Raw genomic sequence first — 72,089 nt, forward strand, 5'->3', positions numbered from 1 at the left:
TTACGAGATCTCCAAGGATCCACAAGACCATTCTGTTTTACAAAATCAGAAAACACTTTAGACATAGCAGATCGATTCCGATTGCGAGGATTTGACCGATCCAAGGTCGGGTCAAACACACAATTGAAATCTCCTCCAAGTATCAGCATATGGGTATTCATAAATGGGATATTACTCAACAATCTATTTGCAAATTCCACATCATCAAAGTTTGGGGCATAAACATTCACCAACAAAACCTTTTTCCCCATTAGGGTTCCAGCAACTATAAGGTATCTGCCATTCCTATCAGCGATAACGTCAGTGGATGAAAACTGAACTCTTTTGTTAATTAAAATGGCGACTCCTCTCGCTTTTGAGTTAAAGTTGGAATGAAAAACCTGGCCTACCCATGGGCAATGTAGCCGACGGTGATCTTTAATGCGAAGATGGGTCTCTTGTAAAAATACTAAATCTGAGTGTAAACGTTTCAAATGTGTAAAAACCTTAGATCTCTTAACAGGATTGCCCATACCCTTGATATTCCAGCTGAAGAATCTAAGAGAGGTGCCTGACCCAACAGTGCTGTGATCTATGTTGCCGTTGACCATTTAAATAAATGAAAACAAAAATGTAAATAATCATGAAGAGCCAAGGTGGGGTGCCCTCCCCACAGTATACCCCTACACACAAACACACCCAAAGTCCCCATATAACCACAGAACAAAGGGGACAGCAGTGTTTCCTGCAACATCCAAGAGTCGTCCACAAGAATATGGAACGACCCAGAGACTGAGCTGAGCTAACGAAAAAAAAAATACAAAGAGAAAAAGGCTAAAGGTGGGAAACTCCCACCGACTTCAAAACTGTATAACAATATGCGCACAATAATTAAGTATTATAATAATATAAATAATAAAATATGGAAAGATTCAAATGAGAATAATATGAGAAAACAACAAAGATAAACTTAAATATATTTCCCCACATCACATATATGTAAGCAGCAAAGAACCCAAACACACACAGGCAAAAAAATAAAATAAAAAGGTAAATAAATAATATAATTTAAAGACATGAGAACAGGCCATGTCATGTTCAGAAAAATGCAAATAGCATAAAATGAAACATGATACAAAATAGTATAACCTTCTTATTTAACAACAGCATATATATATATATATATATATATATATATATATATACATACACACACACACATACATACATATACATATATATATATATATATATATATATATATATATATATATATATATATATATATATACACATACATATATATACGCACATACACACATATACACACATTAAACAAAACTAAATAACAATGACACTAATTTAGTGAGTGCAGTAGAAAACAAAACAGATTAAATGCTGCTCGAACAAACTATTAAGGCAAGTGAGCCCATAATGTAGTTCAGCTACCAGAACTCACCCAGGAATAATTTTTTTAACATAGTCACTGGCTTCCTCCGCTGAGATGAAGTCCTTCTCAACACCATTGTAAGTGATGCGGAGTCGCGCTGGATGAAAAAGACCATACCGAGCACCGTCAATGCCCCGGAGTTGACGTTTGACCTCGTTAAATGCAGCTCGAGCCCGAGCTATCCTAGCAGTGTGGTCAGGGAAGACGGAGATGGTCAGGTCTCCAGCTTTAATCCGCTGAAGTTCTCTGGCGCGGCGCAAAATGTCCACACAGTCACCATGATAATGGAACCTGCACACAATGGCCCGCGGACGATCACCAGGCTTGGGTTTCGGCTGGAGGGTCCGGTGGGTATGATCCAATAGCGGCTCCTTATCCAGACCGAACGCTTCCTTCAGTAAGGCGGCTACAACAGTGGTGGTGCTGGTGTCGGGACCCTCCGGTACTCCTACAATCCTGACGTTGTTACGCCGTGATCTGGACTCCAAGTCCTCACATTTATTCTCCAGCTTGGCGACATTGGCTGTGAGGGACTTAATAGTGGACTTCATCTCGGTGATATCATCGGAGCATTCAGTGAGTGCCTGCTCCATCCCGCCGACTGTCCCCTTGAGCTCGGAGATGGCAGCATCGGTATCAGCCCTGTCTTTCGCCAGTTGTGTCTTCACCGCCTGCAGGTCGAGTTGAATGTTAGCTAAAACATCCCCGAGAGTATCCTTAAGCTCTTTCTTAAATATATCGGCAATATCTTTCCTCAGCGAAGCCAGCAACTCAAGCTTGAGTGCCTCAGTGTCAGGCGAGCTTGGGGCGACCTCCGCAGGAACCAGCGGGTCCCGCGAGGACGTGGTCGGAGTGAGCTGAGCAGGCCGCAGCTGCGTCTGCGTAGTATTGCGGGTTTTCGAGTTCCTCCCAGTCATTTTACTCACTTCAGAGTTGAACCTCCAAACAAAAGGTGTGCCAAAGTAGAATAAAAATGAATATGTGATCAATAAGCGCGAAGGAATTACAATTTTTTAACGAAATCGGCAGGAGCCCCCAAACTCGCGTCCTACTCCATTTAAGCCCCGCCTCGCTCCCCCCCGTAAGCGCCATTTCTAACAATGACTCCATCCCCTGGCCAGACAGTTCCAGTTCCTGGCATCTGGACGGAGATTTAAAGCCCCGAAACTTAAGACGAGCCGCTGCAGGAGCAGCTGCTGCCATTTCCCTTCTAAATCAGTACTGAAAGCACTTTACTCTTGGGTCTTATGTAATGAAGTTCAACCTGATTTTTTATCTATGTATTGTACCTTCTTTATCATATTTTCAACAAGTCTTCATAGTGGTATTGTAGCGGTTCCTTCCATTTATTTATTCACTCTTTAACCTGTCAGTGAGCCTGTGAGCACCCAGCTATGTTTGTATCACAACTGTTATTTTACTGTCCTGCCTTTTAAAATAGCTGTATGTACTGTCAGACTCCCTCTCCTGCTGCACAAAAATCTACCTACGGGTATCAATAGTCACCTTTGAACTTCTAAATGCAATGTTATCAATGCATCGATCCAGTTTTATAAGTCAAAACTATAGTCTACTAACAACTTTAAGAGCTTCTCATTGTAAAGTTTAGACATTAAAATCTGTCTGCAGACCGATTTTAATGGATTGAAAGTGGCAAAGGTGGCTTTTACTGATCAAGTTTGCAGATCTCTGGTCTAGCTAATACCCAAAACCTAAAAGGAAATCTAAAAGCAGGTAAAAACTTTGGTTTAGAGCAGGCATGGGACTACATCAGATATTGAGACTGCAGTTAAGGGACGAGTTAAAAGACGACCTCAGTTCAATACTTCACCTCAAACATGAAATCTTACAGGAGGTCCACAGACGGGATTCAGACACAGACACCGTTTCAAGAAGGTTTTTGAAAATACAGTTAGTCAGAAAACATGAATTTATTTTGCCTCTGCTGTCCAGTAACACCAGTAGAAAATTCAGCAGGAGTAAACAATTAACCAAGAACCACTGTCCTTTACAATTTATCAGTATAATCAACAACATTGAGGTTATAGGAGCCAAATGAGGGGTTTTGTTCCCTCAGAAGCCGGTACAGGACCGGCTCCTACAATAAAGGTCATAAAAATATCTACAAAACAACCTTTTTTACAAACAATATCTAAAAATAGCTGTAAGAACGTCTTTGTTCCAGTTGAATAAATCAGTTGCTACAGGGCATCTAAAAACAAACAACATAAATCTTGTGGCGTGTGAAGCTCGCGTCCACTTCTGAACATTTAACAGTCATAAGAACAACTTTCCAAAACAAAAACTGAACTTCATAAAAGTTCCCATTAGCTGGAAGGAGTCCTGTGATGTGAACAGGAAGTAATACGACTTTATATACAAACACGTTCGAACAATTCCAAACTGCAACATCACAAAATGAGTTTGGTGAACGTCGAAGAAGGAGTGTCTAATAAAAACAATGGGAGGTGTGTGTGGGAGACGCTGCTCAGTCCTTCCTTTTCCGTTGTTTTGGAGACTCGTTGGATTTGTTGAGGATTTGTCGGAGGTTTTTGGACATTAAGTACGGTTTCTGAAGAGATCCATCGTTTCGCTCCAGGTCCTCCACTGTGAGAGGAACAGTGACACCAGTGATCAAACATTGTCGTTTCAAGACATATAATTTAGAATACAGACAATAATGTTTTGATGAACAACCTGAAATTAATTCTGAGTCTCATGGTATCAAAATTCTGTGTCATGTAAGGTGTAAGGAGGATTCAGGCGCCGACAGGACGAGGAAGTTGAGTTTAAGAAAAGAGTTTATTTAGGCGATCTCTCCAGCGGGCGGACAATCCTCGGAGAGTGGCGTGAAGGCGGAGGTTGACGTCACCGGACAGCGATCTCCCGAGCTGGACAGCGCGGCGCACACCGGGACTGCACAGGAGGGGAGTTACACAGATTACTCAAAATACCGTAGTATACGATAAACAATTGGCTTTACAATAAGGCTCGAGGGGCCGAGTCAAAGTACCGCGGGGGTAAACGAGACGATCTGGCGATGAGAGCGTGGAAACCCGGTTCCTATATAGTGGCCTCAATCATCTCTTTCAGGTGAGCCTCCTACGCCGTCCGCTCCACCTACGCACACACGCCCACACACACGCCCACACACACACACAAAAACAAACACAGCAGTATACACTGCGAAACGTGACATGACCCCCCCCCTCAACGGACGCCTCCTGGCGTCCTACCAGGCTTCTCCGGATGCTCCCGGTAGAAGTCGACCAACAGACTCCTATCCAGAATGTGGCCCCTCGGCACCCACGACCGCTCTTCAGGCCCATAACCCTCCCAATCCACCAGGAACTGGAATCCCCGACCCCGGCGACGAACGTCCAAGATCTTGTTCACTGTGAAGGCAGGATGGTTATCGATGAGCAGGGGGGGTGGCGGGGGCTCTGTGGTGGGGCTAAGAGGGCTAGAGTGAACCGGTTTCACCAGGGAGACGTGGAATGAGGGATGAATCTTTAGGGATGCTGGCAACTTCAGCCTCACCACCGCCGGATTGATGATCTCCTCAATCTCAAACGGCCCGATGAATCGAGGCGCCAGCTTGCGAGACTCCACCTGGAGTGGGAGGTCACGGGAGGAGAGCCATACCTTCTGTCCAGGGCGATATGAGGGGGCAGGAGCCCTCCGACGGTCAGCCAGTCCTTTGTTTCGGGCCGATGATCGGACCAGGGCGGCCCTAGCCTCCCTCCAAACCCGTCGGCAGCGTCTAAGGTGGGCCTGCACTGAGGGCACAGCAACATCCTCCTCCTGGGTGGGGAACAGGGGGGGTTGGTAACCCAGGGCCACCATAAACGGGGACATACCAGTGGCTGAGCAGGTGAGGGAATTGTGGGCGTACTCCACCCAAGGCAACTGGGAGCTCCAGGACGATGGAAGTCGAGCCGTCATGCACCGCAGTGCAGTCTCCAGGTCCTGGTTGGTCCTCTCCGTCTGACCATTGGTTTGAGGGTGGTACCCTGAGGAGAGGCTGGGAGATGTTCCAAGAGCCTTACAGAAAGCCTTCCATATCTGAGACGTGAACTGCGGGCCACGGTCAGACACCACATCGAGGGGGATCCCGTGCAGTCGGTACACATCCCTGACCATCCGATCCGCTGTCTCCATCGCTGAGGGCAATTTCGGGAGAGGGACAAAGTGCACAGACTTGGAGAAGCGGTCAACAATAGTCATTATTACCGTGTTCCCGTCGGACGGGGGGAGACCAGTAACAAAGTCCACGGCAATATGGGACCAGGGTCGACTAGGGATGGGTAATGGGCGGAGCAGCCCCGCAGGAGGTTGGTGAGATGCCTTGCTTCGGGCACAGACGGCACAGGCAGCCACAAAGGTTCGGGTGTCCTGAGACATGGAGGGCCACCAGAAACGTTGTCTCAGGAAGGAAAGTGTTCGTTGGAAACCGGGATGGCAGGTTAACCTGGAAGAGTGCCCCCACTGAAGAACCTTGGACCTCATAGGCTCAGGGACAAAGAGAGAGTTAGTCGGACCGTTACCCGGATCGGGCTGGGTGAGTTGAGCACGTCTGACCTGACTCTCGATGTCCCAGGAAGAGGACGCGACCATGCAGGTGGAGGGGAGGATGTTCTCTGGCTCCACTTCAGTCTTCTCGACGGTGGTCTGCCGGGACAAGGCGTCAGGCTTTGTGTTTCTGGACCCTGGCCTGTAAGTGAGAGTAAAGTTAAACCGTCCCAGAAACAACGCCCAGCGCGCCTGCCGAGAGTTTAGCCTTTTCGCGGTCTGAAGGTAAGAGAGGTTCTTATGGTCCGTCCAGACCACGAAAGGTTGGGAAGCACCCTCCAACCAGTGCCTCCACTCCTCCAACGCCAGCACCACCGCCAACAACTCTCGGTTACCAACGTCATAATTTTGTTCAGCAGGAGTGAGGCGTCTTGAAAAGAAGGCGCAGGGGTGCACTCTAGAATCCTCGGCACGCTGGGATAATATTGCTCCCACGCCAGAGTCCGAGGCGTCGACCTCCACAATAAACTGTCTTAGGGGGTCGGGATGGCACAGCACCGGAGCCTGGGTAAACAGTTGCTTAAGCGTGCTGAACGCCTGTTCGGCCGCCGGTGTCCACAGAAAAGAGGTTGAGGTGGATGTGAGTCGAGTGAGGGGGGTTGCGACCTTGCTGTAGTCTCTGATGAACCTCCGGTAAAAGTTAGCGAACCCCAGGAACCGCTGCAACTGCTTACGGGTCATCGGTCTGGGCCAGTCCACCACCGCTTGGACCTTGTCCGGGTCCGCCTTCACCTGTCCCCGTTCAATGATGTAACCCAGGAGCGAGCAGTGAAAGGAAATGACCTTTGGTGAGATGATGCTCTCCACGCTGCTCTCCAGATTGCACTCAAACACGTGTGCCTTGGTCAGCTTCTTGTCCCAGTGGGCCGCCAGCCAGATTTTGGCCGGCGGCCCTCGTTTGCTAAGGACAAAGTGGGCATAAAACATCGTCTCGGCGCCTCCTCACCACCAGGGAAAGGGGGAAGGGGGGAGGCGTCGGGCCTGGAGGGGAAAAACAAAACAAAACAGGACAAAGACAAAAACACAGAATTGAAATCAGGACTCAGATGTAGTAAAACAGAGCGTAACAGATCCGCTCATTGTCGTGTGGGAGCTTTCATGATGCAGATGTTTGTCTAGTTAATACCAGCAGGAGGCAAATTGATTGAGAATTCTCTAAACCATGGCTCGGTATGGCAACAGTCCAAGTTCTTCTCCTCTTCTTTTGTGTTTAACGACAGGAAGCATCCATAAAGTTGCATTACCGCCATCTGCTGGTTCTGTCTGTCTACATCGTTTCCCACTGCTCTCTTTGTCCCTGATGATTTTTTTCCTCTCTCTCTTATCAGCAGCTTTTCCCTCCCTGATGACTGACACCTTTGGCTGAGATGCCTTGTTGATGCTCGAAGTTACAGGTGAATGGATGAACTGGTTGGACGAGTCACAAAGAAGATCAATATTGATCTATAGCTGAAAAATGACGACAGTTCCGAAGGCAGATGAGGTCAAATCCTGGACTAATAAAGTTTATCTAATATTTGGAGCCAGTGAGTGAATGTTACTCTGACCGAGACACACACACACACACACACACACACGCACACACACACGGGGGTCGAACCCGCGACCTTCCAATTGAAACATGACCACTATATCACCTGCGCAGAGAGAACATGCAAACTGCAGATTTTATAGCAATTTTCATGCTAAATGTTATTCCTGCACTCAATGACTTGTTTTATTTATATAAATGTTAACGCACATCCTGTTTTCTTTGTTACTCCTGGTGTCTGCTTATTTACATTAGGTGTGAAGGTGAGGTGTTAATCGGAGCATTTATGTATCAGGTGCACATTTATTCTACATATATATATATATCCATAAAAAAAAAAAGAAGATGTCGTTGCAGGACTTTAAAATGCAATGCACGCGCCTATGTTATCTTCTCTGAACAGAAAGGAGTCGTTTGCCATGGCAACAGGGCGAGCTCGTTCCCTTTAGCGCGGTTTTTCATGACGCTCGCGCCGCAGTGAGCTTCATGACGCTCCGGGCAGACAGGTGACAGTGGCTAACGATTAGCCGCTGTCAATCCCTCTAAAGCCTGCGTGTCTCTGCATCCCTGATGTACCGAGCACCACCTTCACATAGACCGGGAAAGACTCACCGCCGAGCCGCGTTCTGTGCTCCTCTGCCGGTGTCGCTGCTGCTGCTGCTGCTGCTCGATGTTTTCCTCCTCCTCCTCCTCCTCCTCCCTCCCTTTTTCACTAAAACAAACAAGATGGCGTCCCCTGTCTCCCTCCTCCAAAGATGCTCCACTGTCACCACATCCTAAACTCTACCTCCACATCCTCATCCTCAGCCCATCACACTCTGCCTCAAACGATTTAAAGTGCCCAAAACAACTTGGGAAAAAAAGAGAAAACTGTTCAAATGGCTAAGACAACTAGTAAAGATATAAAGCAAATATATACACAAAATAGTTAGAAAAGGCTTAAAGAAACAGCAGCTGGAATGTCAAAAACAACCAAGGTCAAAGCCCCAAAAAATGTCAAAATCAGGAACACCAGTAGAAAAGTTAAAAAGAGACTTAAACGTGTCAACACAATTTAAAAACATATTAAAATAGCTATTTAAAACCGTAAGCGCCATTTCTTTTTTTTTTTTTTTTATTATTTTTTATTGAAAAATACCAATTTTTAATCACAAAATACAATTCAATGATTTTTTTTGCTTTTTCAACAACATGAGTGCACACGAACAGTCATATAAACAGTAAAACAAATAAATGATATTAGATTACAGATTTCTGTGCAAACAATGAACACCCCCACCCACCCCCCCCACCTTGGCTCAACAACACACCTCCTATTGAATATTTTACCTATTTACACAATAACGGAAAGCTATAACAGGCACATACAGTTTGGGTATCAGCTGGGCAATACTTGTAAGTCTGTGAAATAGGAGATAAATGGTTGCCATTTTTGGAAAAATTTCCCCGTACTCCCACCCAACGTATATTTTATTTTTTCAAGCTTTAAAAAAAACATAACATCCTTGAGCCACTGGGAGACGGAAGGATACTTAGCAGATTTCCAATGCAACAATAAGGAACGTCTTGCCAGTAAAGATGTAAAAGCTATTATGCCTTTTTGCATTGAATTAAGTGTAAGTGAAGAGTCAGGAATCCCAAACACCGCAATCAGCGGACAAGGTTGGAGATTTAACCCAAGCACAGCAGACAAAATAGAAAAATAACCTGCCCAGAAAGCCCTTAGGTCAGGACAAAGAAAAAACATGTGACTGAGGTGACAAGGAGAGCCATGGCATTTATCACACTTGTCTTCCACTTCTGAATACATTTCAGATATTTTAGACTTGGAGAAATGCACCCTGTGTAGCACCTTAAATTGGATAAGTCCAAGCCGAGCACAAGAGGTGGAAGATCGTATCCTCTCTATTGCCTGTTGCCAGGATTCCTCCTGTATTTGTATTCCTAACTCTTTTTCCCATGTACCTTTAAGTTTGTCAGTAGAATGGTTGTTCAAATCCAAAATAATACTGTACAACTTTGAAATAATTCCTCTTTGATTAGGAACAAATGAAAGCATGGTTTCCCACTGGTGATCCGGAGGTAAAGAGGGGAAGTCAGAAAAACATTTAGAAACAAAATTGCGGGCTTGAAAATAGCGAAACAGATGAATATTAGGTAGGGAGTAGCGAGATGAAAGATTGACAAAACTATCAAAAATCCCATCAACATACAAATGTTTTAACTGTGTAATACCCATATCATGCCACACTGTAAATGTCGGATCTGAAAGCGAAGGAGGGAATAAGTGATTGTTTTTTAGTGGACCAGAGGAAGATGTAGCTATAAATTTAAAGTGCCGCCTAAATTGATACCAGATCTTTAATGTATTAAGAACCACTTGGTTATCAGTGTATAGAGAGGGTTTTATAGGAAGCGAGGAATAAATTAAAGCGGGAATAGAAGAACCCCTACAGGAAGATAGTTCCAAATTACACCAGGAGAGACCGGGAGATTTTAACCAGTGGCAAAGTTTAGAGATATGAGAAGCCCAATAATAGGCCAGAAAATTAGGTAGTGCCAGTCCTCCACTTAGTCTACATCTCTGCAGTAAAGTTCTACGAACCCTAGGTGGTTTCCCACCCCAAATAAAAGAACTAACTATCTTATCCAGTGAATTAAAAAAATGTATTGGCAGAAAAAGAGGAATTGACTGAAACAAAAATAACAATTTCGGCAAAATATTCATCTTCACCACATTAATCTTGCCGATTAATGAGAGGGGGAGGTTACCCCATCTCTGAATATCAGATGTGATCTTTGAGATAAGGGGAGTGAAATTAGCTGAGAAAAGGCTAGATAGTGAACGGGTCACATTTATACCCAGATATTTAAACCCTGAAGGATTGAGTTGAAAAGGTAAGTCCGACTGTTGAAGAAGACATGCAGTAGAATTAATGGGAAAGCACTCACTTTTACTTAAATTCAATCTATAACCTGAGAAGGTGCTGAAGTTCTCCAGAATATCCAAAACAGCAGGGATCGAAAGTGTGGGATCAGTTACATATAATAATAAGTCATCCGCATACAGTGATAATTTATGTTCAATTCCATTACGGATGATTCCTTTAAACAATGGGGAAGATCTTAATGAAATAGAGAGTGGCTCGATAGCGATGGCAAATAGCAAAGGAGACAAAGGACATCCTTGGCGACTTCCACGTTCAAGAGTAAAATAATCTGAATAGACATCGTTGGTATGAACACAGGCTTTGGGAGATGAATAAAGGAGACGAATCCAGGAAATAAATATATCACCAAATCCAAATTTCTTCAAGACTGCAAACAGGTACTCCCACTCAACCCTATCAAACGCCTTTTCAGCATCCAAAGAGATCACCAATTCAGGAAATTCAGATGAATGTTTTGAGTAAATTATGTTGAAAAGTGTACGTGTATTGAAAAACAACTGACGTCCCTTAATAAAACCATTCTGCTCCTCAGATATTATGTGCGGAAGCACATTCTCTAAACGGAATGCAATGACTTTAGCCAACACCTTAACGTCTACATTGAGCAGCGATAAAGGTCTGTAAGAGCCACAGGAGGTTGGATCCTTACTAGTCTTTAAAAGAAGAGCAATGGTAGCTTGTGTCATGGTTGGTGGTAAGGAACCAATATCAAAGGATTCATTAAATACAGATAATAGAAGTGGAGCAAGTTTATCAATAAATTTTTTATAGAATTCAATAGGAAACCCGTCGGGGCCTGGGGCTTTGGATGACTGTATGGCTTTGATTGCTTTTAATATTTCCTCAAGGGAGAGTGGAGAGTCCAGTTGCTCAGTGATATGAGTATCAATGACAGGATTTAAAAGATTCACCAGAAATTTGTTCATTTTAGTTTTGTCTTTAGGGAATTCAGATTTATATAATGAAGCGTAAAACGATTTACAAGTAGCATTGATTTCCATGGAATCTGTGATGGTATTACCATGTGAGTCCTTAATACTCGGAATCAAACGGGAGGCTGCCTGTCGCTGCAACTGGTGAGCTAGTAAACGACTGGCTTTGTCGCCATGTTCATAGTACGAGCTACGACTGCGTAACAACAAACGTTCAGCCTCTGTGGTTGAAATTCGATCAAATTCTGCTTGCAAATCAAAACGCTGCTTAAATAGTTCAGGAGAAGGGTTCAGAGAATACCTTAAATCTAGGTTACTAATTGCTGATGTGAGTTCATTAAGTCTAGTATTAATCCTTTTGTTCAAAACAGCAGAGTAAGAAATAATTTGGCCTCTCAGGTAACATTTGAGTGTCTCCCATAACAACGAATATGAAGTTGATTCATTTCGGTTAAAAGACAAAAACTCATCAATAGAATTTGAAATGCGACTGCAAAATTCTTTATCAGACAAGAGAAGAGAATTAAATCTCCAATGTGGAAGGCTGCGTTTATGGGTAGACATTTGAATATCTAATAATAAAGGTGAATGGTCGGATATAACAATACCTAAATAATCAGAGGATTTAACACTTGAATTAAGCCTACTGTCAATAAAAAAATAATCAATCCTAGAATATGAATGATGAACCTGAGAGAAAAAAGAAAATTTCCTACCAGAGGGATTACGAGATCTCCAAGGATCCACAAGACCATTCTGTTTTACAAAATCAGAAAACACTTTAGACATAGCAGATCGATTCCGATTGCGAGGATTTGACCGATCCAAGGTCGGGTCAAACACACAATTGAAATCTCCTCCAAGTATCAGCATATGGGTATTCATAAATGGGATATTACTCAACAATCTATTTGCAAATTCCACATCATCAAAGTTTGGGGCATAAACATTCACCAACAAAACCTTTTTCCCCATTAGGGTTCCAGCAACTATAAGGTATCTGCCATTCCTATCAGCGATAACGTCAGTGGATGAAAACTGAACTCTTTTGTTAATTAAAATGGCGACTCCTCTCGCTTTTGAGTTAAAGTTGGAATGAAAAACCTGGCCTACCCATGGGCAATGTAGCCGACGGTGATCTTTAATGCGAAGATGGGTCTCTTGTAAAAATACTAAATCTGAGTGTAAACGTTTCAAATGTGTAAAAACCTTAGATCTCTTAACAGGATTGCCCATACCCTTGATATTCCAGCTGAAGAATCTAAGAGAGGTGCCTGACCCAACAGTGCTGTGATCTATGTTGCCGTTGACCATTTAAATAAATGAAAACAAAAATGTAAATAATCATGAAGAGCCAAGGTGGGGTGCCCTCCCCACAGTATACCCCTACACACAAACACACCCAAAGTCCCCATATAACCACAGAACAAAGGGGACAGCAGTGTTTCCTGCAACATCCAAGAGTCGTCCACAAGAATATGGAACGACCCAGAGACTGAGCTGAGCTAACGAAAAAAAAAATACAAAGAGAAAAAGGCTAAAGGTGGGAAACTCCCACCGACTTCAAAACTGTATAACAATATGCGCACAATAATTAAGTATTATAATAATATAAATAATAAAATATGGAAAGATTCAAATGAGAATAATATGAGAAAACAACAAAGATAAACTTAAATATATTTCCCCACATCACATATATGTAAGCAGCAAAGAACCCAAACACACACAGGCAAAAAAATAAAATAAAAAGGTAAATAAATAATATAATTTAAAGACATGAGAACAGGCCATGTCATGTTCAGAAAAATGCAAATAGCATAAAATGAAACATGATACAAAATAGTATAACCTTCTTATTTAACAACAGCATATATATATATATATATATATACATACACACACACACATACATACATATACATATATATATATATATATATATATATATATATATATACACACATACATATATATACGCACATACACACATATACACACATTAAACAAAACTAAATAACAATGACACTAATTTAGTGAGTGCAGTAGAAAACAAAACAGATTAAATGCTGCTCGAACAAACTATTAAGGCAAGTGAGCCCATAATGTAGTTCAGCTACCAGAACTCACCCAGGAATAATTTTTTTAACATAGTCACTGGCTTCCTCCGCTGAGATGAAGTCCTTCTCAACACCATTGTAAGTGATGCGGAGTCGCGCTGGATGAAAAAGACCATACCGAGCACCGTCAATGCCCCGGAGTTGACGTTTGACCTCGTTAAATGCAGCTCGAGCCCGAGCTATCCTAGCAGTGTGGTCAGGGAAGACGGAGATGGTCAGGTCTCCAGCTTTAATCCGCTGAAGTTCTCTGGCGCGGCGCAAAATGTCCACACAGTCACCATGATAATGGAACCTGCACACAATGGCCCGCGGACGATCACCAGGCTTGGGTTTCGGCTGGAGGGTCCGGTGGGTATGATCCAATAGCGGCTCCTTATCCAGACCGAACGCTTCCTTCAGTAAGGCGGCTACAACAGTGGTGGTGCTGGTGTCGGGACCCTCCGGTACTCCTACAATCCTGACGTTGTTACGCCGTGATCTGGACTCCAAGTCCTCACATTTATTCTCCAGCTTGGCGACATTGGCTGTGAGGGACTTAATAGTGGACTTCATCTCGGTGATATCATCGGAGCATTCAGTGAGTGCCTGCTCCATCCCGCCGACTGTCCCCTTGAGCTCGGAGATGGCAGCATCGGTATCAGCCCTGTCTTTCGCCAGTTGTGTCTTCACCGCCTGCAGGTCGAGTTGAATGTTAGCTAAAACATCCCCGAGAGTATCCTTAAGCTCTTTCTTAAATATATCGGCAATATCTTTCCTCAGCGAAGCCAGCAACTCAAGCTTGAGTGCCTCAGTGTCAGGCGAGCTTGGGGCGACCTCCGCAGGAACCAGCGGGTCCCGCGAGGACGTGGTCGGAGTGAGCTGAGCAGGCCGCAGCTGCGTCTGCGTAGTATTGCGGGTTTTCGAGTTCCTCCCAGTCATTTTACTCACTTCAGAGTTGAACCTCCAAACAAAAGGTGTGCCAAAGTAGAATAAAAATGAATATGTGATCAATAAGCGCGAAGGAATTACAATTTTTTAACGAAATCGGCAGGAGCCCCCAAACTCGCGTCCTACTCCATTTAAGCCCCGCCTCGCTCCCCCCCGTAAGCGCCATTTCTAACAATGACTCCATCCCCTGGCCAGACAGTTCCAGTTCCTGGCATCTGGACGGAGATTTAAAGCCCCGAAACTTAAGACGAGCCGCTGCAGGAGCAGCTGCTGCCATTTCCCTTCTAAATCAGTACTGAAAGCACTTTACTCTTGGGTCTTATGTAATGAAGTTCAACCTGATTTTTTATCTATGTATTGTACCTTCTTTATCATATTTTCAACAAGTCTTCATAGTGGTATTGTAGCGGTTCCTTCCATTTATTTATTCACTCTTTAACCTGTCAGTGAGCCTGTGAGCACCCAGCTATGTTTGTATCACAACTGTTATTTTACTGTCCTGCCTTTTAAAATAGCTGTATGTACTGTCAGACTCCCTCTCCTGCTGCACAAAAATCTACCTACGGGTATCAATAGTCACCTTTGAACTTCTAAATGCAATGTTATCAATGCATCGATCCAGTTTTATAAGTCAAAACTATAGTCTACTAACAACTTTAAGAGCTTCTCATTGTAAAGTTTAGACATTAAAATCTGTCTGCAGACCGATTTTAATGGATTGAAAGTGGCAAAGGTGGCTTTTACTGATCAAGTTTGCAGATCTCTGGTCTAGCTAATACCCAAAACCTAAAAGGAAATCTAAAAGCAGGTAAAAACTTTGGTTTAGAGCAGGCATGGGACTACATCAGATATTGAGACTGCAGTTAAGGGACGAGTTAAAAGACGACCTCAGTTCAATACTTCACCTCAAACATGAAATCTTACAGGAGGTCCACAGACGGGATTCAGACACAGACACCGTTTCAAGAAGGTTTTTGAAAATACAGTTAGTCAGAAAACATGAATTTATTTTGCCTCTGCTGTCCAGTAACACCAGTAGAAAATTCAGCAGGAGTAAACAATTAACCAAGAACCACTGTCCTTTACAATTTATCAGTATAATCAACAACATTGAGGTTATAGGAGCCAAATGAGGGGTTTTGTTCCCTCAGAAGCCGGTACAGGACCGGCTCCTACAATAAAGGTCATAAAAATATCTACAAAACAACCTTTTTTACAAACAATATCTAAAAATAGCTGTAAGAACGTCTTTGTTCCAGTTGAATAAATCAGTTGCTACAGGGCATCTAAAAACAAACAACATAAATCTTGTGGCGTGTGAAGCTCGCGTCCACTTCTGAACATTTAACAGTCATAAGAACAACTTTCCAAAACAAAAACTGAACTTCATAAAAGTTCCCATTAGCTGGAAGGAGTCCTGTGATGTGAACAGGAAGTAATACGACTTTATATACAAACACGTTCGAACAATTCCAAACTGCAACATCACAAAATGAGTTTGGTGAACGTCGAAGAAGGAGTGTCTAATAAAAACAATGGGAGGTGTGTGTGGGAGACGCTGCTCAGTCCTTCCTTTTCCGTTGTTTTGGAGACTCGTTGGATTTGTTGAGGATTTGTCGGAGGTTTTTGGACATTAAGTAGGGTTTCTGAAGAGATCCATCGTTTCGCTCCAGGTCCTCCACTGTGAGAGGAACAGTGACACCAGTGATCAAACATTGTCGTTTCAAGACATATAATTTAGAATACAGACAATAATGTTTTGATGAACAACCTGAAATTAATTCTGAGTCTCATGGTATCAAAATTCTGTCCATGTTTTTTTCACAACAACTCTCACAGTATGGAATCTCGGCCAATAGAGCCCCCGGGGCTCGATATAAATGATAAACGTTTACTCACAGAAGCAGAGGAAGAGTGTGTCCACGCACATGTTGTACACACTGAAGAATCCATTAGCGATGAAGTAGCTTCCAAACACCACCGTCTGCAACACAATGGAGTAAAGAGTCAACCTGAAGTCTGCTCTCAGAAAGACGGCGGTTTGTCAGTAACTTACGATGATTGGCATCCAGTAGTAGTTGAGGGATTCAGAGCGAAAGTCACTGCCCGGTAAAGGAATACGGCCCGAAAAGAAAAAGAAGGACAAAGTACCTGGAAAAAAGACGTAGAGTTCAAGGTCTCCTCCTCCTTCCATCTCAACTGCTGTGTGAATGCTATCAAGTAGAGATTGTGAACAGAAATGGTAACGCTTGGAGACACATTACATATGATAGAACCTGGAGTGGCGTGTGCTGGAGCCGATCTCTCTCACACACACAGGAAGGAACTTTGCACAGAAAGGCTGAAGTCACAGAAAACTTGGACTCCAATCAGGAATGATCTGACTGTGAGGCGGACTAACACACCCCCATGTAGCCTTCAAGGTCTCTCCTGATTTAAATGAACTGTATGAAGAACACAGCTTTAGCTCATTATTCTTTTTGTGGTTTTCACTGTTGCAGGAGGAAAGAAACACAACATCAAAAAACTGCTTTTAAGCAGTCAAAATGAAGCGTTCGCAGCTTATCAAGCCCACGGTGGTGTATCGGTTAGACTCTCCACTCAGTGGGGAGATTCTCACTTTGGTCTTCATGTTCTCCGTGTTTCTCCAGCTTCCTCTAATATCTACAAACACACATGTGAAGGTAACTGATGTCTCTAAATTGACTTCAGGTGTGATTGTGAGTGTCTTTTGTCTGGGATGGACTGATGCCCTGTCCAGGTTGAACCCTGCTTTCACTGGTAAGCTGAACGAAGTGGAATAGATGGATGGATGGATGGATGGATGGATGGATGGATGGATGGATGGAAGCTGCACTGACAGATCTGCAGCAGTGTTGTACGCACCAACTCCTCCGACCACCAGGAGCTTCCCAAAGAACAGCAGCAGGTCCGTCACTTTGTCCAGCACCACGACCCTGCGACCACACAGCATTCACACATTCTAACAAACACACTTGTACCAGCGAGCGTCAGAAGAGAAACGTCACAACAAACCTGATGACATTCCTCATCAGCAGCAGGAACGCATTTTTCGCAGAGACACAGAAGTTTTTCCCATAAATGGCAATCTGTCAACAAAAAAAAATAAACTTTTGTGATATATCTCATGAGAAATTGTTATTTAGGTGATCCCTTTACTGTTGTGGCCACAGAAAGTCATTGCAATGTAGATTGACCAGTTTTTACACAACATGTCCTTCCTGAATGCAAACCAGCGTTCAACACACACAAAGTCAAGACTTAACCTCACAGTTTCAATAATTTTATATATACATATAAAAAAATATGTCCATAAATTTTGTAGTTTAATTTTCTTTCAAAGATGATTAGTAACCATCGCTACGACAGGGCTGGTGGCACATCGTGTTTAGTAAAAGCCAGCCAAGACAATGAGTTGCTGTGGTGACCCCTGTAGGAAAGAGAGCAGCTGAATAGACACTAACTCCACTAAAGATGATTTATCTGATGATGTCTCACCATGATGTAGGCGTTCCTGTTGAGAAATTTAATAAACTTCTCCAGACACCAGAAGCAGCACTTCAGGCAGCACATGATGAAACGTGCCACTGGATTCTGGGACGCTGAGGATGAGGAAAAAAAGCACCCAGCTTGAGTTTCTTGTTATTAATTTCTTTCCATCACATTTTTTTTAGCAATTCCGAGATTTTAGACTTTACGGAGATAAAATGCAGCTTCATTGCACTGTGAAATCACTAATTTTCAATATTCGGAAAGAAAAAGCTTTGACGCTGTATTTCAGTCTGTGTCATAATCCTCGGCCTTACATCTCAGTTTGTCGTCAATGTACTCCAGAAGAATTCTCACAATCTGCACCAGCGTCAGGATCAACGCACCGAAGGCCAAAGAACCCACGTGGTACCTAATATGGAAAATAAACACAAGGCCTCACAAGTTAAAGTTGAATGTAATGGTAGGAGTAAAAAAACAAAACAAATGGCAAAGCTAAATAATGGAGAATATATTGGGATATATTACACCAGTTGATCTGGCTCATAAACTGCTACCTCGCACAGATCTAATACGCCCTCTGGAGGGCTGAATGGGAACTGCAGTCAAACGCAACGTCCTGGAACCTTCTTCTTTAGGAGGATCCAAGTATTTAAAAGGTCATTATGTCTACAACGTGTCAAACATAAATGTTGTCTTCACTGTGACAGTCAGCTTGATGGCAAATCATGCAAGTAGTGAATAAGACTTCATTCGCCATGTTTAAATGATCAGAGCACTTTTGATTTTCCTTGTTAAACCTCTGTGGTACAGACTGTGTTTTTGTCACTCAATAAAAAGTACACTGGAGGTCTGACACTGAAGTGACAGCTGCTTTGAAACCAACCTCAGAGTGCGCATGAAAGCAGCACACACGGGGAACATGGGGATGTCCTCGGGTTTGTTGAAGGCCCAGTAGTACGAGGCGAAGGCCCCTGCCAGCGTGCACTGACCCAGTGCAATGACAAAGTTGGCACACCAGAGGAAGGCTATAGCGTTGTAGATCTGCAGGTTGAAGAGGTTCCTCTGAAAGAGACCCTCTTCGTTGTATTTGATGAAGATGCAGCGGGCTGAAGGGCAGCTGGGATAATCGGATGCGTTGAAGTTCTGAGAGGATGAATGTGAGGAGCGGAGAAGTGAGGTGACGGGTGGAGACATCTGCAACTTGTTATTCCATCCCTTCATTAATGAGCTTGGGTGGATTAGCTTTGTTCTATAGGTGATGGGGTTGTTAATTAAATTTTGAATATGCAAGAATTACAACAAAAAAAAAGATAATATGAATTCTTTGTTTGAAAACTCAATTTCCACTTTAAATTGTAACCCCTCTTTATAAATGAGTAATTTATGTATAGATAATCTTTTTTATTTGTGCCTTATGTTACTTGTACATTTTCTCTATATGCCCTTAAATTTTAGAGGAGAAACTTTCAAAGAGAAATTTTCAAGTGTCATGAAGGGCATTCAGTGTAAAATCTTTAGCGATTGGAATACTGAACAGAATATGATAATCACACCTGATTGACCCGGGACAACAACCGCCACAGCCGTTGTTAAATAACGGTGTGACTGGAAACTGTGCTACTATAGACTGAAGCAGAAGAGGAAGACAAATGAGGAGGTTCCAGGAGAAGAGGAAGATTGGGAAAGTTAAGGTGAGTGTAGGGACTCTTACAATATGGTGGAAAAGTGAGAGAGATGGCTTGGTCATGTATGTAAGGAGAGAAAACTGTGTAGGAAAAATGATGCTGAGGATGGAGCTGCCAGGCAAGACGAGAGGAGGAAGGCCAGTAAAGAAGTTCATGGATACAATGAGGGAAGACAGACGTCATAGGGACAGAGGAGAAGATTATACTGCAGATTACAGAATTTAACAACAACTAACCTGGGGGTCACAGGTCACGTTGCCATTGAGACTCTGACAGCTGTTCATAGTGGAGTTTAAACCCACCACTTTGTAGACTGGATTCCCTGAAGTGGCCAAATATCTGTACACACCAGTTTAAAGAAAAGAGTCCACGCTCTGGAGGTTTTGAATAGTACAATATCCGTTCTTGTGAATAAACAACCACAAAAGTAAAGGATACAAAGCGGTGATGCCCCAGTAAGCAACACACACCAACAGGAGAACAAATGTGACCAGAGGGAACGCCAGAGCAGACATCATGTGGCTGATAGTTCTGCAGAAGATCAACACAGAGCAGGAGGTTATACCGAGGCGAAAATGCTTCTTTTCATCCTTTTACAAAGCAACATGAAAACATTTCCACGTTACCATGACATTACAGTGTCCTCAAATGAAAACAGAATAATCAAGCGAATCAGTTTAAATGCTCAATCTGCCATGTGAAAACTCAAAAGGTGTCCAGTACTTTGGTGGTATGACATGACTCACTTGCTGGCCTCCTGGATGAGGGCGATAGCGATGAGGATTCTGGTTCGCAGAAATATGAGAATCAAAAGAAGAATCCCCTCCACCACAGATATGACGATCACTGGTGGGTAGAGTGAGGGAGACAAGCTTTTAATTTGATATTACTGCTGGTATTTGTTGCCAGAATGTTTTTTTAACGACTGCATTTTAACATTAAGTCACGGAGTCCTTCTTTTCTTAATATATTCTTGAACCACCTCTCGACCTCATCATTCCTCATTCAACAATGACAGTGTGACAGATGATTGCTTCAGTTCAAAAAAGCACTTGGAAGAGTCAAAAGTCAAAAGTGACCAATCAGACTCACGGAAGGCCAGCCAGGTCTCCTGGACTTGGAGATAAATGTTAAAGTTGGTGGTGAAACCAACATCAGTGATGGTGGCAGAGATTTGCTTGTAGTTATCGTACTCCCAGTAGCAGTGCCATATCCCTGCGGAAGAAATAAAGAGTGACATAAGGACACTCAAACAACTCAGAGCAGAACGGTGCAGTTTACAGCTTGTAGACACATAACCTCCGGCCGTCCTTGAACTGAAATTATGACTGCTGGGATTCTGAAGTTTGAACCTGAACTTTATAGTGAACATAATTCCTGCTTGCAGACAGACCGTGAACTATTTTGTTGGGTTGAAGGAAGAAATTCAAACACTGTTATCCTATAAAACAATGAAAGAACCGATGTGGAGTGAGAAAAGCCGCTCAATACAATAAAACTTACTGCTTTTTATACAGATGGTTAAGTAGATCTGAGCAGAGCACATGTAGTTTTTCCACATAGGACCCGCTGGAGGCTACAAGAGGACTACATTCAAGTTAACTGTGCTTGACTCGAACGAGTCAAAGTATATTATATCGAAATGGGCTTTTTTATTTATTTATTTATTCCTTTTTCTTTTTGTTTCATCTAATTTTAAATTGTTCATTCAGTCGAAATAAATCAATCAAACTGTGCTTGTGTTCTGAAAGTGCGACAGTAGTTCAACAAACAGCTCATAGCCTACAGACATTGGGAGTTTGTGTTGGAGGTGGGTTGCAGCATCGGGTCACCCACACTGGCGTGGCCGGGGTTTTGTACAGAATTGCCCAAAACGAATCATCATAATGACTGCAATCATGTGACCTTGTCCTGTAATGACTGGCGTTCCACCAGGCTAAGCTAAGCTAAGCGAAGACAAGCCTCTCCTCTCTTTGTTCATGTTCACTCTCTGGTGAATCAAGTGGGCGAGGTACGACTCCACATAATTAACTAAAAGATTAAAAAATAAATTAGTGTGTACACAGTAGAACCTCTGGCAAGCGAACTCGGTAAGAGCAGACACCCTGTAATGAGACCTCTCACTGTGCATGGACAGGTTTTAACTGTTAACGCACCTTAATGAGCGGACAACCTGCTTGACGCGGATAACAGACAGGTCTTTCTGGCAAATTTCAAGCTGAGCGACACTAAAATAGCCAAAATCATTGGACTGGACCCGATAATCCAAATATTTGTTTGCTGTGATGTCCGGATATTAATTTTGAAATGTGATAAATCGCCTCCTCCTACGCAGCGCGGTGCTGTGCTGTGACGCTCCTCTCAGCTTGCACGAAGAGGTTTTAACTGTTACACACCTTAATGAGCGGACAACCTCCCCTCTCAAGCTTAAGTCTCACTTTATACCAGGGGAGTCAAACATTAGGCCCACGGGCCAAAACCAGGCCGCAAAAGGCTCCAATCTGGCCGACAAACCACCAAGTAAGGCGGCTATATAGGATTTATAGTTTCGTTTTTTGTTTTTACACTTCACTGTTTTTTGTGCCAGAATGCCTCATTAAAATTGACTCTTGTTAACGTTGTAATAATTTTCTGTACTAATTGTTTGATCTTGCCCACTCAAGACTGGACCGTATGGGGTGTTTCTTCCATGACATTATTTAGTGTTTGGTTTGTTCGATAACAACTGGCCCTACAGTTTGTCCCCGTGACGTCTCCCTCTGAAGAGAGGATACCTGTTTTCAAGGGAAACTTGCTCCTGGATTTTAGGGCGTCCCTACATCAGGGGTTTTACTGTATATATAGTGGGGAATTGGTGAATGTTAAAATAATCGCTGTATATGTTTTGAGTTGTTGTGTTTGCGTTGTTGTAAATTGTGGCCATTTATAATTCCAATTTTTGATTGACGTTAAGGTAGGGTGGCTCAAACACCCCTTGCATTTTTGGTTCAGCCCAGTTTGTCCTGACTGGACCAATTTAGGGCTGGGCTTATTCAAAGGCTTCTGTCTGTGTCAGGGAACGGAGAGACGACTGAGAGACGGAGTCTGAGTGCGAGTCAGCCAACTTGCTGTGAGGTTGGAAATGACTGTTTTTTCAGATTTGTGAAAAGTGAGCATTCCAAATAACCTAATTTTATTTCTGAAACGCTGACTTGCAACCTCATCCTTTCTCATCCACCAAATCTCGTTCAGGCAAAACACATCCCGAGTCGGGGTGACCATGTGGTCCCTCACAGCGATGTAAAGAGTAAAATCCAGTGTAGACTGGCAGCTAAAACGCCACCGCACACAGAAACATATCTGTGAGTGTTTACCATAGGCCCCGGCAGCCAGGACTCCGAAGATGAGCACCCACACCATAACAGGAGCGAAGAACCTCAGCAGCAGCAGGAACAGCAGACTGACCACCATGGCGATCAGCAGGCAGCTGAGACAGAGAGAGACGGCTCAATGTGAGGTTATTGTCAGACATGCTCAATAAGGTTGTTTGTTTTGGACTCCATCATCATTGCCAATGGCTGTCTACACTTTGGTCCACCATCCAAGCACACCGACACAAAACATAATTCCACAAAACAAAAACAAAGCCAAACGTTCAATGTTTCCTATCCCAGGGCCTGAAAAACAGCTTAGATGATCCAACAGTGTCATTAGCAGGTTTATTTCATCAGGAGGCTCGATAATTATGCATCTATTTGATTGTTTTAATGCTCCCTGCTCCAGCATCCTTCATCCAACACAAAAGATAAGATTACAAACTGTGAAAAATGTATAAAAATGTTGGTCATTGGATAGTACTGAATAGCATAAGTATGTCTCATAAAGTACATGTTTAGTAGACCTTTGTGTTGAAGTCAAGTCAAACTTTATACGGGTAATAAAACTAGTAAAATTAAAAAAATATATTAATAAATGTGAAGTGAGTATCGAATGTGAGAGAAACAAAGCTGGATTTGCAAAAACTAAGCACAACAAATTAAGACACACGTTTAAGGTTCAAGGTTCAGAGAGAATAAAGTACAATAAAATGGTCCAAAAAATAACACAGGAGCAATTTAATAGTTAAAAGGTTAAATAGAACTGAAATAAAGAATTATACCTTTTATTCATGAAAGGCCAAGACGGATGTATGCTTTAAGGTTTCCTTGAAATGTTTAAATCTTTATATTTCCCCACAGGCCCTCAATAGATGGTTTCAACATCTCGGACGCTTTACTGAAAGTCTTTATTCTACATTTTATGACTTTATGAATAAAACAGTTGTACCAGAGGACATGAGAAGGCACAGAGGTTCATACGACGTGAGCATATGAGACATATATTCAGGTACAAAAGCACAAAGTGCTTCAATATAACAATAAAATAACTTTAAACGGGATTGTGAAGCTCACTGTTAACTACTGCAGGGACTTTAAAACAAGTGTCATGCTCTCAGGTCTCCTGGTGCTGGTCAGTAGTCACAGTTGGGATTTTGGCACTAGCAGGAAACAAATGAATATTTGTTGTTGTATTTAAGACTGCTGCTGGTATGATGTTTAGATGTCAACTTCAATTTTTCCCCGTCCATTGTGGGATGTGGAAACCGTTAAATATGGCGTGAATCCCCTGCCCTCTGCATCTGCATCGTAATTCTTTTGCCCATGTTTGATGTCCGCTCTCTGTGTCGGCCACTATATTTGGCCAAAATGCAGGATCACAGATCGAAGTGTCTGATCAGTCTCTGATCCAGACCGCCACTCCTAAATGAATGCAGAGGAGACACTGAATTATGATAATATTTCTACTGCCGTTACACTGTCTACTTCACAAGTGACAGTGTAACGGCCCATTAGGCTGCAATTGGCTGGCGAGAACACTGGACTAAAAGAACCTTATTTGATATGACATTTAGTCTTTTATCAATCTATTTACAGCTACAAAGTGAAGAGCTGTATGATGTGTGTGTCAGCAGGTGGCAGTGTGCACTGTGGCACAGATCAGTAACTCACATGAGGATCCACGGCCATGACGACGCAAAATCCTCAAAGATTCGAACGCTGATCTCCTTGGCATTGAATCCATTCACAAGGTCCCTAATGAATACAGAAGCAAGGCCTGGTTGTATTAATGGCTGTTCTGCTTTTCAAAACTAAACCCGACAGAAAATAACAACTGAAACTGAGACATAACAACTAGTTTGAAGCATCCTGAAAGCAAAGACAAGAATGGTAAATGGTTTTTACTGATATAGAGATTCTCTACTTATGTGACGGGAAGAAAAGATGAACCAAATGAATTCTACATGTTAGTGATAATTATTAAACAAGTACATTTTTAAACATTATCTGATGAATTCTCTTCTCCATTACATAAGTAGTAAGACACATACAAGGCAATACAGGCTATAAAAACAAACCCCAGGCAATCAGCTGTGAGCTCTGAGAACATGCCTCCTCAAAGGCTGCTGTGAATAACCAAGCGAAACACTACAGCTATCACCAGCTGCCACACTACTGCCCAATACAAAAACTCACACATTCACCGACCTTGCGCTGATGATGAGGAGAAAGAAGAAACGTGTGTTATTTCAGAAGGTATAGAAGACGTATGAACTTAAAGCTTTGGCTTTGTGTTTCAGTCATGATGAGGATGAGACAGTATGAGGAATCTGCTTCTTACCCAGTGCCATTCTTGATGATGCTGATTGTGTCATTGACTGAAGCAGGGAGGCCCGGGACATTAGAAAAGGATGGAGGGATGTCCTCCAGTTTTGAGAAATCAGGCAAACATCTCCCCAGCACTATCAGGATAGAACAAAGTCAAAATTGATGAGAAATCACTTCATACATTCTCAATAACTTTCAGTCGCAATCTCAGTTACTGCAGGTAAAATGTGTCTTTTCTCACCAGGAGAACTGGGGACGTAGAAATAAGGGCAGAGCTCCTTTTCCAAAATCTCTGACACGGTCTGAAAACATTGTTATATCATGAAGTTGTAAGAATATGAAAAGCCCGTAAAAATGTAGACGATCTTCTGCTAGAGCTTACCAGCGTAGTAGTTTTCAGATCTAAAGCTGGCACACACAGATCTTGATTGAAAACATCTTCTAGTTTCTGACCAGGTAAATACAGCGCTGCCCCAAACTCAGAAGGACATTTTTCCACACACACCTGTTGGAAACACAAAGTTAGATGTTTCTGGGAAGACATGAGAGGACAGTCATTCACACATTATATTACACACTATGAAATCCAGCAGCTCTTTACCTGTGTGGTTGGACACTGAAGACCATTCAAAGCGCTCGCAATGATGTTAACGGACATGGCACATTTGAGCATATCAAAGTAGAACAGGTTTGGCCGATTTCTGCAAAATAAAGAGAACAACACTTACTTTGCTCTTATATTTCATTTGTACAGTTTCCCATTTTAAAATGATATGAAATGAAGACAAAGAGTTGTGATTACTTGTGCTCTCCGATGCCACAGAACCACCCAGTTGAGTTTTTGGGATAAAGAACATGCCTGGGATCTCCGTAAAGCCAAGCTGATAGAGCCAAAGTAAACACACATTAAAAACTAATGAAAATATAAAAACACTGACGTCACATATTTTATCTATGTAGCTTTGTCAGCAACAGAAAGAACTTCTACATCAAGTTATGCTTTCAGTAAACACAAAAACTACATTTACTGTGTTGAGTTTGAAGAGCTATCAAGGGAACGTTACTGTATGACCCCGATTCAACACAGCTGATTCTCATCAACGAGACGTTATCAACACCACTATTTGGAGCAGTGAGTAATTTCCGATACATAGAGCAGGTTAACTCCAGGACACGTAGACAGAAACAGTAAAGCAATAACAACAGTAGTTTCATTCTCTCAGAAACACCACAAGAGGTCAGAACAATATAGTCATTTTCTTCATGAACCTTTCTTTTTGTAATAGCTTCACACACAACCAAGAGCCAGTGAATTCATCAACTAACATCACTGCTTTTCAAGTACTTGGTCGAGACGGCCCAGCGTCGTGCGCCTCTGAGTGAGAATAAGTGCTGGAGAGAATGAACGGGCGGATGGACAAATAAATAATTTTGCTTGTAATAGCGGTGGAACACATTTCTAAATCTAACATCCATGATTCCACCGAGGCCCAGGCCTGTCCTTGAACTACTTGCAGAGCAGGAAATGGAGGATTATTCAGGACACAGGAAAGTGTTTTGAGTTTAACGGGGCAATGAAAGGCTGCTGGCAGGATGTTCACTGTGAAATCAGCTGTTCATAGTTTAACACAATTGAAAAAAAATAAATGTTTTAAGATGGAATCTAATTTTAATTTGGCGCAAAGAAACAATAAGATTGCCAGTTTTGGTTTATGAAATAACTGATGAACTGTAAATTGGTATTATATTAACCTTAAGGCAAATCTGCACTGTTAAGGTGAAAATCAGGGGAAAACGGTGTGACTCTGTCCAGAGGTGGACACAAGGTGATTAGTAGACTGGTATTGCAGTATTTACATAGAGATCATTCATCAAACTGCAGCTGATGGTTCAGCTGTTTGATTTATGGTGACTATTGTAATCATTAGTACTAAAGACCATGTGACATTTATTAGCACAAATATAAATCAGTTTTATTCTGACTCCTGTATTTATATCAGCGTTATGGTGGGAGACACAACAATGTCTCTCTCTCTCTACCAGAGGAATTAACTGAAACAAATTGTTTAATGATGTATGAGAATCAGACCGAATTAATGTAAAGATCCAACTGAATGGCTGTAAAGTAGGTTTATTTAATGACAAGACATACATTTGATACCTTAAAAATGCATTTAGCTTTACATTATTTGCGTGTATTTGGTGTCTCTTACCTAATACTCCAACTGCTATGTAGCCGAGGATGACGGCCAGGAAGAGAATACAGCAGATTATATCAGTGCATCCTCTGTGGAAAACAAGACACAGCAACAAGTTTGCTAGGATGATGACGAATGTGAAATCGACATAGAGCATCAGAAAGCTGACAGCTGGACAGAAGATTCACCTTTTGTGTATTGGCCCGTTGAAGCTCGGGTCAAACTCAGCTGGTTCTCCTGGGAAAAGAAAACAGCCAAGTCATGTTTCCTTTCTATGAGCACTCGACTGTTTCATCCGCCATATTTCTTTTTGGACTGAGGACAGACGACAAGACGAAACTGAATCTAGGTTCACTTGCTAACGTCGGCGTTCACATCTTTGCGTCACAGTTTGAAATAACATTCAAATGTAGGCCGTTTGGGAGTACATGCTGGGTTTAATTACACATTCCCTGCATTGGGTTATATATGAAGGTGCATGTCCCCAAAAAAACATGGTGGTGATGTTTACCAGCAAGCACATAGTCGTCTTGTCCTCTCTTCTGGGAGTTAATGAATTACTAGATGAGGAAGACCTTTCAAGTGAGTGAGGTTAAAAGTGTTTATAATTCACTTTACAGTAGAATCAGTATAAGAGAGGGCGTTTCCTACAAGGAAGAAGAGATTTATTTTTGTTTCCTGGAACAAAGGAGAAACTTGCCTTAATAACAAACAATGAGTCAAGGTCTTCAATTTACTGTTCACAAGAAGCAGTTTTCTGAACTGAATCGTAGTTAAGCTGATCTCATTTATTTAATCTACAATACACGACATAGAGCAAAAACTAAAGGAGCCAAATTGAGGCACAGCACTCGGGTGAGCAGTTCAGGTATATTTGGATAGAATTTGAATGCAGAGCGAGGTTGTCCGATGCTGGGAAGTCAAGACATTTGCATTATTTCATCAAGAAGAATATCAATCTGAGAACTTTTTGGATAAGATCTAAATATTTCTGGAGTTTTGAAGTTTGAAGTGTGTTTTCTGCAGTTAATTCCTTCTCAACAGCACAAAGCATCCCTCTAATGTCTTTACTTTCTGCGCTTCGTGTACTAACATGGTGTCAGGCAGCTCAACCTTGACAAAGACTATATCTACTCTGGCATGTGTCGTCTTAGTAGGATACAAATGTTAAAACAGGATACATGACTTAACAGCGACTATTTACTCTGTTCAAACTCCAGCCAAGTCTAAGATGCAATGTGGCAAAGAAATGTATACGGTAATAATAATAATAATAAAAACCAGCCTGAAGCACACATTCAGAGCAGTGAGAGAACAAGCTGCTGGGTCACACGACACACAATGCATCAGCATTCAGTTTCCAATCTCTTTATTCAAATATAGGTTGTTACAGACTGAGCAGATTTTGAGAGGAGAACTTTTACTTGAGTGTATTATTAATAACAGTTCATTCACTTGTAATTGAGAACAATTCAAGCACCATCGACCATGGAATACACCTTGTTCACCACAGTGTGTGCGTATCTGTCATACACTTTAATAATTGTCTGAGAAATGTACTTTGACCTTCGATACAGGGGATATGAATCAAATGCCTGCTGTTGCCAATGCAGTTAAAGTAGTGGATACTTAAACTACTTTTTGAAGAGACCTTTGTACTTTCATTTCAGTATTCTTATTTTTAATGATGCCTCTGAGTGAAAAGTCAAGTTAAATTCATCTATTTGCAGTGGACAGTCGCTAATTTGTCTTTTTTGAACTCTTCTCTGCAGTCGTGTTTGTTTCTTCAGGCTCATAGTGCCAATAGTCTGCTGTGTCCAAAAATGTCGGATTTCTGTGTTTTTACAACTTCACCTTGAAATTAAGCAACAAGTGAGCTCGCTTGTATGCCTGCTGCTCTTACTAAAACAATGCGGCCCACAGTAAACAAACTGAAAAAGCAAATCCTTACACAGTAATATGTTTTCATTGTCATTTTTACAGATTAAAAACTTCTTCATGGAAAAGTCTGACACCTCAGATTAAAGTTGTGGTGTCAAACTTGTTGGCCAAACCCTGCCTGTGTTGAGTTTTTGGGGTTTGTTGACACGACAACGCCAATGACAATTTTGAAAACGGCTCCCAAGGAGGAACGTTTTGAAAACGCTCGGACTCTGTCCCTGCATAGATGGCATAAATGCTGCTAGATCGCACCACAGCCACGGTAAATAGTTATTCTGCACAAGAGATGGGCAATATCGACAATGGTGTGATGACTCCCAGTCCATATTCTCCTGAGACTTGTTAGTTTTATACTGTAATAACATCACACTTGGCTGTCTGTCCATATGTCCGTGAACTCACCATCGTTAATGTTTATAACGTATTGTTCTCTGTGCAATTATGTGTGTTTTCATTACAAAAACAGACAACGGCACTCACTGAGTGGCCCAACAGGGAAAACTGCGTCGTTTTCTGCTTTTCTGTCTTTTAAAATGTTGTCATGTGAACATGAAACTTTTCCGAAACGAAAATGCAAAAACGATGCGTTTTCACATTTAGCAGTATTTCCATAGAGTCTACACCGAGACTGATCCTGAGGGAAAGGTCATTTTTTGCCCGTTTTCATTTCCTAAAATGCTCGGGGGGCTGTTTTCAAAAAGTTCTGTTTTCGGTGTGGCGGAAACATATGGTACCCAAAACTCAAATAAAGTTTTCAATTTTCACTTGAAAACGGGATCTTAAATGTGACAGCATGTATTTGGGCGATATTCCTTTAGATGCGTTGATAAAAAGTCACAAAGAAATGGCCTAAACCTTCTTTACATACTAGTGCTGACTGGATAGACCTATATGAAATTATATTAAAGGCTAAATATAAACGATTATCACAAAATCTGGACAATATGGTGGAGTATGCCAAACCTATAAAGCCCAATTATTTTTCATTTAAATATCGATTCCCTGCTAAATTAATCTTGTATACATATATAGTCTTAATTTTTCCAGCGAGCTTCCCGCGTTTTTTTTTTTTTTTTTTTTTTTTATACAAATCAGTGTTTAGCGTGAACCAAAAAACAGATTTAAACCTTAATTCCAAACTTCAAAAATAATAAAAATTTACCAAATTTCGAGCAATTCTCACGATTTGTTAAAAACACCGTGTAATTTTAAGTGTTTTCAGATCATTTCAAGTCTTTTACTCGACGTCTTTTCTTTATTTTTTTGCGGCTCTTTGAGGGAACTAACGGTCGATGTCCGCTCACCGTACTTGGAGTCCGGATTTTCTTCCTCTGATTCTTTCTTTCTTCCCATTTTTTCCCACTTCAAACTCCGCAGGTGAGCTTCCCGTGGCCTGGAGGGTTTCACCGGCTCACGGAGCGGTCGGGGGGGGGGGGGGGGGGTCACTGACAGCGGCTTGAAGAGCTCTCCGGTGGCGCCTTAACGTCCTCCGTCCCTCCTGGAGCGACAGTTACCGAGTCGAGGAAATCTTTTTTTTTTTTCTCTGCCAGGCACTTGTTACTAGGCAGTGACGTCACGGGCATACGCGGATGCACACCTGCGCGTGTCATCATTCGAGGAAGAGATGTACGGAAGAGGATTATGGCCACCTAGAAGTTACTTTATAGTCAGATTTATGAATTTATTCTCATAATTCAAATCTCAGAGTGGAGAGGTCACCGTTGCGGGTCCCCGGCTATGACCCTTGACCCCAATCAGCTCCCCAGAGACCCATAATAATTTTATCCCAGAATAGGATGAGTCAAACGGGGATTAATAAAGTATGATTAGTTAGTGTTTGTTTTTTAGTTTTGAGGTCTATTTATGTGGAACAACTCATTGTGAGCAATAACTAATTCCACAATCAGTTATCCTCACCAATTTGTTTGTTTCCGAAAGGTAAAGTTTTCATCTTTACTTTAACGTTTTATGGAAAACACGGTCCAATACTCATAAATACACACTGTGTGGGGGATGAATTCATCTTGAATTTCTAATTGTACCAGACTATCATTCCAGCTTTAAAGTCAGACGAAATGTTTTTTTTAAATACTCCTCTTCAATACTTCTCTTATCGTGTAAACCACAAAACTCATGGATATTTCCTCTGCAAAACACTAAAAAACATGCTTTATTCATTCATGACAATTTTATTAATCCCCTTTTAGAGAATTTCTTCCATCCTTCAGGTTACACACAGCATCCTCGCAAACTATCCCATTCAATGTAGTTCTCAAACTTAAGATATTTCATTAAGTTGATACTATTCTAAATGCTGCAAATTGTTTTGTCTATTACAATATCAGGGAACATATAGCCCAAACTTTTACAACTCTCATATCCATGATAGAAAATAGACTTTTCTGCTCAAATATTATCATTTGAGGAAAGACTTAAACGTCCTTACATCAAAAACAAAAGGACGTTTTTCCAATTATGCTGCAAAATAGTAAATTTATAGCTCTGAAAAAGCAGCGACCTGTCCCCTCTTCTGTTAAGGTAATTATCCCGCATGAGTGTAATTCTAGGCAGAAATCAGACGTAATTTGAGGGAATAATAGCTATGATTTTGAACCATGTAAGAATAAAAACAGATGCATGTATTGAGCTTCATAACTATAGTATTTAAGTCTTTGGCATTTATAATGATCCGCCTTTTTAAAAAGTAATACATTTGTACTTTGACGTGTCACCCTTAAACAGGCTCGATAACAAATCAGGATAAGCACAAAACATGCAAATTTGAGGCACTTACTTCAAGTCACGATGAAAAGCTCACCAACACTGTTTTTTAGTCGCAAGTTGACTCAACATCTGCTTTAAAATATTATGTACTCACTGTCAGTACACACTAAACCCTCGTGTTTTTCCAATTGCATTCACATCTCTCAAAAACAAAAAACCCTTTTATCATGTAAACAGGCCAATAGCCTGTCACAAAACAGGTACTGCAACATTCACAATACCACCAAGGTAACCAGTTTAACCAGTTTGCAGTAATCTGTAAATTGCCCTTCCCGTAATTTATATATGGAAATTATGGCAGAGAGAGGCATGTTTGATCAGTGAGGTCTCCTCACTGCCCGCCTCGAATGCCCCCTGTTGATCAAACTACAGCAGCTACAATATAACACCACATCTGTCAAGAGAAAACAAACGACACACAAAGAATAAACTTTTTAAAAGCATTTGACGACAGGAAAGCTGCACTAGATCTGATATCAAAACTCATAATTGAATGAACACCAGAAGCCACAGATCAACTCACGAGTTATTTTATTACACTACATGTGAAAACAAAGAAATATGTATAAAAAAATAAAGAAGATGAAGCTAAAACCATCATCCAATAACAACACTATCCTTCAAGTCCTTGGAGAGTCCTGCGCTCGCTGACTCATGACTGTTTGTTGGCACAACAGAGAATGTGTCAAATGGATATATGCAAGACCGGTACTTGATGGCACGCTCCTAATGCACAGAGTTTATGCGGAAAGGCATAAGAATATGGTGGGATACAGTAACATTACTGTATGAGGACAATCACAAGACCAGCCTACACTGAGAAAACTGTTAGGTTAAGGCTCATGTCCTCTATCAGAGTGGAAATGATAAAGTAACTTATCAGTTGGCAGTTGTTGGGAATATAGACGACGTCTCAAGTAAACAAAATCAGCACCTTAGATGAGCAAGTGAACTAGATCCCCTTCTCCTCGTCTTGACTTCCTGTTGTTGCGTGTGCATGTGAAACTGAGGAGGCTGACCCAAATGTCCCATGGGTGAGGTTTTCAGGAGTTTCCCAGCATGGCCATCCCACAGTCAGCTCCCGAGTCGGGGCAGGCCTCCAGCCGAGCCAGCCTGCTCTGCTCCAAGGCGATGGCCTCCGCTGAATGCTTGCATTTCTCTGATCCACACTGACAGGTGAAATACTTGCTCTTTATGTCCCAAAACCGGTCTCCGTAGTCGAACCTGAAGACGGACAGAAGATGAGACACAAAGTACAACACACCTGTAAACAAAGTGCATCTCAGTAACTACAATAATTCATTCAAGCAGTGAATTGTCCATATATCTCAGATTATTGACATCTCAGGCCTTCATGACTTCATCTCATCAATCATTGTAAATATTTATATTTTTTATTCAGAGGCCATAATTACCAAATAGAAAATGTAAGAAAGACTTTAATCTTTTAGTTTATATGTTATGAGAGAAAACTTAACATGATACCATAATGTGCTGCCCCTGTGTCAGATGAAGAACAACTTCCCTCTAGTCTGTCCGTTCAGTTAATGTTTTGTTTTTTTAATTAAGTAGTTTGTGTCCCTTTTCAAACAAAACAATTTAAGAATTACCATTCGCCAAGAAATCTTAATGCTGGAAATTGTGATTGTGTGTCTTTTTGAGCTGTTTAATGCTTTTTGTTTCAGTTTTTTTATTAAATGTTCTAATAAAAGGAATGTAACCGTGGTAATTCAGTGGGAACGTTTTGAAGACTAAAGGTTTAAAGCCTGTGATGGTCTCACCCCAGCTCCTGCCCACTGAGGATGTCTCTGGAGCTGAAGAAAGCGATGCGGGGGAATCGGAGGTCCTGATGCAGCATGAACACGCGTACTGGGATGAGGTTCGGGTCACACAGGTGGTTGATGAAGCGGCTGATGTTGCCATAGTAACGGGCGTCGATGCAGTACACCTCTCCGTCCTACACAGGAAGTGAAAGAGACGGATTCAGATGAACTGGGCACAGCAGAGAGAGGCGACAGCTGAAAACCACTGCTTCGGTTCATGATCAAACTCTTCACCAGCCCAGCCGTTCTGGCGCCAGGGCGAGTGTGTCTGTTTTATCATCACATCTATTTCACCTTGTTGTCCAAGTCAAACAGGTAGGAGTCGTCTTCTCTGACGTCTGCCTCTGCATCAGAGATCAGCTCGCCAACATATCTGTGTAAAGGAGGAAAGGAAGACGTCAAACCGTTCACATGAGCGCAGCTTAATACTGGACAGGTTTTTTGGGTTGTTGTTTTTTTTCTTACTCGCAGATGAAGCTTCCCTGAGGGATGTCCTGCAGAGCTCGGACTCCCCAGCCCATCTTCTCTGTCCTGTAGAGCTGCAGACGAACTCTGCCGGGGAGTGAGGGGAAATCATGACAAGTCAAAAACATTTCACCGTCTCCCTCTCGCGTTCTCTTTTCTTTTCTCTCTCTAGCCTCTTCTCTGCCACTCAGAATGTTTAGCTGCACAATTAAGACACACCACAGAGCAAAAAATCAATGAACAATTAAAGACGATGCAGGGAGATAGAATTAATAGAACTTAGTATGACAGAACAAAAACGGAGAAACGTAGAATAATAAAAGTAATAAATTACAAGTTAAAATGTTTGATTGCAGCAAGAAAAAAACTATAATAACAGATTTCACTTGAGACGAGGGAAAGCGATTATGTGATGAGTACAATGATGTTAGAATCGTAGTGCTTGTACTATTTGTATTGCTATTTGATCCCATTGGGCTCATGCAGCTGCTGTTGGTAGAAAACCACACGTCATGTGACACACGTACTTGATGCCTGCCTGGACGACCCGGTTCTTGCACGATCGATAACAAGAACACGCCATGTTGCACTCAAATATTAGTGGAGGCTCAATTTTGTTGAATTCTTGAAGCAGCCGCTGATCCTGACAACAAAAAAAACCAATATGAGAATAACATCATCTCTTTGGTGAACATTTAATTCTGGTCTTTGGCTTCACTGTTCCCTTAAAATGAACAGTGGAAAAGAGAGAACCTGTTTTCAATTAGTTTGATATGGCTGGTTGTACAGGAGACATATTATTGCTATAAGTGTCTGACCACCCTTTACAGGCAGAGAAAGGCAGGACATTTGTGTAAATAACAAAACACTTCTGCTTTAAATGTTGCATAAATTGACATGAACGGATGCGTTCTGCTCCTTTCGCCTTTAGAAAAGCACCTCTTACTGAAGGTTACTGCGAATATCACCTGATGCATGTTTTAAATTTGTAATCTAATAAAATACGACCCATAAAAAAAATGACAACGGACATATAAGGCTGGGGTACCTTTAGCATTTTTTTTTTTCTTTCTTCAATGTGCATAATGCTGTATACTCGACCATGAGAGATGAATAGAATCTCGGATGTCTCAACAACATATTTGACCACTTGCAGGAAATCCTGTGAGGAATATAACCCATTTATGTGAATTATGAATCATAAAATAAATAGGATTTCGGTCCGTTTTTAATGTCTCCTACAGATTTTATGATTCAAAAATAAAACTTAATGGGAATATCTTTTAAATTTTGTGACATTAAATCTTCTGTGGTGAAAATGGACCCCTTTAGAAAATCCCTAGACTTGAAACGTTAATACTTTCAAGTCTAGTAATGACAATGAATAAAGTAATGACTCTAACCAGCAAATGATCTGTATCTGTCTTTTTCCCCCAGCAGGTTTATCTGAGTAACATTGATGGCGTGGCTTTTGAGAAGCTCGTTACCTTGTCATACCAGCAGCGGATGCTGAGCTGTCCACACAGACAGTTACTGGATGAACAGTCGTCCGTGCAGCTGCAGTGCTGAAGACAAGAAGAAGAGAAGAAAAAGCTCCAGCTGCTCTTTCTTTCCTCAAAAAAATCTTTTCTTTGCATGAAAAGTGAAGCCACAATGACATTACCTGTAAGTGTGTGATATTTCGATCTATGTTCATCGCTGAAGTTTCACAGTTCTCTGAAACGTATTTGTAGTCTGAAGGACAGCCCTCGTCGTCCACGGCGTTCACACAGGGAATTGGCACGTTCTCGTAACCCTGAGCGATGTCACTAAGAACAACAGAGTTTCATCAGGGAGAAGATCAAACAACAGAAATGTAAAAAGTGAAGAAAACGTGTTCATACATGATTAATTAGTTTAATTGTATTTCAGCATATCGTGCTGGACAACTCGCTTGTGCCTGATATGGAAAACAGCTGTTTAGTTTTCAGACCATCAGAGCAATTTTATTCACCTTCATCTGATCACGATGGTACTTAGACAAGTTTTATCTAATATTTATAACGTCCTAAGATACTAAACCCACCTGCAGATGATTCTCTCTGTCCGGAGCATGCGATTGGTTATTCCCCGGCGCAGCTTCCTGTTGATCTGAAGTGACACCCACACTGGAGTGTCGGCCCGGGCCAGGGAGAGCGGTGTGTCTCCCTCCCTGTTCATGACGTCTATATCTGCCCCTCTGGACAAAAACAACCTGCAGACAGGAGACAGGGAGGCAAAACACATGTTGAAACTAATCGGATCCGTCATTGTTGAAGTGAACTGTTACCCATGTAGTTCGGGAGGGGCGGCGGGGGGGGGGGGGGGGGCAAGAACTATTGTGATTGAAAGGCAACCTGTGACACAGGAAGTACCAGCTGAGGCACAGTAAGAACACTTCATGTACACAGAAGTGATAAAAACTTTTTTCCAGGCTTTTCCCTCCATGTATATTTAAGTGTTTTGTGTTTATTCAGATGGCTGGTAGATCAGCTCCTTGTCTTTACTTTAGTTTGTGTGTGTGTGTGTGTGTGTGTGTGGGGGGGGGTTGGGCAGGTTAAGGGCAGATGCCCTCCTCCATCACTGATTCAGTATCCTTGGTTGATGTTTTTGACTATTTTTATTTGAGATGCTGCTTCTAACTTTTCTTTACACGACTTCAACGTGGCTGTTGTTTGTGATATCGACTTACGTGACGCACTCCAGGTAGCCCTCTCTGGCGGCGATGTGCAGCGGCGTGTCTCCGTGTACGTTCACTGAGGCGAGGGAGCAGCCGGCGTTCAGCACCAGCTCGGCGATATCCACGTTACCGGCGTACGCCGCCCAGTGGAGACACACATTCAGCTCCTGAGGAGGAGAAAGAAATGATGTTCAAAAACCTGTGAGCGTGTTGTTGCTTTGCATCAACGATCACGTACGAACAATAAATTCTACAAACAAATTAAGTTAACGTCAGTTGTGACACTGAAAATAGCTGATAGAATACAATTAACTGTGAACAAACTATACGAACTGTTGAGTTATGATGGATAAATTAAAGTTAGAAACTTAAATTGATTTAAAATGCGGATTTGAAAATCTCTTTATTCTATTATGATTTTGAATTATGTGTCTGAATATTTAATCCAAAGTGATTTTTCTCATTTAATTTTGTCATCAGTGCTTTCTCTCCCATTAAGGTTAAAACTATTTCTGTTCTCTTTTCCTTCTTTAGTTGCCATTCCACACCTGGCCTCTTTACTGTAATTCTTCTTTAATTCGGCTGAGTGGTGCAACTTCCTCAAATCCTTTAGAAATACCATATTTCGGTTTGTTCTCTTGATTCACTTCCTCTAACATTAGTAAGTTGTTTCTTGTAATTGTATTTAATGTTTTGTTTTGCACACTGTTCAGATGTTTCAGTTCCTAGGTAATGAACACCACAAGTAGAGAAACAACTTGCCTCTTCTCTGGTGGTTGAACTTTGACTCAGGTGAAGAACTCAAATACTGTACATGTTCATCTCACTCAGGATTATTGTTGAAAAAGTTCATTGTTTTGATAGTTATTTCTACTCACATAAGCGTTTACTTTATGAAATCAAAGCAAATGTATCTGGACATTGATGTCTGGGTTAAATTATGAAAACTGGTTTCATCCCGTGTCTCTTCACTGACCTTATCGTTGATGGTGACGTCGGCGCCGCGGTTCAGCAGCGATTTGATCACGTCCACATGTTTGTGCTCCGCGGCCCAGATGATCGGCGTCCAGCCGCCGCTGTCCTGTAACGCGGCGAAAGAAAGACTTCAAACTGACGTTCGAGAACAACAACATCCTCCGACAGACAGATATGATGAACTTTAAACCAGCTGATGATTTGCACTCTTGGGAAATATTTCACACCAGCATGCAGAACAGATTCACTCTAATGTGTCTCTAGTCTCACTCTTATCGCAGGCTTCGTTTCTTTGCTTCGTCATGCTTCATGCAAACTGCATCAGAACGGATTTGGGTCCAATTTTTTATCGTAAAAAAAAATAATCCTGACAATTGGTTTCTGATTGGAGACGCGAGCGCAGCGCTTGTAAGAACAATAAGATTTTTATTAAATTTTTTTCCTAAAGTGCTGCAATACAGTCTTGTATTCATTAAACCGCAGAGTCCACAACTCATACCTGCGCAAACTCTTTTTAAAACAATCTGGATACAGGCGCATTCTCCGTCCGGTGGAGAAGAGTGGATGGAGTGACAAACCCACGGCTGTAAACTAAATCTTCACTTTGGTAACACTGAGCGGCGAGAGACAGCAGCTCCAAACAACCAGATGCTGCGACGGAGCGTCTTCCACCAGCCACTTCAACGACAATGTCCAGCCTGTGTCCACATGGTGGTTCGTTTTTCCTTTCCGTGTTGCTAATGGCTGCTGCCGCTGGGCTTTGGGGAAGAACGTGGAAACTCTACATAGACCTGGCGAACCACTGCGGCGCCGCGCTGATCCTCCTCAGAGCTCAGAGTTGTGGCTCTGCAGGCCTGTCAGAGCTGCTTCCAGCCAGAAACCAAGGCTGTGTGGACACGGGCTTTTATACATAAAGTGCATGAATTTTTCTATAAAGTCTAAAATAAATAAATAAATAAAATAGGCAGAGAATGAGGGAAGAACGAGGCCTAAAAGACATTTCATTAAAAAAAACATAACTCGGTATTAAAGTGGATATTGTTTGGAGTTGCGATCTTCTTTACGAAGCCAAGTCACCTTTCTTCCCCCCCTCACACTGCCCGACACGAAAGCACCACATGATTCAGGTGAATAACTGTTAAGATGAGCAGACCGGCCTGACGGCGGAGCTTCCTCGGAGCGCTTCTCTCAGATGATGTGGAAGCGAGGGCCGGGCGTGGCTACGATGTCGCTGTACGGCTCCTCCTGGACCAGCTCCACCGCCTGCTGCTTCTTCAGCACCAGGAAGCTGTAAAACTTGGCCGCCGCCTGCTTTCGGTTGTTGTTCCTGCAGAGATCCAGCAGGCTGACCGACTGGGCGCCTGTTTTGGCCATCACCCTCTGTTGGGGGGGAGACAGGCAGTCAGGACGGGGAGATCTGATTGGTCGTGGTGGGTTTTGATCTGAAAACTTGTGTTGGACTCATCAAAGATGGCGGAGACATTGGTTCTTCTACTGGTGAAAGTAGTTAGTGTTTCACTGCACGTCTCACTATTACATAAGACGTTAGAAAACATCCATTTCTCCAACAACCACAAACATCCGCCACTAAACAACGTGAAACAGTAAATTCAATAAATACAACTGAACTTTTGTAAGTTCAGAAACTGTAAACTTCACTTCAGTACCTGGAGGCCATGAAGCATCTGCTGGGTTCTTTTGTTCCACCTCCTCTCCTCCTGGTCCTGATCTCCTCCCTGCACCTCCTCCTCCTGACACACATACACACACACACACACACATGCACACGCATACGCATACACACACACACACACACACACACACACACACACACACACACACACACACACACACACACACACACACACACACACACACACACACACACACACACACACAGTGTTTCTATGAATGTGCACATATAGAAAACATAGACATACATGTGTAGATTTCTATATGTGCAATGACATTTAAAAATGTTTTGCCTTTAATGTCTCAAATCACCTGTATGGCAATTTGAATTGCATTTAGTCTCTTTATAAAACTATAAATAAATATTTACTTTGCTCTGTTATGTTTGCTCTGTTGTATTTTTGTTGTTATAATAATTTCATTTGTGCCCACATGTCCGAAATAAACTTTTAAATTCAATAAAAAAAAAAAATTCTAAACTAATTTTATATATATAGAGAGAGAGAGAGAGAGAGAGAGAGAGAGAGAGAGAGAGAGATGTATAGATGATGGATGTATCTGTGTCAATGAGTCATGGAGAAGCAGTGTGTGGTCAGTGTGTGGATCTCCGTCTCACCTCGTCGTCAGAGTCGTCGTCGTTCTTCTTCTTTTCCTTGTCCACCAGCAGGTCCAAATCAATCAGCTGGCTGATGTTGGTGGTGCTTTCCTCCGGAGGCAGATCCACGCTGGCTGTCTCCAGCTGCTGGGACGCAGCAGATACCTCAGACTCCTGCTGCTGCAGCTGGTCCAAGGCTCCCATCTGGAGGGCGGGAGGTCAGAGGTCACAGCAGTACAGTTCAGTGGCTACAGCCAATCAGAAAGGTAGATAAATGAAAATCATGAAAGCATTACAACATGATTCTGGTGTCGGTCAGTGGCAGGAGGGCTGTACTCACGGGCAGAGCCGGCTCCGTGTCCTGCGCTTTGCGTTTTAAGCTCCTCTGGGAGGAAGGAGGCGGCATGGCGGCCTCGTCCAGCGTCGTCCTGCTCCCCTCCACAGCCGACGTCTGCAGAACGCTGGCCTCCTCCATGATGGTCTGGTCTGGAAGACAATCCTCACACGATTCCTGTCATCGTGTACTCGCTTTGTTTCTGAACTCTTCAAAAGGGTTTATTGGGGAATCTGAACCGGGTTTGGTGTTCGAATGCAGAAAAACTGTTAATTAATTAATTAATGAAGCTTAACACCAAGTGGGTTGTTTTCACTGTGAATTAGAACAATTTGTCATCTCATCATGCATGCTGCCTGTTTTTCACTATTCTTCTCTCTTGCATTTGTACGTTTGCATCTTATCAGCCCTGCAAAGGTCAGTCAATCAACACAGGAGGAATAAAACTTCACCTTAAAGCCATTTCACTAAAGTAAACTCACACTTTGTGTGACGTGAATCTACACACACAGATCCATTCTCTCACCCATGATGTCTTTCTGTTGCTGTCCGGCGGTTTCCTCTCTGGGCACCTCCGGGTTCTCCAGATCCTTCAGGAACTCATCCAGACTGTCGGCCTCTCCGCCCTTCCTCCTCTTCCTCAGCTCGTCGGGTACCAGCGGCGTGAGGCATCTTGTAAACATCTGCACACGAGAAGAAATGAGGGCGTGACGAGAGCACGAGTGGCCGCGTGGAACTGCGTCCGTTGAAAACTCACCTTCAGCAGCCGGGCGTTCCACAGGGGCTGAGCCGGGAGGGAGAAGAGCTTCTCCACGCCCCCGGTCTCCTTCCACATCATCAGCTTCTTGGTGGGAGGAGCCAGATCCAACGTGGTGACGATGTCCGAGTAGTCGGAGAGCTGCGCCCGGATGGTTTTACTATCCAGCTCCTTCACGCTGTCCACAATCAGCTTCCTCTTACGCTTCGCCTTGGTTTCCTTCACTGCAACGAGCACGAAACATCAGGAACCAGTCAGAGGATAATAATTATAATTATTATTCTTATTATTAATCTTCAGGAAAATATAAATGTTTGGTCCAAAACAGTAAATGTTGAGCTTCAGATGTCATGACGGTTTTGATCATTGTATTCTGGTTTGATGTTTTATGTTTGGCCAAACTTTCATTCCTTTCTAAACTAAGTTTTCCCTCTTGTATATTTGTTCTATTTCAGATTTATTTCTTTTTCTAATGATGAAAGTTTCTTCGCTCCAAAGCCAGTCAGAAGATCGTCCTCCTGAAGTTGAGACCGATGTTCAGACTAAAGTTAGAAGACGCTGCGTTGAGCGGGATGAGAAAACGAGCCGTTGGGAAACAGGAAAAGCAGCTGCCTGTGATGTCGATGGGCTCCAGAGCGAAGGTTTCCTCCTCGTTGTGAACCAGGTTGGTTTGTTCTGCCTGGTCGGCCATGGTGGGCAGAGGCTCTGTCGGACCGGAATCCGGGCTGTCCGGGGCTCCGGCTAACGCCACACAGTGAGGAAAACATTAATGTTTAACATTAATAACAGCTCGGTCAGTCTTCTGCATTATAGACAACAATGAGTCTGCGCCACACTGTGGAGCCCGGCTGAGTGCGGCTGACCTGAGAGGGCATCGAAGTCGTCCTCGTCGTCTCCGTGGTCCTGAGGCATCATGACGCTCTGTGTGATGGCAGGAGGGTCGTCGAAGATGCCGCCTCCATCCTCGTTACTCAGCAGCTTGTCCACTGCACATTACATGAGTAGGATTGACGTGTCGTGTTTCATTTCTCGGGTTCTAAAAACAAAAACGTTTGACGGTGTGCGACACCGCCAGATCTTACCCAGCATTCCTCCCTCGTGGCTCTCCATGGGGTTGTCTCCGAAGTCGTCCTTGTACTGGTCGTCGTACTCCAGATGGTTGGACTTGTCGGCCATCGGGTTAGCTCCGCCCTCCGCCTCCAGCAGCAGGTTGGAGGCTGACGCTCCCATGATCTCCACCTCGAAGGCGCTCTCCTCTCGCATCATCTCCCGGTCGTCCATTCCAAAGTCAGCTGCGCCAGACAACATAATGAAATATACTGTGACATGGCAAAGCTGAGGCTAATGAGTAAAATGGTTATTCAAACTGTTTCAAATGACCCCAAAAATATATAGAATAATATGGTCAAATAAAGAGAAGTGAAGACGCTCACCAAAGTCATTGTCCTGCAGCAGGTTGAGGTTTCCCACCTCCTCTCTCATGGTGATCTCCTCCACTCTGCTCTGGTTCAAGTTGAACTGCTGAGCCACGTCAATGTCGCTGCACAAAAGACACAGAAGCACCGTCAGGAATTCTGAATTTACCAGCAGCCTGAAAGCCCATTTGTTGCCTTTCCGTGGGATCGGTGCGGCGACCTTTCAGGGATTCTTAAAATTAGAATGGGTTAAACGTGCAGTCAGAGGACAAGCGTGGATGACATTATGAATATGAAAATAGTGTGTGTATCAACCATGGCCTGAAGTGTTCCTGGAGTTGAAATATTCTTTCTACCTCAACCACGTGGGCTATGACTCCTCTCCTTGCTAAAAAAAACAATATCTAAAGCAGCAAGTCGTAGTGGCTTTATATTTTGCCGACTGGAAATAAACAAACAAAAAAGAAGTATTTTCCTGCTGGAATTTCCCCGTCAGGAATAAACAGGACTCACTCCAAGTCTGGCAGCGGTTGGTCAAAGTCGTGGAACTCCTCCGGTAGGGTGATGGCATTGTACGCCGCCTCTCTGTTCTCCTCTGGAAGATCCACCACACCTAAAACGTCACACAGACAGAGCATGAGCCTCTCCACCGACTCTTCCCAACCGCTTCAGGGAATCCAATGACTGATTTAGTGTTTCCAACCTGGTCGAAACGCCATCTTGATCTTGATGAAGGCCTCGTTACAATCTGCCAGCAGGTACTTGGCCTTTCTGTGGTAGATCCTCACCACCCCCAGCAGGAGATGACCCGACGTCCTTAAAGCCATTTTCACCTGAATCAAATGAAATCACAAGGCGATGATTCAATACAAAGCCATCCTCTTGAACCGTTGGCATCCCATGTACAGTTCAACAAACACAACAAGCTGTTTTAAAGCCGTTAGGAGCGAGCAGTGAAAGGAAATGACCTTTGGTGAGATGATGCTCTCCACGCTGCTCTCCAGATTGCACTCAAACACGTGTGCCTTGGTCAGCTTCTTGTCCCAGTGGGCCGCCAGCCAGATTTTGGCCAGCGGCCCTCGTTTGCTAAGGACAAAGTGGGCATAAAACATCGTCTCGGCGCCTCCTCACCACCAGGGAAAGGGGGAAGGGGGGAGGCGTCGGGCCTGGAGGGGAAAAACAAAACAAAACAGGACAAAGACAAAAACACAGAATTGAAATCAGGACTCAGATGTAGTAAAACAGAGCGTAACAGATCCGCTCATTGTCGTGTGGGAGCTTTCATGATGCAGATGTTTGTCTAGTTAATACCAGCAGGAGGCAAATTGATTGAGAATTCTCTAAACCATGGCTCGGTATGGCAACAGTCCAAGTTCTTCTCCTCTTCTTTTGTGTTTAACGACAGGAAGCATCCATAAAGTTGCATTACCGCCATCTGCTGGTTCTGTCTGTCTACATCGTTTCCCACTGCTCTCTTTGTCCCTGATGATTTTTTTCCTCTCTCTCTTATCAGCAGCTTTTCCCTCCCTGATGACTGACACCTTTGGCTGAGATGCCTTGTTGATGCTCGAAGTTACAGGTGAATGGATGAACTGGTTGGACGAGTCACAAAGAAGATCAATATTGATCTATAGCTGTCATGATCAGCTCTCCTGCAGCCCCTTAGGGGGAGGGGTTATTGGCTGCAGGTGTGTGCTTTTTTCCCTGCAGTGTGTTTCAGGTGGGCGTGCCTGGAGGTGGTGTTTGGGATGGAAGAGCTGGCTGGGTTAATTACCAGGATTCAGTACAGCTGCGGGTAGCAGGTGGAGGCGTTTTGGAGGAGTGGCTCTGCTTTTTAAACGGGCTCCTCACTCCACTCGACGCGGGACCGTAAAATCAACAAGAGTTAGGAGTTGTGGTGTTGTCTGTTAACTCTACCTCTTGCTACCTGCTCAACACTCCACGCTCGGGCCCAGCCAGCACCAGCTCGTCCCACACTGCCTCGGCCGCCACCCACTGGACCACAGCTTCAACCTGCTCTGCCCCAATCAGCTCTGTACTCGGCTCTGGTGCTGATTCCCGGGAGCCCCCGTCCGGACAAGGACACGTCCCCTCGCTCCGTCAGCCTGACTCCGTCCACGCTAGCCTGACCCGTGAGCCACTCTCCCCAAGACTTTATCTCTTCTGGAGGAGTCTAAAGTCTAAAATTATTTCGTTTGTTAAATAAAATCCTTGGTTCACTTCATCTTTGTTCTGGTGACTTTCTGCGCTTGAGCCTCTGTCTCCCCGCCGTAACAGTACGGTCCCGCCAAGATGAGCTCAGCAGATCACCAGCCAGGATCAGATATGGACCAGTCTCTCCAGCAGTGCCTCTCCAGCCAAGACGCCAGACTGGGTCAGCATGACGCCTTTCTGCAGAGCCTAGTAGTCAACAATCGGGCAATTCTAGACCAGGTGGCCAGCCTGACCTCCCAGGTGGCCAGCCTGACCTCCCAGGTGGCCAGCCTGACCTCCCAGATGACCAGCCTGACTGTCCAGCAGAACCCGGCCCTCCGGTTACCTGAGCCTTCGGTCTCAGTGCCAGACCTGGGTCCACCTCCTGCAGCCCACTTCAGAGAACCCTTTGCTCCCGTTCCAGAGAGGTACGCAGGTGATCTGGGATCATGCCAGGCCTTCCTGACCCAGGTGGGCCTGGTGTTTGAACTACAGCCCCAGTCCTATTCCTCCGACCGATCCCGGATTGCCTACCTTATTGGACTCCTGTCTGGAACCGCCAGAACTTGGGGAACAGCGTTGTGGGAGGGCCAGGCTCCTGAGTGTAGCTCGTACCAGACGTTCACGGATGAAATGAAGCGGATATTTGACCACCCAGTTCGTGGAAGGGAGGCCAGTGACCGACTCACCCTCATCCGCCAGGGCAACCGCAGTGTGGCTGAATTTGCGATCGAGTTCCAGACCCTAGCAGCGGGTAGTGGTTGGAATGACCGTTCGCTCCAGTCTGCATTCTACCGGGGATTGCAGGATCACCTCCAGGATGAGATCGCCACCCGAGACCGAACTGAAGACCTCGACAAGCTGATTAAACTTAGCATCCAGATCGACAACCGTCGCAGGGAGCGTCGCCGCGAGCGATCTCTGCACTGGACTCCTGCACTCCCCAGACAGCCGCGGGCTGATTCCCCAGGTCCTAGCTCCGAGCCAGAAGCCATGCAGATTGGACATGCCCAGCTCACCCCGCAGGAGAGACAACTACGCCGGTCTAATGACGCTTGCCTCTACTGTGGTGAACTGGGACACTACATCACCCGTTGTCCTACACGCCCGGGAAAAGGACGGGCCCGCCAGTAGTAAGGGGGTTACTGGTGAGCCAAAACCTCTCTAATGCCCCCCAGCGACTCCAATTATCCGGGACGCTCTGTTTCCAGACCCAGACTCTGATGGTCTCTGCGTTAGTGGATTCCGGAGCAGAGGAGAACTTCATGGACTACCAGTTAGCAGAACAACTATGCATCCCGTCTGTCCCCTTGGAATCCCAATTAGAAGCCCAGTCTCTCAACGGTCTCCATCTGGCTCGGGTCACCCATAAGACTGTCCCCGTCACTCTGGTGCTTGCAGGTAACCACCAGGAGATCCTCTCCTTTCACCTCATCGACCACTCTCGCCCCCCGCTGGTTCTGGGGTACCCTTGGTTGCGTACTCACAACCCGCGGATCGACTGGGTGAGGGAGGAGGTCAGTTCCTGGAGCGCCTTCTGCCTTAACCACTGTCTGCGGTCGGCCCTGACTCCGTCTACGCCCACCAGGCCTGCACCCCCGGATGCCACGGACCTCTCCCTGGTCCCTGAGGCATATCGTGACCTGGCTCCAGTGTTCGATAAGGACAAGGCTCTCTCGTTGCCCCCACATCGCCCATATGACTGCCCTATTGACCTCTTACCAGGAGCCACGCTGCCTCACAGCCGCCTGTATAATCTGTCCCGACCTGAACGCACCGCCATGGAGACCTACATTCGGGAGTCCCTGGCTGCAGGCCTCATTCGACCATCTTCTTCTCCAGTAGGAGCCGGGTTCTTCTTTGTGGGCAAGAAGGACGGCTCACTACGACCGTGCATAGACTTCCGGGGACTCAACGACATCACCATCAAGAACCGGTACCCTTTACCTCTGCTCAGCTCTGCGTTCACTCCACTCCACGGCGCCACTATATTCACCAAGCTGGACCTTCGAAACGCCTATCACCTCGTACGCATCCGTGAGGGGGATGAATGGAAGACAGCGTTCAACACACCGCTGGGACACTTTGAGTACCTTGTGATGCCCTTTGGACTCACTAACGCCCCTGCAGTTTTCCAAGGACTCATGAACGACATCCTCAGAGACATGGTTGATCGCTTTGTCTTCATCTACCTGGATGACATTCTTATCTACTCCCGCAATGTTAAGGAACACACTCAACATGTCCACCAAGTCCTGGAGCGTCTCCTCAAGAACCGGCTCTATGTAAAGGCGGAGAAATGCGAGTTCCACAAGACCACGGTGTCATTCCTGGGCTACATCATCTCGCCAGGGGAGGTGAGGATGGATCCCAGCAAGGTCTCGGCGGTTCAGGATTGGCCGCAACCTGAGAATCGGAAGCAGCTCCAGCGATTCCTCGGGTTTGCCAACTTCTACAGACGATTCATCCGGGACTACAGCAAGACCGCTGCTCCCCTGACCGCCTTGACTTCAACCCTTCGACCATTTGTTTGGACTCGTGAAGCAGCCCAGGCCTTTCAGACCCTAAAGCTCCGGTTCACCTCAGCACCTATTCTCGTCCAGCCAGATCCCGGTCGTCAGTTTGTGGTGGAGGTGGACGCCTCAGACTCGGGGGTGGGAGCGGTGCTCTCACAGCGTTCCGCGTCAGACAATAAGCTCCATCCCTGCGCATTCTTCTCTCGACGTCTCTCTCCGGCAGAACGCAATTACGACATTGGAAACCGGGAACTATTGGCTGTCAAGATGGCCTTGGAGGAATGGAGGCACTGGTTAGAGGGAGCTGAGCAGCCATTCATTGTATGGACGGATCATAAGAACTTGGAATATATTCGCTCTGCCAAGAGACTAAATTCTCGCCAGGCCCGTTGGACCCTGTTTTTTGGGCGTTTCCGGTTCACACTCACCTATCGCCCAGGATCCCGCAATGTCAAACCAGATGCCTTGTCCCGTCAGTTCTCCATTGAGGAACCCCCATCTGAACCTGTCCCAATCCTGCCTAAGACCTGCACAGTGGCCTCTCTCACCTGGGAGATCGAGGCCTTGGTCCAAGAGGCCCTCCGGCTACAACCGGACCCAGGTGGTGGACCTGCTAACACAATGTTTGTTCCTGTCCCTGTACGCTCCCAGGTCCTGCAGTGGGGTCACTCGTCCCGGTTCTCCTGTCACCCTGGCGTCACCCGCACCTTGGGAGTGGTGCGTCAAAGATTCTGGTGGCCTACCATGGATCGGGACACCCGGGAATTTGTAGCGGCCTGCACCATCTGTGCCCGCAATAAGACCTCTAACCAACCCAGTTCCGGTCTCCTCCAGCCACTGCCCATCCCGACCCGCCCCTGGTCCCATATTGCAGTGGATTTTGTCACTGGCCTGCCAACTTCTAAGGGTAAGACCACCATCTTGTCTATTATTGACCGCTTTTCAAAGGCAGCGCACCTTGTGGCCCTACCCAAGCTACCCACTGCAAAGGAGACGGCAGACCTGCTGGTTTCTGAGGTTTTTCGCTTGCATGGCATTCCCTTGGACATTGTGTCGGACCGAGGCCCTCAGTTCACGTCAGAAGTTTGGAGGGCGTTCTGCACCGCACTGGGAGCTAAGGTGAGCCTGTCTTCGGGTTTCCATCCGCAGTCTAACGGGCAGACAGAGCGACTCAACCAAGAGATGGAGACCCTTCTCAGATGTGTAACTGCAGAGAACCCCTCAGCCTGGAGTGACCATCTGGCCTGGGTTGAGTATGCACATAACTCGTTGGTCAACTCATCTTCTGGCCTGTCTCCCTTCCAATGTTCCCTGGGTTACCAGCCCCCCCTCTTCCCGTCCCAGGAACAAGAACTGGCGGTTCCTTCGGTACAGGCCCATGTCAGGCGATGCCGTAGGATCTGGAGGCAGGCCCGGGCAGCGCTACTCCAGTCATCCCGCAAGATGGAACGACAGGCTAATAAGAAGCGCTCTCCGGCCCCTTGCTATATCCCTGGGCAGAAGGTGTGGTTGAGGGCCAAGGACCTTCCACTGCGGGTGGAATCAAGGAAGCTCGCCCCACGCTTCGTGGGTCCATTCGAGATCCAAAGGATCATCAACCGGAGTGCGGTAAGGTTGAAATTACCTTCCTCAATGCGAATTCACCCCACTTTCCACGTGTCTCAGGTCAAACCGGTGAAGGAGAGTGACCTGTCCCCTCCGGCCCGCCCCCCTCCACCACCCAGGATGCTGGATGGTGGCCTTGTCTACACCGTGCGGCGATTGTTGAACGTTCGTCGCCGGGGGCGTGGTCTCCAGTACCTGGTGGACTGGGAGGGTTATGGTCCGGAGGAACGTTCCTGGGTGCCCCGAAGTCGCATTATGGATCGGGAACTCATCCGGGAGTTCCACCGCCTGAACCCGGGGCAACTCAATTGTACGCCAGGAGGCGCACGTAAGGGGGGGGGTACTGTCATGATCAGCTCTCCTGCAGCCCCTTAGGGGGAGGGGTTATTGGCTGCAGGTGTGTGCTTTTTTCCCTGCAGTGTGTTTCAGGTGGGCGTGCCTGGAGGTGGTGTTTGGGATGGAAGAGCTGGCTGGGTTAATTACCAGGATTCAGTACAGCTGCGGGTAGCAGGTGGAGGCGTTTTGGAGGAGTGGCTCTGCTTTTTAAACGGGCTCCTCACTCCACTCGACGCGGGACCGTAAAATCAACAAGAGTTAGGAGTTGTGGTGTTGTCTGTTAACTCTACCTCTTGCTACCTGCTCAACACTCCACGCTCGGGCCCAGCCAGCACCAGCTCGTCCCACACTGCCTCGGCCGCCACCCACTGGACCACAGCTTCAACCTGCTCTGCCCCAATCAGCTCTGTACTCGGCTCTGGTGCTGATTCCCGGGAGCCCCCGTCCGGACAAGGACACGTCCCCTCGCTCCGTCAGCCTGACTCCGTCCACGCTAGCCTGACCCGTGAGCCACTCTCCCCAAGACTTTATCTCTTCTGGAGGAGTCTAAAGTCTAAAATTATTTCGTTTGTTAAATAAAATCCTTGGTTCACTTCATCTTTGTTCTGGTGACTTTCTGCGCTTGAGCCTCTGTCTCCCCGCCGTAACAATAGCTGAAAAATGACGACAGTTCCGAAGGCAGATGAGGTCAAATCCTGGACTAATAAAGTTTATCTAATATTTGGAGCCAGTGAGTGAATGTTACTCTGACCGAGACACACACACACACACACGCACACACACACACGGGGTCGAACCCGCGACCTTCCAATTGAAACATGACCACTATATCACCTGCGCAGAGAGAACATGCAAACTGCAGATTTTATAGCAATTTTCATGCTAAATGTTATTCCTGCACTCAATGACTTGTTTTATTTATATAAATGTTAACGCACATCCTGTTTTCTTTGTTACTCCTGGTGTCTGCTTATTTACATTAGGTGTGAAGGTGAGGTGTTAATCGGAGCATTTATGTATCAGGTGCACATTTATTCTACATATATATATATATATCCATAAAAAGAAAAAAGAAGATGTCGTTGCAGGACTTTAAAATGCAATGCACGCGCCTATGTTATCTTCTCTAAACAGAAAGGAGTCGTTTGCCATGGCAACAGGGCGAGCTCGTTCCCTTTAGCGCGGTTTTTCATGACGCTCGCGCCGCAGTGAGCTTCATGACGCTCCGGGCAGACAGGTGACAGTGGCTAACGATTAGCCGCTGTCAATCCCTCTAAAGCCCGCGTGTCTCTGCATCCCTGATGTACCGAGCACCACCTTCACATAGACCGGGAAAGACTCACCGCCGAGCCGCGTTCTGTGCTCCTCTGCCGGTGTCGCTGCTGCTGCTGCAGCTGCTCGATGTTTTCCTCCTCCTCCTCCTCCTCCTCCCTCCCTTTTTCACTAAAACAAACAAGATGGCGTCCCCTGTCTCCCTCCTCCAAAGATGCTCCACTGTCACCACATCCTAAACTCTACCTCCACATCCTCATCCTCAGCCCATCACACTCTGCCTCAAACGATTTAAAGTGCCCAAAACAACTTGGGAAAAAAAGAGAAAACTGTTCAAATGGCTAAGACAACTAGTAAAGATATAAAGCAAATATATACACAAAATAGTTAGAAAAGGCTTAAAGAAACAGCAGCTGGAATGTCAAAAACAACCAAGGTCAAAGCCCCAAAAAATGTCAAAATCAGGAACACCAGTAGAAAAGTTAAAAAGAGACTTAAACGTGTCAACACAATTTAAAAACATATTAAAATAGCTATTTAAAACCGTAAGCGCCATTTCTAACAATGACTCCATCCCCTGGCCAGACAGTTCCAGTTCCTGGCATCTGGACGGAGATTTAAAGCCCCGAAACTTAAGACGAGCCGCTGCAGGAGCAGCTGCTGCCATTTCCCTTCTAAATCAGTACTGAAAGCACTTTACTCTTGGGTCTTATGTAATGAAGTTCAACCTGATTTTTTATCTATTTATTGTACCTTCTTTATCATATTTTCAACAAGTCTTCATAGTGGTATTGTAGCAGTTCCTTCCATTTATTTATTCACTCTTTAACCTGTCAGTGAGCCTGTGAGCACCCAGCTATGTTTGTATCACAACTGTTATTTTACTGTCCTGCCTTTTAAAATATCTGCATGTACTGTCAGACTCCCTCTCCTGCTGCACAAAAATCTACCTACGGGTATCAATAGTCACCTTTGAACTTCTAAATGCAATGTTATCAATGCATCGATCCAGTTTTATAAGTCAAAACTATAGTCTACTAACAACTTTAAGAGCTTCTCATTGTAAAGTTTAGACATTAAAATCTGTCTGCAGACCGATTTTAATGGATTGAAAGTGGCAAAGGTGGCTTTTACTGATCAAGTTTGCAGATCTCTGGTCTAGCTAATACCCAAAACCTAAAAGGAAATCTAAAAGCAGGTAAAAACTTTGGTTTAGAGCAGGCATGGGACTACATCAGATATTGAGACTGCAGTTAAGGGACGAGTTAAGTTCAATACTTCACCTCAAACATGAGATCTTACAGGAGGTCCACAGACGGGATTCAGACACAGACACCGTTTCAAGAAGGTTTTTGAAAATACAGTTCAGTCAGAAAACATGAATTTATTTTGCCTCTGCTGTCCAGTAACACCAGTAGAAAATTCAGCAGGAGTAAACAATTAACCAAGAACCACTGTCCTTTACAATTTATCAGTATAATCAACAACATTGAGGTTATAGGAGCCAAATGAGGGGTTGTGTTCCCTCAGAAGCCGGTACAGGACCGGCTCCTACAATAAAGGTCATAAAAATATCTACAAAACAACCTTTTTTACAAACAATATCTAAAAATAGCTGTAAGAACGTCTTTGTTCCAGTTGAATAAATCAGTTGCTACAGGGCATCTAAAAACAAACAACATAAATCTTGTGGCGTGTGAAGCTCGCGTCCACTTCTGAACATTTAACAGTCATAAGAACAACTTTCCAAAACAAAAACTGAACTTCATAAAAGTTCCCATTAGCTGGAAGGAGTCCTGTGATGTGAACAGGAAGTAATACGACTTTATATACAAACACGTTCGAACAATTCCAAACTGCAACATCACAAAATGAGTTTGGTGAACGTCGAAGAAGGAGTGTCTAATAAAAACAATGGGAGGTGTGTGTGGGAGACGCTGCTCAGTCCTTCCTTTTCCGTTGTTTTGGAGACTCGTTGGATTTGTTGAGGATTTGTCGGAGGTTTTTGGAAACTCACAGAGGTCGCATGGAAGACACACTTCTCTGCTTTCACGAACAGCCGGTTCTCCAGAAGCCGCTGTAGAACTGCTCGAACGTGTAGAACATGCTCCTCCTGGTTGTGAGAGAAGATCAAGATGTCATCCAGATAAACAAAAATGAACCTGTTCAGCATGTCCCTCAACACGTCGTTGACTAAATGCTGGAACACTGCGGGCGCGTTTGTGAGTCCAAACGGCATCACTAAGTACTCGAAGTGTCCGAGGGGAGTCTTAAACGCCGTCTTCCACTCATCACCTTCACGGACCCGAATGAGGTGATAAGCGTTCCGGAGGTCCAGCTTGGAGAACACTGTGGCGCCATGGAGCGGCTGAAAGGCGGAGTCCATGAGCGGCAGGGGGTACTTGTTCTTCACCGTGATGTTGTTGAGACCTCGGAAGTCAATGCATGGCCGTAATGTACCGTCCTTTTTAGCCACAAAAAAGAACCCGGCTCCCAAGGGTGAAGATGAGGGGCGGATCAGACCCGCGGCGAGGGACTCGTGAATGTACTTCTCCATGGCTTCTCTCTCTGGACGGGACACATTATACAAACGGCTAGAGGGAAGAGGCGCCCCTGGAAGAAGCTCAATGGCACAGTCATATGGTCGGTGGGGGGGAAGGGAGGTAGCCTGCTGTTTACTGAACACCTCTCTCAGATGGTGATATTCAGGAGGGACGGAACCCAGGTCGATCTCCTCCTGGTCTGTGGAGGGGGGTGTCAGGGGGCGCCCCGGAGCTGATTGGAGGCAGTGGGTATGGCAAAAAGTACCCCAACTAGAAATGGTGTTCAGGTTCCAGTTAATGTGGGGGTTATGTCTCTTCAGCCAGGGGAGACCCAGGATCAACGGAACGTGGGGCGATGACAGGACCAGGAACCTAATCTCCTCACTGTGGTTCCCAGAGACCAGAAGACGGAGAGGGACGGTGCGATGAGTGAGGTTAGCCAACCTCCTGCCATCCAGGGCACTCACGGTCCAGGGGTTTGAAAGAGGCTCCAAGGTGAGGCCAGCCTTGACCGCAAACTCCCGATCCAAAAAATTGTCATCCGCCCCAGAATCTACCAAGGCCTGCAGGGGGAAACTGCCCCTGTCACCAACAAGGGAGGCTTGGAGTTGGAGGCGTGAGGGAGCCGAAGGCTGAGGGCTGGGGTTATGGCTCATCAGGACCACCTCCAATCCTGATGAGCCTAGGCTTTTGGCTGATGGGGACAGGTGGCTCGTTGGTGTCCCACCTCCCCACAGTACAGGCAGAGACGGGCATCGAACCTGCGCTTCCTCTCTGCGGGGGACAGGCGGGCTCTCCCGAGCTGCATCGGTTCCCCGGGACCCTCTGGGGCCGGAAGAGCTGGATGGGAGAGAATAGAGTTACCAGGGGTGGCCACCAGGGTTCCAGGACAAAGAGGGGGCTGACGGCTCCTCTGGTTCTTGCGACGGTACCGGAGTCGATTATCTATCCGGACCGCCAAGGAGATGAGCTCCTCCAAATTGGTCGTGTCGTCCCGGGCTGCCACTTCATCATGAACCTCGTCGGAGAGCCCCTGAAGGAACACTCCTTGGAGCGATGGATCATTCCAGCCACTCTCCGCTGCGTAGATCCGAAAATCAACAGCATATTCAGCAACCGACCGTGATTGCTGGGAGAGAGACATCAGACGTCGAGCTGCTTCCTTGCCCTGGAGAGGATGATCGAAGACCTGCCTCATCTCCTCCATCAACCGAGTGCTTGATCTACATATGGGTGATGCCCGTTCCCACAATGCCGTCACCCATTTTGCCGCTTTACCAGACAATAATCCAATTAAATAAGCAACACGAGAGTCATCGGTGGAGTAAGTAGCCGGCTGCTGCTTGAACACTAGTTCACACTGGAGGAGGAAACGGCCACAACCTCCCAGTTCCCCAGAATAACGTTCCGGGGTGGGCATATGCGGCTCCCTGGTGGCGGTCGGCGGTATTGTCCCGGGGGGAGGAGCCACAGCCGCAGCCGCGTCACCGGGATGTTGCTGACCGACGGCGAGCCCGTCCAGGCGGCTGGTGAGGAGTGACATCTTGGCGGTCAGTTCATTTAACGTTGTCCCAATCTCCCGGAGGAACGTCTGATGTTGGGACAAGAGATTGCCGTGGGAGGATATGGCGCGCTGGAGGACTTCCGGGTCGGCTGAATCCATCTTGGCCAGATCGTTCTGTCATGTAAGGTGTAAGGAGGATTCAGGCGCCGACAGGACGAGGAAGTTGAGTTTAAGAAAAGAGTTTATTTAGGCGATCTCTCCAGCGGGCGGACAATCCTCGGAGAGTGGCGTGAAGGCGGAGGTTGACGTCACCGGACAGCGATCTCCCGAGCTGGACAGCGCGGCGCACACCGGGACTGCACAGGAGGGGAGTTACACAGATTACTCAAAATACCGTAGTATACGATAAACAATTGGCTTTACAATAAGGCTCGAGGGGCCGAGTCAAAGTACCGCGGGGGTAAACGAGACGATCTGGCGATGAGAGCGTGGAAACCCGGTTCCTATATAGTGGCCTCAATCATCTCTTTCAGGTGAGCCTCCTACGCCGTCCGCTCCACCTACGCACACACGCCCACACACACGCCCACACACACACACAAAAACAAACACAGCAGTATACACTGCGAAACGTGACATGACCCCCCCCTCAACGGACGCCTCCTGGCGTCCTACCAGGCTTCTCCGGATGCTCCCGGTAGAAGTCGACCAACAGACTCCTATCCAGAATGTGGCCCCTCGGCACCCACGACCGCTCTTCAGGCCCATAACCCTCCCAATCCACCAGGAACTGGAATCCCCGACCCCGGCGACGAACGTCCAAGATCTTGTTCACTGTGAAGGCAGGATGGTTATCGATGAGCAGGGGGGGTGGCGGGGGCTCTGTGGTGGGGCTAAGAGGGCTAGAGTGAACCGGTTTCACCAGGGAGACGTGGAATGAGGGATGAATCTTTAGGGATGCTGGCAACTTCAGCCTCACCACCGCCGGATTGATGATCTCCTCAATCTCAAACGGCCCGATGAATCGAGGCGCCAGCTTGCGAGACTCCACCTGGAGTGGGAGGTCACGGGAGGAGAGCCATACCTTCTGTCCAGGGCGATATGAGGGGGCAGGAGCCCTCCGACGGTCAGCCAGTCCTTTGTTTCGGGCCGATGATCGGACCAGAGCGGCCCTAGCCTCCCTCCAAACCCGTCGGCAGCGTCTAAGGTGGGCCTGCACTGAGGGCACAGCAACATCCTCCTCCTGGGTGGGGAACAGGGGGGGTTGGTAACCCAGGGCCACCATAAACGGGGACATACCAGTGGCTGAGCAGGTGAGGGAATTGTGGGCGTACTCCACCCAAGGCAACTGGGAGCTCCAGGACGATGGAAGTCGAGCCGTCATGCACCGCAGTGCAGTCTCCAGGTCCTGGTTGGTCCTCTCCGTCTGACCATTGGTTTGAGGGTGGTACCCTGAGGAGAGGCTGGGAGATGTTCCAAGAGCCTTACAGAAAGCCTTCCATACCTGAGACGTGAACTGCGGGCCACGGTCAGACACCACATCGAGGGGGATCCCGTGCAGTCGGTACACATCCCTGACCATCCGATCCGCTGTCTCCATCGCTGAGGGCAATTTCGGGAGAGGGACAAAGTGCACAGACTTGGAGAAGCGGTCAACAATAGTCATTATTACCGTGTTCCCGTCGGACGGGGGGAGACCAGTAACAAAGTCCACGGCAATATGGGACCAGGGTCGACTAGGGATGGGTAATGGGCGGAGCAGCCCCGCAGGAGGTTGGTGAGATGCCTTGCTTCGGGCACAGACGGCACAGGCAGCCACAAAGGTTCGGGTGTCCTGAGACATGGAGGGCCACCAGAAACGTTGTCTCAGGAAGGAAAGTGTTCGTTGGAAACCGGGATGGCAGGTTAACCTGGAAGAGTGCCCCCACTGAAGAACCTTGGACCTCATAGGCTCAGGGACAAAGAGAGAGTTAGTCGGACCGTTACCCGGATCGGGCTGGGTGAGTTGAGCACGTCTGACCTGACTCTCGATGTCCCAGGAAGAGGACGCGACCATGCAGGTGGAGGGGAGGATGTTCTCTGGCTCCACTTCAGTCTTCTCGACGGTGGTCTGCCGGGACAAGGCGTCAGGCTTTGTGTTTCTGGACCCTGGCCTGTAAGTGAGAGTAAAGTTAAACCGTCCCAGAAACAACGCCCAGCGCGCCTGCCGAGAGTTTAGCCTTTTCGCGGTCTGAAGGTAAGAGAGGTTCTTATGGTCCGTCCAGACCACGAAAGGTTGGGAAGCACCCTCCAACCAGTGCCTCCACTCCTCCAACGCCAGCACCACCGCCAACAACTCTCGGTTACCAACGTCATAATTTTGTTCAGCAGGAGTGAGGCGTCTTGAAAAGAAGGCGCAGGGGTGCACTCTAGAATCCTCGGCACGCTGGGATAATATTGCTCCCACGCCAGAGTCCGAGGCGTCGACCTCCACAATAAACTGTCTTAGGGGGTCGGGATGGCACAGCACCGGAGCCTGGGTAAACAGTTGCTTAAGCGTGCTGAACGCCTGTTCGGCCGCCGGTGTCCACAGAAAAGAGGTTGAGGTGGATGTGAGTCGAGTGAGGGGGGTTGCGACCTTGCTGTAGTCTCTGATGAACCTCCGGTAAAAGTTAGCGAACCCCAGGAACCGCTGCAACTGCTTACGGGTCATCGGTCTGGGCCAGTCCACCACCGCTTGGACCTTGTCCGGGTCCGCCTTCACCTGTCCCCGTTCAATGATGTAACCCAGGAGCGAGCAGTGAAAGGAAATGACCTTTGGTGAGATGATGCTCTCCACGCTGCTCTCCAGATTGCACTCAAACACGTGTGCCTTGGTCAGCTTCTTGTCCCAGTGGGCCGCCAGCCAGATTTTGGCCGGCGGCCCTCGTTTGCTAAGGACAAAGTGGGCATAAAACATCGTCTCGGCGCCTCCTCACCACCAGGGAAAGGGGGAAGGGGGGAGGCGTCGGGCCTGGAGGGGAAAAACAAAACAAAACAGGACAAAGACAAAAACACAGAATTGAAATCAGGACTCAGATGTAGTAAAACAGAGCGTAACAGATCCGCTCATTGTCGTGTGGGAGCTTTCATGATGCAGATGTTTGTCTAGTTAATACCAGCAGGAGGCAAATTGATTGAGAATTCTCTAAACCATGGCTCGGTATGGCAACAGTCCAAGTTCTTCTCCTCTTCTTTTGTGTTTAACGACAGGAAGCATCCATAAAGTTGCATTACCGCCATCTGCTGGTTCTGTCTGTCTACATCGTTTCCCACTGCTCTCTTTGTCCCTGATGATTTTTTTCCTCTCTCTCTTATCAGCAGCTTTTCCCTCCCTGATGACTGACACCTTTGGCTGAGATGCCTTGTTGATGCTCGAAGTTACAGGTGAATGGATGAACTGGTTGGACGAGTCACAAAGAAGATCAATATTGATCTATAGCTGAAAAATGACGACAGTTCCGAAGGCAGATGAGGTCAAATCCTGGACTAATAAAGTTTATCTAATATTTGGAGCCAGTGAGTGAATGTTACTCTGACCGAGACACACACACACACACACACACACACACACACGCACACACACACGGGGGTCGAACCCGCGACCTTCCAATTGAAACATGACCACTATATCACCTGCGCAGAGAGAACATGCAAACTGCAGATTTTATAGCAATTTTCATGCTAAATGTTATTCCTGCACTCAATGACTTGTTTTATTTATATAAATGTTAACGCACATCCTGTTTTCTTTGTTACTCCTGGTGTCTGCTTATTTACATTAGGTGTGAAGGTGAGGTGTTAATCGGAGCATTTATGTATCAGGTGCACATTTATTCTACATATATATATATATATCCATAAAAAGAAAAAAGAAGATGTCGTTGCAGGACTTTAAAATGCAATGCACGCGCCTATGTTATCTTCTCTAAACAGAAAGGAGTCGTTTGCCATGGCAACAGGGCGAGCTCGTTCCCTTTAGCGCGGTTTTTCATGACGCTCGCGCCGCAGTGAGCTTCATGACGCTCCGGGCAGACAGGTGACAGTGGCTAACGATTAGCCGCTGTCAATCCCTCTAAAGCCCGCGTGTCTCTGCATCCCTGATGTACCGAGCACCACCTTCACATAGACCGGGAAAGACTCACCGCCGAGCCGCGTTCTGTGCTCCTCTGCCGGTGTCGCTGCTGCTGCTGCTGCTGCTCGATGTTTTCCTCCTCCTCCTCCTCCTCCTCCCTCCCTTTTTCACTAAAACAAACAAGATGGCGTCCCCTGTCTCCCTCCTCCAAAGATGCTCCACTGTCACCACATCCTAAACTCTACCTCCACATCCTCATCCTCAGCCCATCACACTCTGCCTCAAACGATTTAAAGTGCCCAAAACAACTTGGGAAAAAAAGAGAAAACTGTTCAAATGGCTAAGACAACTAGTAAAGATATAAAGCAAATATATACACAAAATAGTTAGAAAAGGCTTAAAGAAACAGCAGCTGGAATGTCAAAAACAACCAAGGTCAAAGCCCCAAAAAATGTCAAAATCAGGAACACCAGTAGAAAAGTTAAAAAGAGACTTAAACGTGTCAACACAATTTAAAAACATATTAAAATAGCTATTTAAAACCGTAAGCGCCATTTCTTTTTTTTTCTTTTTTAATTATTTTTTATTGAAAAATACCAATTTTTAATCACAAAATACAATTCAATGATTTTTTTTGCTTTTTCAACAACATGAGTGCACACGAACAGTCATATAAACAGTAAAACAAATAAATGATATTAGATTACAGATTTCTGTGCAAACAATGAACACCCCCACCCACCCCCCCCCACCTTGGCTCAACAACACACCTCCTATTGAATATTTTACCTATTTACACAATAACGGAAAGCTATAACAGGCACATACAGTTTGGGTATCAGCTGGGCAATACTTGTAAGTCTGTGAAATAGGAGATAAATGGTTGCCATTTTTGGAAAAATTTCCCCGTACTCCCACCCAACGTATATTTTATTTTTTCAAGCTTTAAAAAAAACATAACATCCTTGAGCCACTGGGAGACGGAAGGATACTTAGCAGATTTCCAATGCAACAATAAGGAACGTCTTGCCAGTAAAGATGTAAAAGCTATTATGCCTTTTTGCATTGAATTAAGTGTAAGTGAAGAGTCAGGAATCCCAAACACCGCAATCAGCGGACAAGGTTGGAGATTTAACCCAAGCACAGCAGACAAAATAGAAAAATAACCTGCCCAGAAAGCCCTTAGGTCAGGACAAAGAAAAAACATGTGACTGAGGTGACAAGGAGAGCCATGGCATTTATCACACTTGTCTTCCACTTCTGAATACATTTCAGATATTTTAGACTTGGAGAAATGCACCCTGTGTAGCACCTTAAATTGGATAAGTCCAAGCCGAGCACAAGAGGTGGAAGATCGTATCCTCTCTATTGCCTGTTGCCAGGATTCCTCCTGTATTTGTATTCCTAACTCTTTTTCCCATGTACCTTTAAGTTTGTCAGTAGAATGGTTGTTCAAATCCAAAATAATACTGTACAACTTTGAAATAATTCCTCTTTGATTAGGAACAAATGAAAGCATGGTTTCCCACTGGTGATCCGGAGGTAAAGAGGGGAAGTCAGAAAAACATTTAGAAACAAAATTGCGGGCTTGAAAATAGCGAAACAGATGAATATTAGGTAGGGAGTAGCGAGATGAAAGATTGACAAAACTATCAAAAATCCCATCAACATACAAATGTTTTAACTGTGTAATACCCATATCATGCCACACTGTAAATGTCGGATCTGAAAGCGAAGGAGGGAATAAGTGATTGTTTTTTAGTGGACCAGAGGAAGATGTAGCTATAAATTTAAAGTGCCGCCTAAATTGATACCAGATCTTTAATGTATTAAGAACCACTTGGTTATCAGTGTATAGAGAGGGTTTTATAGGAAGCGAGGAATAAATTAAAGCGGGAATAGAAGAACCCCTACAGGAAGATAGTTCCAAATTACACCAGGAGAGACCGGGAGATTTTAACCAGTGGCAAAGTTTAGAGATATGAGAAGCCCAATAATAGGCCAGAAAATTAGGTAGTGCCAGTCCTCCACTTAGTCTACATCTCTGCAGTAAAGTTCTACGAACCCTAGGTGGTTTCCCACCCCAAATAAAAGAACTAACTATCTTATCCAGTGAATTAAAAAAATGTATTGGCAGAAAAAGAGGAATTGACTGAAACAAAAATAACAATTTCGGCAAAATATTCATCTTCACCACATTAATCTTGCCGATTAATGAGAGGGGGAGGTTACCCCATCTCTGAATATCAGATGTGATCTTTGAGATAAGGGGAGTGAAATTAGCTGAGAAAAGGCTAGATAGTGAACGGGTCACATTTATACCCAGATATTTAAACCCTGAAGGATTGAGTTGAAAAGGTAAGTCCGACTGTTGAAGAAGACATGCAGTAGAATTAATGGGAAAGCACTCACTTTTACTTAAATTCAATCTATAACCTGAGAAGGTGCTGAAGTTCTCCAGAATATCCAAAACAGCAGGGATCGAAAGTGTGGGATCAGTTACATATAATAATAAGTCATCCGCATACAGTGATAATTTATGTTCAATTCCATTACGGATGATTCCTTTAAACAATGGGGAAGATCTTAATGAAATAGAGAGTGGCTCGATAGCGATGGCAAATAGCAAAGGAGACAAAGGACATCCTTGGCGACTTCCACGTTCAAGAGTAAAATAATCTGAATAGACATCGTTGGTATGAACACAGGCTTTGGGAGATGAATAAAGGAGACGAATCCAGGAAATAAATATATCACCAAATCCAAATTTCTTCAAGACTGCAAACAGGTACTCCCACTCAACCCTATCAAACGCCTTTTCAGCATCCAAAGAGATCACCAATTCAGGAAATTCAGATGAATGTTTTGAGTAAATTATGTTGAAAAGTGTACGTGTATTGAAAAACAACTGACGTCCCTTAATAAAACCATTCTGCTCCTCAGATATTATGTGCGGAAGCACATTCTCTAAACGGAATGCAATGACTTTAGCCAACACCTTAACGTCTACATTGAGCAGCGATAAAGGTCTGTAAGAGCCACAGGAGGTTGGATCCTTACTAGTCTTTAAAAGAAGAGCAATGGTAGCTTGTGTCATGGTTGGTGGTAAGGAACCAATATCAAAGGATTCATTAAATACAGATAATAGAAGTGGAGCAAGTTTATCAATAAATTTTTTATAGAATTCAATAGGAAACCCGTCGGGGCCTGGGGCTTTGGATGACTGTATGGCTTTGATTGCTTTTAATATTTCCTCAAGGGAGAGTGGAGAGTCCAGTTGCTCAGTGATATGAGTATCAATGACAGGATTTAAAAGATTCACCAGAAATTTGTTCATTTTAGTTTTGTCTTTAGGGAATTCAGATTTATATAATGAAGCGTAAAACGATTTACAAGTAGCATTGATTTCCATGGAATCTGTGATGGTATTACCATGTGAGTCCTTAATACTCGGAATCAAACGGGAGGCTGCCTGTCGCTGCAACTGGTGAGCTAGTAAACGACTGGCTTTGTCGCCATGTTCATAGTACGAGCTACGACTGCGTAACAACAAACGTTCAGCCTCTGTGGTTGAAATTCGATCAAATTCTGCTTGCAAATCAAAACGCTGCTTAAATAGTTCAGGAGAAGGGTTCAGAGAATACCTTAAATCTAGGTTACTAATTGCTGATGTGAGTTCATTAAGTCTAGTATTAATCCTTTTGTTCAAAACAGCAGAGTAAGAAATAATTTGGCCTCTCAGGTAACATTTGAGTGTCTCCCATAACAACGAATATGAAGTTGATTCATTTCGGTTAAAAGACAAAAACTCATCAATAGAATTTGAAATGCGACTGCAAAATTCTTTATCAGACAAGAGAAGAGAATTAAATCTCCAATGTGGAAGGCTGCGTTTATGGGTAGACATTTGAATATCTAATAATAAAGGTGAATGGTCGGATATAACAATACCTAAATAATCAGAGGATTTAACACTTGAATTAAGCCTACTGTCAATAAAAAAATAATCAATCCTAGAATATGAATGATGAACCTGAGAGAAAAAAGAAAATTTCCTACCAGAGGGATTACGAGATCTCCAAGGATCCACAAGACCATTCTGTTTTACAAAATCAGAAAACACTTTAGACATAGCAGATCGATTCCGATTGCGAGGATTTGACCGATCCAAGGTCGGGTCAAACACACAATTGAAATCTCCTCCAAGTATCAGCATATGGGTATTCATAAATGGGATATTACTCAACAATCTATTTGCAAATTCCACATCATCAAAGTTTGGGGCATAAACATTCACCAACAAAACCTTTTTCCCCATTAGGGTTCCAGCAACTATAAGGTATCTGCCATTCCTATCAGCGATAACGTCAGTGGATGAAAACTGAACTCTTTTGTTAATTAAAATGGCGACTCCTCTCGCTTTTGAGTTAAAGTTGGAATGAAAAACCTGGCCTACCCATGGGCAATGTAGCCGACGGTGATCTTTAATGCGAAGATGGGTCTCTTGTAAAAATACTAAATCTGAGTGTAAACGTTTCAAATGTGTAAAAACCTTAGATCTCTTAACAGGATTGCCCATACCCTTGATATTCCAGCTGAAGAATCTAAGAGAGGTGCCTGACCCAACAGTGCTGTGATCTATGTTGCCGTTGACCATTTAAATAAATGAAAACAAAAATGTAAATAATCATGAAGAGCCAAGGTGGGGTGCCCTCCCCACAGTATACCCCTACACACAAACACACCCAAAGTCCCCATATAACCACAGAACAAAGGGGACAGCAGTGTTTCCTGCAACATCCAAGAGTCGTCCACAAGAATATGGAACGACCCAGAGACTGAGCTGAGCTAACGAAAAAAAAAATACAAAGAGAAAAAGGCTAAAGGTGGGAAACTCCCACCGACTTCAAAACTGTATAACAATATGCGCACAATAATTAAGTATTATAATAATATAAATAATAAAATATGGAAAGATTCAAATGAGAATAATATGAGAAAACAACAAAGATAAACTTAAATATATTTCCCCACATCACATATATGTAAGCAGCAAAGAACCCAAACACACACAGGCAAAAAAATAAAATAAAAAGGTAAATAAATAATATAATTTAAAGACATGAGAACAGGCCATGTCATGTTCAGAAAAATGCAAATAGCATAAAATGAAACATGATACAAAATAGTATAACCTTCTTATTTAACAACAGCATATATATATATATATATATATATATATACATACACACACACACATACATACATATACATATATATATATATATATATATATACACACATACATATATATACGCACATACACACATATACACACATTAAACAAAACTAAATAACAATGACACTAATTTAGTGAGTGCAGTAGAAAACAAAACAGATTAAATGCTGCTCGAACAAACTATTAAGGCAAGTGAGCCCATAATGTAGTTCAGCTACCAGAACTCACCCAGGAATAATTTTTTTAACATAGTCACTGGCTTCCTCCGCTGAGATGAAGTCCTTCTCAACACCATTGTAAGTGATGCGGAGTCGCGCTGGATGAAAAAGACCATACCGAGCACCGTCAATGCCCCGGAGTTGACGTTTGACCTCGTTAAATGCAGCTCGAGCCCGAGCTATCCTAGCAGTGTGGTCAGGGAAGACGGAGATGGTCAGGTCTCCAGCTTTAATCCGCTGAAGTTCTCTGGCGCGGCGCAAAATGTCCACACAGTCACCATGATAATGGAACCTGCACACAATGGCCCGCGGACGATCACCAGGCTTGGGTTTCGGCTGGAGGGTCCGGTGGGTACGATCCAATAGCGGCTCCTTATCCAGACCGAACGCTTCCTTCAGTAAGGCGGCTACAACAGTGGTGGTGCTGGTGTCGGGACCCTCCGGTACTCCTACAATCCTGACGTTGTTACGCCGTGATCTGGACTCCAAGTCCTCACATTTATTCTCCAGCTTGGCGACATTGGCTGTGAGGGACTTAATAGTGGACTTCATCTCGGTGATATCATCGGAGCATTCAGTGAGTGCCTGCTCCATCCCGCCGACTGTCCCCTTGAGCTCGGAGATGGCAGCATCGGTATCAGCCCTGTCTTTCGCCAGTTGTGTCTTCACCGCCTGCAGGTCGAGTTGAATGTTAGCTAAAACATCCCCGAGAGTATCCTTAAGCTCTTTCTTAAATATATCGGCAATATCTTTCCTCAGCGAAGCCAGCAACTCAAGCTTGAGTGCCTCAGTGTCAGGCGAGCTTGGGGCGACCTCCGCAGGAACCAGCGGGTCCCGCGAGGACGTGGTCGGAGTGAGCTGAGCAGGCCGCAGCTGCGTCTGCGTAGTATTGCGGGTTTTCGAGTTCCTCCCAGTCATTTTACTCACTTCAGAGTTGAACCTCCAAACAAAAGGTGTGCCAAAGTAGAATAAAAATGAATATGTGATCAATAAGCGCGAAGGAATTACAATTTTTTAACGAAATCGGCAGGAGCCCCCAAACTCGCGTCCTACTCCATTTAAGCCCCGCCTCGCTCCCCCCCGTAAGCGCCATTTCTAACAATGACTCCATCCCCTGGCCAGACAGTTCCAGTTCCTGGCATCTGGACGGAGATTTAAAGCCCCGAAACTTAAGACGAGCCGCTGCAGGAGCAGCTGCTGCCATTTCCCTTCTAAATCAGTACTGAAAGCACTTTACTCTTGGGTCTTATGTAATGAAGTTCAACCTGATTTTTTATCTATGTATTGTACCTTCTTTATCATATTTTCAACAAGTCTTCATAGTGGTATTGTAGCGGTTCCTTCCATTTATTTATTCACTCTTTAACCTGTCAGTGAGCCTGTGAGCACCCAGCTATGTTTGTATCACAACTGTTATTTTACTGTCCTGCCTTTTAAAATAGCTGTATGTACTGTCAGACTCCCTCTCCTGCTGCACAAAAATCTACCTACGGGTATCAATAGTCACCTTTGAACTTCTAAATGCAATGTTATCAATGCATCGATCCAGTTTTATAAGTCAAAACTATAGTCTACTAACAACTTTAAGAGCTTCTCATTGTAAAGTTTAGACATTAAAATCTGTCTGCAGACCGATTTTAATGGATTGAAAGTGGCAAAGGTGGCTTTTACTGATCAAGTTTGCAGATCTCTGGTCTAGCTAATACCCAAAACCTAAAAGGAAATCTAAAAGCAGGTAAAAACTTTGGTTTAGAGCAGGCATGGGACTACATCAGATATTGAGACTGCAGTTAAGGGACGAGTTAAAAGACGACCTCAGTTCAATACTTCACCTCAAACATGAAATCTTACAGGAGGTCCACAGACGGGATTCAGACACAGACACCGTTTCAAGAAGGTTTTTGAAAATACAGTTAGTCAGAAAACATGAATTTATTTTGCCTCTGCTGTCCAGTAACACCAGTAGAAAATTCAGCAGGAGTAAACAATTAACCAAGAACCACTGTCCTTTACAATTTATCAGTATAATCAACAACATTGAGGTTATAGGAGCCAAATGAGGGGTTTTGTTCCCTCAGAAGCCGGTACAGGACCGGCTCCTACAATAAAGGTCATAAAAATATCTACAAAACAACCTTTTTTACAAACAATATCTAAAAATAGCTGTAAGAACGTCTTTGTTCCAGTTGAATAAATCAGTTGCTACAGGGCATCTAAAAACAAACAACATAAATCTTGTGGCGTGTGAAGCTCGCGTCCACTTCTGAACATTTAACAGTCATAAGAACAACTTTCCAAAACAAAAACTGAACTTCATAAAAGTTCCCATTAGCTGGAAGGAGTCCTGTGATGTGAACAGGAAGTAATACGACTTTATATACAAACACGTTCGAACAATTCCAAACTGCAACATCACAAAATGAGTTTGGTGAACGTCGAAGAAGGAGTGTCTAATAAAAACAATGGGAGGTGTGTGTGGGAGACGCTGCTCAGTCCTTCCTTTTCCGTTGTTTTGGAGACTCGTTGGATTTGTTGAGGATTTGTCGGAGGTTTTTGGACATTAAGTACGGTTTCTGAAGAGATCCATCGTTTCGCTCCAGGTCCTCCACTGTGAGAGGAACAGTGACACCAGTGATCAAACATTGTCGTTTCAAGACATATAATTTAGAATACAGACAATAATGTTTTGATGAACAACCTGAAATTAATTCTGAGTCTCATGGTATCAAAATTCTGTGTCATGTAAGGTGTAAGGAGGATTCAGGCGCCGACAGGACGAGGAAGTTGAGTTTAAGAAAAGAGTTTATTTAGGCGATCTCTCCAGCGGGCGGACAATCCTCGGAGAGTGGCGTGAAGGCGGAGGTTGACGTCACCGGACAGCGATCTCCCGAGCTGGACAGCGCGGCGCACACCGGGACTGCACAGGAGGGGAGTTACACAGATTACTCAAAATACCGTAGTATACGATAAACAATTGGCTTTACAATAAGGCTCGAGGGGCCGAGTCAAAGTACCGCGGGGGTAAACGAGACGATCTGGCGATGAGAGCGTGGAAACCCGGTTCCTATATAGTGGCCTCAATCATCTCTTTCAGGTGAGCCTCCTACGCCGTCCGCTCCACCTACGCACACACGCCCACACACACGCCCACACACACACACAAAAACAAACACAGCAGTATACACTGCGAAACGTGACATGACCCCCCCCCTCAACGGACGCCTCCTGGCGTCCTACCAGGCTTCTCCGGATGCTCCCGGTAGAAGTCGACCAACAGACTCCTATCCAGAATGTGGCCCCTCGGCACCCACGACCGCTCTTCAGGCCCATAACCCTCCCAATCCACCAGGAACTGGAATCCCCGACCCCGGCGACGAACGTCCAAGATCTTGTTCACTGTGAAGGCAGGATGGTTATCGATGAGCAGGGGGGGTGGCGGGGGCTCTGTGGTGGGGCTAAGAGGGCTAGAGTGAACCGGTTTCACCAGGGAGACGTGGAATGAGGGATGAATCTTTAGGGATGCTGGCAACATCAGCCTCACCACCGCCGGATTGATGATCTCCTCAATCTCAAACGGCCCGATGAATCGAGGCGCCAGCTTGCGAGACTCCACCTGGAGTGGGAGGTCACGGGAGGAGAGCCATACCTTCTGTCCAGGGCGATATGAGGGGGCAGGAGCCCTCCGACGGTCAGCCAGTCCTTTGTTTCGGGCCGATGATCGGACCAGGGCGGCCCTAGCCTCCCTCCAAACCCGTCGGCAGCGTCTAAGGTGGGCCTGCACTGAGGGCACAGCAACATCCTCCTCCTGGGTGGGGAACAGGGGGGGTTGGTAACCCAGGGCCACCATAAACGGGGACATACCAGTGGCTGAGCAGGTGAGGGAATTGTGGGCGTACTCCACCCAAGGCAACTGGGAGCTCCAGGACGATGGAAGTCGAGCCGTCATGCACCGCAGTGCAGTCTCCAGGTCCTGGTTGGTCCTCTCCGTCTGACCATTGGTTTGAGGGTGGTACCCTGAGGAGAGGCTGGGAGATGTTCCAAGAGCCTTACAGAAAGCCTTCCATACCTGAGACGTGAACTGCGGGCCACGGTCAGACACCACATCGAGGGGGATCCCGTGCAGTCGGTACACATCCCTGACCATCCGATCCGCTGTCTCCATCGCTGAGGGCAATTTCGGGAGAGGGACAAAGTGCACAGACTTGGAGAAGCGGTCAACAATAGTCATTATTACCGTGTTCCCGTCGGACGGGGGGAGACCAGTAACAAAGTCCACGGCAATATGGGACCAGGGTCGACTAGGGATGGGTAATGGGCGGAGCAGCCCCGCAGGAGGTTGGTGAGATGCCTTGCTTCGGGCACAGACGGCACAGGCAGCCACAAAGGTTCGGGTGTCCTGAGACATGGAGGGCCACCAGAAACGTTGTCTCAGGAAGGAAAGTGTTCGTTGGAAACCGGGATGGCAGGTTAACCTGGAAGAGTGCCCCCACTGAAGAACCTTGGACCTCATAGGCTCAGGGACACAGAGAGAGTTAGTCGGACCGTTACCCGGATCGGGCTGGGTGAGTTGAGCACGTCTGACCTGACTCTCGATGTCCCAGGAAGAGGACGCGACCATGCAGGTGGAGGGGAGGATGTTCTCTGGCTCCACTTCAGTCTTCTCGACGGTGGTCTGCCGGGACAAGGCGTCAGGCTTTGTGTTTCTGGACCCTGGCCTGTAAGTGAGAGTAAAGTTAAACCGTCCCAGAAACAACGCCCAGCGCGCCTGCCGAGAGTTTAGCCTTTTCGCGGTCTGAAGGTAAGAGAGGTTCTTATGGTACGTCCAGACCACGAAAGGTTGGGAAGCACCCTCCAACCAGTGCCTCCACTCCTCCAACGCCAGCACCACCGCCAACAACTCTCGGTTACCAACGTCATAATTTTGTTCAGCAGGAGTGAGGCGTCTTGAAAAGAAGGCGCAGGGGTGCACTCTAGAATCCTCGGCACGCTGGGATAATATTGCTCCCACGCCAGAGTCCGAGGCGTCGACCTCCACAATAAACTGTCTTAGGGGGTCGGGATGGCACAGCACCGGAGCCTGGGTAAACAGTTGCTTAAGCGTGCTGAACGCCTGTTCGGCCGCCGGTGTCCACAGAAAAGAGGTTGAGGTGGATGTGAGTCGAGTGAGGGGGGTTGCGACCTTGCTGTAGTCTCTGATGAACCTCCGGTAAAAGTTAGCGAACCCCAGGAACCGCTGCAACTGCTTACGGGTCATCGGTCTGGGCCAGTCCACCACCGCTTGGACCTTGTCCGGGTCCGCCTTCACCTGTCCCCGTTCAATGATGTAACCCAGGAGCGAGCAGTGAAAGGAAATGACCTTTGGTGAGATGATGCTCTCCACGCTGCTCTCCAGATTGCACTCAAACACGTGTGCCTTGGTCAGCTTCTTGTCCCAGTGGGCCGCCAGCCAGATTTTGGCCGGCGGCCCTCGTTTGCTAAGGACAAAGTGGGCATAAAACATCGTCTCGGCGCCTCCTCACCACCAGGGAAAGGGGGAAGGGGGGAGGCGTCGGGCCTGGAGGGGAAAAACAAAACAAAACAGGACAAAGACAAAAACACAGAATTGAAATCAGGACTCAGATGTAGTAAAACAGAGCGTAACAGATCCGCTCATTGTCGTGTGGGAGCTTTCATGATGCAGATGTTTGTCTAGTTAATACCAGCAGGAGGCAAATTGATTGAGAATTCTCTAAACCATGGCTCGGTATGGCAACAGTCCAAGTTCTTCTCCTCTTCTTTTGTGTTTAACGACAGGAAGCATCCATAAAGTTGCATTACCGCCATCTGCTGGTTCTGTCTGTCTACATCGTTTCCCACTGCTCTCTTTGTCCCTGATGATTTTTTTCCTCTCTCTCTTATCAGCAGCTTTTCCCTCCCTGATGACTGACACCTTTGGCTGAGATGCCTTGTTGATGCTCGAAGTTACAGGTGAATGGATGAACTGGTTGGACGAGTCACAAAGAAGATCAATATTGATCTATAGCTGAAAAATGACGACAGTTCCGAAGGCAGATGAGGTCAAATCCTGGACTAATAAAGTTTATCTAATATTTGGAGCCAGTGAGTGAATGTTACTCTGACCGAGACACACACACACACACACACACACACACGCACACACACACGGGGGTCGAACCCGCGACCTTCCAATTGAAACATGACCACTATATCACCTGCGCAGAGAGAACATGCAAACTGCAGATTTTATAGCAATTTTCATGCTAAATGTTATTCCTGCACTCAATGACTTGTTTTATTTATATAAATGTTAACGCACATCCTGTTTTCTTTGTTACTCCTGGTGTCTGCTTATTTACATTAGGTGTGAAGGTGAGGTGTTAATCGGAGCATTTATGTATCAGGTGCACATTTATTCTACATATATATATATATCCATAAAAAGAAAAAAGAAGATGTCGTTGCAGGACTTTAAAATGCAATGCACGCGCCTATGTTATCTTCTCTAAACAGAAAGGAGTCGTTTGCCATGGCAACAGGGCGAGCTCGTTCCCTTTAGCGCGGTTTTTCATGACGCTCGCGCCGCAGTGAGCTTCATGACGCTCCGGGCAGACAGGTGACAGTGGCTAACGATTAGCCGCTGTCAATCCCTCTAAAGCCCGCGTGTCTCTGCATCCCTGATGTACCGAGCACCACCTTCACATAGACCGGGAAAGACTCACCGCCGAGCCGCGTTCTGTGCTCCTCTGCCGGTGTCGCTGCTGCTGCTGCTGCTGCTCGATGTTTTCCTCCTCCTCCTCCTCCCTCCCTTTTTCACTAAAACAAACAAGATGGCGTCCCCTGTCTCCCTCCTCCAAAGATGCTCCACTGTCACCACATCCTAAACTCTACCTCCACATCCTCATCCTCAGCCCATCACACTCTGCCTCAAACGATTTAAAGTGCCCAAAACAACTTGGGAAAAAAAGAGAAAACTGTTCAAATGGCTAAGACAACTAGTAAAGATATAAAGCAAATATATACACAAAATAGTTAGAAAAGGCTTAAAGAAACAGCAGCTGGAATGTCAAAAACAACCAAGGTCAAAGCCCCAAAAAATGTCAAAATCAGGAACACCAGTAGAAAAGTTAAAAAGAGACTTAAACGTGTCAACACAATTTAAAAACATATTAAAATAGCTATTTAAAACCGTAAGCGCCATTTCTTTTTTTTTTTTTTTTATTATTTTTTATTGAAAAATACCAATTTTTAATCACAAAATACAATTCAATGATTTTTTTTGCTTTTTCAACAACATGAGTGCACACGAACAGTCATATAAACAGTAAAACAAATAAATGATATTAGATTACAGATTTCTGTGCAAACAATGAACACCCCCACCCACCCCCCCCCACCTTGGCTCAACAACACACCTCCTATTGAATATTTTACCTATTTACACAATAACGGAAAGCTATAACAGGCACATACAGTTTGGGTATCAGCTGGGCAATACTTGTAAGTCTGTGAAATAGGAGATAAATGGTTGCCATTTTTGGAAAAATTTCCC

The 72,089-nt window shown here is 45.0% G+C and overlaps 3 protein-coding genes across 3 annotated transcripts; all 3 read right to left on the reverse strand.

Annotated features, from left to right (window-relative positions):
* Positions 1–15,450: 15,450 nt before the first annotated feature.
* Positions 15,451–31,003, reverse strand: LOC308122405 (choline transporter-like protein 4). The gene is made up of 22 exons (XM_080484189.1): positions 30,788–31,003; positions 27,731–27,779; positions 27,558–27,631; positions 26,147–26,225; positions 25,946–26,045; positions 25,727–25,849; positions 25,586–25,646; positions 25,358–25,478; positions 24,688–24,771; positions 23,014–23,126; positions 20,753–20,875; positions 20,407–20,506; positions 20,099–20,191; positions 19,897–19,999; positions 18,859–19,118; positions 18,290–18,384; positions 17,982–18,085; positions 17,499–17,572; positions 17,349–17,419; positions 16,519–16,613; positions 16,362–16,446; positions 15,451–16,143 (listed from the first exon to the last, which is right to left on the reverse strand). The coding sequence occupies exons 1-22, from the start codon at positions 30,834–30,836 to the stop codon at positions 16,025–16,027; spliced, it is 2,175 nt and encodes a 724-aa protein (XP_080340315.1). The 5' UTR covers positions 30,837–31,003; the 3' UTR covers positions 15,451–16,024.
* Positions 31,004–33,310: 2,307 nt separating this feature from the next.
* On the reverse strand, positions 33,311–38,461 carry LOC308122920 (histone-lysine N-methyltransferase EHMT2-like; the record flags this gene model as incomplete). The annotated part of the gene is made up of 11 exons (XM_080485088.1): positions 33,311–33,491; positions 34,049–34,224; positions 34,385–34,463; positions 34,556–34,642; positions 35,083–35,198; positions 36,043–36,120; positions 36,219–36,363; positions 36,621–36,788; positions 37,266–37,420; positions 38,230–38,334; positions 38,456–38,461. The coding sequence occupies 11 exons, from the start codon at positions 38,459–38,461 to the stop codon at positions 33,311–33,313; spliced, it is 1,296 nt and encodes a 431-aa protein (XP_080341214.1).
* Positions 38,462–39,416: 955 nt separating this feature from the next.
* On the reverse strand, positions 39,417–44,133 carry LOC308122403 (double-strand-break repair protein rad21 homolog A-like; the record flags this gene model as incomplete). Its single annotated transcript, XM_080484187.1, has 13 exons — positions 39,417–39,608; positions 39,896–39,979; positions 40,537–40,719; positions 40,856–41,001; positions 41,376–41,532; positions 41,607–41,830; positions 42,219–42,347; positions 42,470–42,592; positions 42,689–42,898; positions 43,040–43,146; positions 43,535–43,634; positions 43,725–43,854; positions 43,990–44,133. The coding sequence occupies 13 exons, from the start codon at positions 44,131–44,133 to the stop codon at positions 39,417–39,419; spliced, it is 1,929 nt and encodes a 642-aa protein (XP_080340313.1).
* Between the last annotated feature and the right edge of the window lie 27,956 nt (positions 44,134–72,089).

Source organism: Lipophrys pholis (genome assembly GCF_963383615.2).
Source record: "Lipophrys pholis genome assembly, chromosome: 17".
In the NCBI taxonomy this organism is placed as follows: Eukaryota; Metazoa; Chordata; class Actinopteri; order Blenniiformes; family Blenniidae; genus Lipophrys; species Lipophrys pholis.

Bases quoted from the DNA above. Each gene is read 5' to 3' on its own strand.
- LOC308122405 (XM_080484189.1), bottom strand. From the start codon at position 30,836: ATGGGAAGAAAGAAAGAATCAGAGGAAGAAAATCCGGACTCCAAGTAC. The intron at 26,046-26,146 runs GTAATCACAACT...TTTATTTTGCAG, and splicing joins TGTGGCATCGGAGAGCACAA to AAATCGGCCAAACCTGTTCT. The intron at 23,127-24,687 runs GTGAGTTACTGA...TCTCTGTCTCAG, and splicing joins TCATGGCCGTGGATCCTCAT to CTGCCTGCTGATCGCCATGG.